The sequence below is a fragment of the Cydia fagiglandana genome, chromosome 19, assembly GCF_963556715.1.
Source record: "Cydia fagiglandana chromosome 19, ilCydFagi1.1, whole genome shotgun sequence".
Taxonomy (NCBI): domain Eukaryota; kingdom Metazoa; phylum Arthropoda; class Insecta; order Lepidoptera; family Tortricidae; genus Cydia; species Cydia fagiglandana.
This window is the reverse complement of record NC_085950.1, coordinates 15,630,769-15,696,040: the sequence shown is the minus strand read 5'-3', so window position 1 is coordinate 15,696,040 and position 65,272 is coordinate 15,630,769. Positions and strand designations below refer to the sequence as shown.

General features: G+C 36.2%; 1 protein-coding gene and 1 long non-coding RNA gene across 3 annotated transcripts; both read right to left on the bottom strand.

Annotated features, from left to right (window-relative positions):
• Window positions 1-23,425: 23,425 nt before the first annotated feature.
• Window positions 23,426-43,768, bottom strand: LOC134674085 (uncharacterized). Its single transcript, XR_010099559.1, has 2 exons — window positions 43,643-43,768; window positions 23,426-24,585 (listed from the first exon to the last, which is right to left on the bottom strand). It is a non-coding gene; the product is annotated as an uncharacterized LOC134674085 (long non-coding RNA).
• Window positions 43,769-55,854: 12,086 nt separating this feature from the next.
• Window positions 55,855-59,442, bottom strand: LOC134674094 (uncharacterized). 2 transcript variants are annotated; one of them, XM_063532148.1, is made up of 3 exons: window positions 59,063-59,442; window positions 57,867-58,884; window positions 55,855-56,061 (listed from the first exon to the last, which is right to left on the bottom strand). In XM_063532148.1, exons 1-2 carry the CDS (start codon window positions 59,196-59,198, stop codon window positions 57,875-57,877), a joined length of 1,146 nt encoding a protein of 381 aa, XP_063388218.1. In that variant the 5' UTR covers window positions 59,199-59,442; the 3' UTR covers window positions 55,855-56,061; window positions 57,867-57,874. The 2 variants fall into 2 exon arrangements, with proteins under 2 accessions (XP_063388218.1, XP_063388217.1); XM_063532147.1 differs by having other exon boundaries at window positions 55,855-58,884.
• Between the last annotated feature and the right edge of the window lie 5,830 nt (window positions 59,443-65,272).

Here is a 65,272-nt window from a genome sequence, read left to right as displayed (position 1 = left end):
CTGTGACAGCCGCCTCTTGCCATATATATTATCCTTGATACGGCACACAGCTAGCCCTAATCTAATATTAATAATATTGTGCATATCTTTAAGGGAACGTTATTAATAAATACATGAAGACTTTCTACTTTCATTTTATTGAAGGAAGACCTCGGCCTGCAGTCAGGGCTGTCTTTAATTTTGTAATAATAAACTTATTTAAGGTATATTTTTCTTTGTTATAGGTTTATACATAATATCTACTAAGTAAGGAGATCATTGGAGAACCAGCCTGTACAATGCAGCTTGCCAAGGCGTTTTGGTATGTACTTTTGGTAAGTATTGTTAGGCATAACTAGTTTTTCGTTTCGGAATCATTTAAAACCTAAAAAATCACATCCATGCCCCGGTTAGAATAAGAATATAAGAAGAATAAGAATAAGAAAGTTTTTATTTTCCACTGTGTAGGTATACATATAGATGATCTTTACAAATAAATGGTATCAACAGCTGCCCTTTGCGAACATACAATACAATTCTTAAAACTACTTACAAACTAAATTATTTACATTTTGTTGCCACATGCATCGTCAAAAAATTCTTTAAGATTGTAGTACACTTTCCCAATCAGCCATTTCTTTAATCTATACTTAAAAATATTACCTTGCAACATTTTTAATTCGTTCGGTAATTCATTAAATACACGTATTGCTGTTAAAAATGTGCTCTTGTAATACATTGTATTGTTAGCAATTGGACGCATTAAATTAAATTTATATTGAGTCCTTATATTCTCTCTTAACGAGTTTTTCTTGATAAAATAGTCGGGGTAATTTTGAACAAATAGACATAATTCCATGATATATATACCGGTAAGAGTGAGAAGACCCTTTTCTTTAAAAATACTTCGAAGCGAATGTTGGTAATGTAAGCGGTATATGGTGCGTATACATCTCTTCTGCAAAATAAAAGTAGACTGTATATCGACCGAGTTTCCCCAGTAAATGATACCATATGTTAATAATGGATACACATTCCCGAAATAGGCATTTCTAACTATGTTTTCTGAACATGTTGCGGATAATATTGACAAAGCGTAGCAGTTGCTGGAAATGCTACTGTTAATCTTTTTAATGTGAGCTTTCCAACTTAAATGGGTATCAATAGTCACTCCCAGAAAACTAATACTCTCTACTTCTTGTACCGACACTCCGGCTTCGCTTATGTTTAATGATATGGGAGTTGATTTATAGCTTCTAAACTGCATTAGCTTAGTTTTGTTAACATTGACACTAAGATTGATACTAGAGAGCCACTCTACAACTTTTTTTAGCGTAGAATTAATATTATGTTCAAGTAAAGGTATTTCTGACTTATCCCCTGAGAAAAGTATTGTGGCATCATCCGCAAACAATACACAGAGTTCATTTACAACTTTAGGAAGTTCGTTAACATATATTAAAAATAACAATGGGCCCAGTACGCTGCCCTGGGGAACTCCAATATGTACTGCCTCAAATTCAGATCTGTAATACTCCAAAGTTTTGTTTGATTTACAATATTTAACAATGACTGTCGCTTGTTCTCGATTGGACAAGTAATTCTCAAACAATTTAAGAGCTTGCCCTCTCACACCGATTGTCTCAAGCTGTTGCAATAGAATATGATGGACAACACAATCAAACGCCTTAGACATGTCAACAAATAAGGAAAAACAAGGTTTATTTTCGTTAACGATATCCCATATATTTTTAAACATTTTGAAAATAGCTAGTGTAGTTGACTTGCCTTTTTGGAATCCAAATTGATTGGGATTTAAAAGTTCATTTGACTGTAGAAAGTGTATTAATCTATTGTATATTGCCTTTTCGAATACCTTCGACAAGCTGGGAAGTAGGGCTATCGGTCTATAATTACTTATGTCTTCCCTGTCTCCTTTTTTATGTAAAGGCTTGATCAGTGCCTTTTGTAAATCTATAGGAAATTCACCAGTTTCAAGAGTTAAATTGATGATATACACAAGAGGATGAACAATATAAGTTATACATGCTTTGATAAGTTGTACTGGTATATCATCATGGCCTGAACTTTTTTTATTCTTTAATGATTTAACAATTTTAATAATTTCGTGATCGTCCACTGGAACTAAAAACATGCTTTTATAAAATTTGCTGGATATTGTCTTATAATTACTCCTACCAGTCGTATTACTAACAGCTTGATTTGTGAAAAAGTCGTTAAAGTACTTTGCCATATTTATAGGATCTGTGGTGGTATTGCCATTATAATTTATATTTTCAATGGTCGCTGGAATACTATTGGTCATTGTGGTTTGTTGTTTAATTATACCCCATAAAGCTTTTGTCTTATTAGTACTGTTAATGATATACCTGTCATTTGATATCAATTTTGAATTTCGTATTACCTTTTTCAATATGTTGCAGTAGGCTTTGTATTTTGAAAGACTAGATTTATGCTTACACTGTTTGTGGAGACTGGTCTGTTAAGCTAACACGAGCTATTATACTTAGTAACTTTTATTAATTAATTACAGTGAGACGCCTCATTCTGTTCTCGTATGTTTCTTTTCTTTTAATGAATGTATTAATTATACAGGATATTGACTCTTGGAGACCTTATACATCTCTAAGGATAACTTGATAAACTATATAATCTTATAGTTCTGACACCTAGAGACATTTACACCTCTAAATATTATAGATTTTTTTTGTGTGTTTTTTTATCTGTATTTTGTATGTAATTCGACATTAAGAGACCATATACATCTCTTAGTAATTGTAATACGTTAGATTGAATTGTTAGTTTTATTTTATAAAATTGTTGATGTTATTATTTTTGCTTTTATGTAAATTCAATGTTGACGTGTAAAAGTGCCCTTGTGGCCTATTTGCTGAATAAATGTTGATGTTTGATGTTTGATGTTGATGTACACCTTTGCAGTTCCAAGTACATTTTACGTTTAATCTGGCAAGCTTTTCTTATTCCTACTGTTTTCCAGTTGGGTCTCTTTTTGTAAGTGACCTTTACTTTTTCTACAGGAATGCAGAGGTTGTATATTAATTGAAAAGTCTCTATAAATGCCTTGTAAGCTGCGTCGGCATTTGAGTACTGATAAACTTCCGTGAAACTTATTTGGGACATGTACTTAAGGAAAATTTCTAAGTTACTGTCAATTTTTCTTAATTTAACATACCAGTACTTTTCATGGAAACTTAAACTAATGGGTACTTTTAAAATTTGTCCAGTGTGATCCGATATCCCTTGATCCATTACTTGAGATACATACTGGCGGTGATTAGTAAATATGTTGTCGATACATGTTTGGGTGGTTTCGGTTATTCTAGTAGGCTCGTGTATGGTAGGCATAAGATTAAAATTTGCTAACGTTGAAAGAAATGTCACAGATAAATTATCATCATTCATAAGATTAATATTAAAATCACCGGCAATAAATATTTTGCGTTTAATATTGCGGTATCGATATGTCAACTTACATAAAAGCAGGTCTAGCTTACTTATAAAAAGCTTATAATCGCTATCTGGAGTTCTGTAAATTACAATAACAACAAAATTCAAGTTAGGAATCAAAATACCACACGCTTCAAAGTGACATTCTATGGACATGTCGGAAATCCATTCGAGATTAGTGTAATTCAATGATTGTTTAACATATATAGCTACACCGCCTCTTATTTTTCTACTGCGACAAAAATAGGACCCCAATCTATAAGAATCAATCTGTAACAACATTGCCTCATTATTTTTTAAAAACGTCTCTGTAAAACAAAAAACGTCAATGCTAGTCGTCTCAGCTAACATTTCAATAAGACCTAGTTTAGACCTCAACCCTTGTACGTTTTGATGAAAAATATTACAGGTGTATTGTTTAGTTACGAAAACAAATACTAGATGGTGATGCATGTTCATTTTCTATGTCAGTTTCATGTGAAGTAGCGAAATCAAAGTTTACATCAGTTTGTGTTCCCACACAAATTGTGGTTCCCTTTTTAATCACTTTACCTTGGATTGCGTCAAAACCTGATGATACATGTATTGGTGCAGTAGCTGTATTAATATTTATCCAGGAGCATTCTCCAAGCAGCTGATCATTCTTAATCACACTATCAATGTGTTTAAATATCTCAATCATTCCCATGCTTGTAATTTTTCCCGAGAAGAAAGAAAACATGTTGAAAGATAGTCCTAGGTTAGTGTCTAGAAAATGAGCACAATTGTTTGCTTGAATAACTTCATTCAGAAGAGTATTAAATAGTTCAACTCGATAATTATATATGGGTGCGCCACAAACATATGTTGGCGTGCAGACTATTATATTAGTATGTGTTATTGTTTTCAATGTGTTTTTTATTTCTTGTACAAGAACTGTATGATCGTAGTCCCGATGAATTTCAAAGTCTTCTTCACCAATCATCAGAATACAGTAGTCGCGCAATGTATACTCTTGAATATTATTTGTTAAGTTGGATAAGAGCTGATGAATTCTACCGCCGTGATAGGAAACATGAAGGCAATCAGAAGTGTTGCTAAAAGTTTTTAACATAATATTCAGGATGTTTATATTCTTCCTGCTACTAATTGAGCTCACTACGCATATTTTGTTTCTTTTTGAACTGTTTGTTGGACTCACAGAGTTTTTATGTCGAATATCATTTTCCTCTTCTTCGCTCTCAGTTGTTTCGTTGTGATTTCTTATACGCTCTTCCGCGGAGATAGGTTGTTTATCAAAAGAGACTGGTGGTTCGTGTAATGGTGAACATACCGGTGATAGGATTTGAGGAGTATCGTCATCGCTGTCTATAACTTCAGTTCGTCTTTTTCTAAGGAGATCGTTTTTTAGGGAGGTCAGTTTTTTTAAAGTTCCCTTATCTGTTAGTAACATTTTGTACACATCCCTTTTCTTTTGCTGGTCTGGCTTAGTAATTACTGTAGAGGCGGTAGGTGGCACAGGTTGTTGAATCGCTGAACTTTTAATTTCGTTCTTTAATAACGAACATTCCGTTTCAAGAGCGATGATTTTCGATTTTAAACTATCTATTTCTAATTTAGTATTGTTTTGTGTCGTAGTAATATTTTTTATATCAAGATCAATTTCTGAACGGATGTTTGTAAGAGAGCTTTGAATTTCCTGCTGAATGAGGGTCCTAATTTCAGACTTCATCTGAGCGATGATTTCTGATATAATCAACTGTTTTTGTTGTTCTATTTTCTTGTCCAGAAGTTGGCTAATTTGGTCCAATGTTACGCTTTCGTTACGATTTGGCGATTTCTGCTTTCGTGAAAGAGAACAAGGCGGTGTTTTCATTACATTTGGGGAATATTTTGTATCGTCTATATTAATACTGTCCAGGGTCGATTCGTCACATGACATATTTGTAACATCTAAATGTTGGGCAACACTTCTATTGAAGCCCGCTGGCCTCACGGGTGTATCGTCATTGCGTTGTCGCCGTGTAATCAAGTCACAATTTGAGCAAACCCAATGCTGTTTTAGGATTGCTTGGTTTTCTCTATAATAGGCCGATGTCAAATTTAAACAACGGAAGTGATAAGTATTTGGGCAGCTCGTACAGTGAACAAGTTCCCCTCTATCGATCTTTAGACCGCATCCTTGGCAAATCATTTTTATGCCTTTAGTGTCTTCGAAAACAGATAAAAAAAATGCAGTAATGTACCTTAAAGTGGCAATGAAGATCGTCCAACAGCGAGCGTTGTCTGCGAGCCGCGTGACTCATGCGATGCGGGCGCGCTGCGAGTTGTCGTAGGTCAGTTATCCGACGGTTGATTTATAATTTTAAAAATTGATTTTGCTATATCTTCCAATCCATTTCGAGTTAGATGTAATAGAAACAAACGCCATTTTAAATGTCACTCTTTCAGCTACAAAATGATATATATCACTGTAGGGGCCACTCACATTTAGCAATTTTTTATGAATATAATGTCGAGAGAGAACTTTAACACTATTGTTCGCGCAGTAGCGACGGTGGAGACCTGAGCGACGGTGGTTATATGCATGTTACACGTAATTATTCCTCTTAGATACCTACGATTAATCTCGATGCGTCAGATGAAGTTCTGGGGAGACCTACTTATCATTCCCTCTGGCATTAGGGCTGTCTTAACAGAATATTAATTTGCACAGCTTAATACCCCAGGTATGCCGGTTAATAAGGAAACTTGCAAACGTGTTTAAGGCAATTTCAGCTGAGTTAGACAGTTGAAGTTTCGGGTATCGGAGCAGCGAGATTGTTTTGTTACAAGTTACACATTTTAAGTTAAACTTGCTGGTCCTTACTTTGTGTTGCAAATGCGAATTCAGGTGCGTCATGTGCTAAGTCTTTAAGTAAAGTTTACTAATCTAAAACCCATTTAAATAAGCCCGATAACTTTAAGCTAACTATGCACCGAGTTTAATGCTATAAAGTGTTAAATGAGAACAATAGCCTATTTAAAGACTCAAAAGGAATAAAGGATACCGTAAAACGGGGTGAAAATACATGATTTTCAACTTAAAGGACGATTTTCGCCAATAATCCAAATGATAAAAGTAAAAAATTTGATATAATTTTTTGAGTCTTGGTTAGTTCTTCAATTTTCCATTTGTGAAATAAACTTAAGCCTATCTATTTCAGAGAAAATCAAAGAAAACTACCTGTTTTCTCCATTTCCTTAAAACGGGGTCGATAGACACAAGAAAGGGGTGAATAGAAATATTAAGTTTTAGCTGTCATAGGCATCGAATTTGGTCATTATTATGTTGATACTCTATTGGCAAATGGTATATATATCTATTAAGCAGCTATTTGACACAAAATTATTTTTTCGTGTCTTTTAACCCCCAAGGCGTGTCTTTACACCCCTTTCTTGTATCTAATCACCCCCTATGGCGTAACTACTCACCCCCATGCGTGTCCATTGACCCCTTTATCACGTAAAATTGCTTGTTATTAGTTTTTTGCAAATAAAATGCTTCATTATAGAGAAAATTTGTAATTATTTATAATTTAGGTGCTACAGATACTATATTACCTGGATAGCTAACTTTTACTTAGTTAATGTCAAAATATTTACCGCTAGAACAAAATTCAGACAGGCTTCATTTCTTACCTCGGCGAGACCTTACTTTAGAGCCAAAAAAATCCATGTTTTAATAGGCAGTTTGATTATGTTCCTTTGGTATCAATGTAGACAATAAATAGTTTACTATATATGCATTCCAAATAATCTAATTTTAGAGATGTTCGTTTTTAAATATAACAACTTGAAAGAAAATGTTCAAAATTTCTCTATTCACCCTGCGATTTCTGTTGACCCCGTTTTACGGTATATAGCCGATACATCCTTTACTGCTGGGCGCAGGCCGCCTCTTATCCAGAAGAGGGATTAGGCCACGCTGTCGCAAAAGCGGGTTGGGATATTGTATGTTACGACTTAAGTATGAGGTACTAGCTGTTGCCCGCGACTTCGTCCGCGTGGAATCTTATCTTCAACATTTACATCTTTAGTAAGTACCTATAATTTTCATATCCAAGCAATGTTGAAATTAAGTACTTTTCTTTTTTAGCAAGTTGTATGAAATTTTAAGTCAAGTGGATTTTGATGTTGGTTGCTGAAATTACTTTTCTTGTATTCTCATAATAGGTACCTATGCCCCTATCAACAAAGATTCAAGTTCCGCACTCACAAAATATCTGATCTCCATACAAACTTTCAACCCCTTTCTCACCACCTTGGGGGATGATTTTCAAAAATGCTTGAAATAGGTTCATGTTTTTTAATTTAATACCTTATTTTTGCAAAAAGTTCAAGTTCCTAGCTTAAAATTAAATTTACACCCCAAGACGAACTTCCCCTTTTTAACCCCCTTAGGGGTTGAATTTCCAAAAACGTTGCAATCACTTTTTTTTGTAATCGGCTGTTATGTTTTTCTAAGAAGTTTCAAAGCATTTGTAATGGATTCAAACTTTGAACCCCATTTTAACCCTGTTAGGGGATGAATTTTACAAATCGCTGAAATCACTTTTATTGTCTTCTAATAATATACCCAAATACAAAGATTCAAATCCCGCGCTCGAAATAATGCATGATATCCATACAAACTTTCAACCCCGTTTTCACCACCATAGGGATGAATTTTCAAACGCTGAAATTAGTTTTCTTGTATTTTAATATCTGTGCCTCCAGTGTAAAAGGGTTAAACTCGAGTTTGTCCAAATTACAAATTTTGCCAGTACAAGGTTTATTACATGAAGCTACATCTTTTGTGCTGACACCCACGGCCCTACGACTTCTAATTGCTGAGATATCGATTGTGCAAAAGGGTTTAAGTTTGCCAAAAATCTTAACCATTATGTTCAAAACGATTTATTTTTATATAATCTCGTTTAAAAAATTGGTACTTAAGAATCGTGTTACGAACGATAGTTAAAGTAAAGTTTAATCTTAATGAATAAACTACATTTCAAGAAACATTCGGTGTAAAGAAATCAAAATTCACTTAGATCTATTTCAACTACCGAGTCTAGTTCGTGAATGACGGTAAAACTTAAGTTTTTTTATTATTCACAAACATTTTTTAAGACGTCATGATGTGTAAAGGGGTATAAATAATTTACTTTGACCGTTTTTCACCATCTAGTTTCGCTAAATTGAGTTAATGATTATGGTTAATGTTCACTTAGATTCCTTTCCATATAATTTTTTTTTGTTGGTCAATTTTGTGCAAAACGGTGGAAGTCAAATATCAAAAAGAAAGTCCTTTAGAAGAAAAGACATCTAAAAGGCTGATTATGAAATAATTGTGCAACAAAAACAAAAAATAAAAAAACAAAGATGGGGAAGTAAGACAAACAAGTACAACTGCCCTGTTGTCAGTACAACACTACTACAGTACAACAGTACAACATTACTCTGTTCAGTAACCATTCACAATTTCAACAGAGTAATTAAATATATTAAGTCACTCTTTAATTACATTAATATTATTCTCTTTGGTTTGTTTTTTGTACCATCAATCTAAAAAAAATGCAATATTTAGTTCCCAAAATGGTTTCTTTACACAACACAAAAGTTCAAAAAGATTTTAGCAACACTAGAGAAAGTGCAGTTTAACCTTTTCACACATTCATTATTTTTGTGAAAAGGGATATAAGTTGTTTTTGAAAGCCAATATTTCCGTTACTTTCACATAAGTCAGGTTAATTTAAATGACAAGTTATAATTCATGACTTAAACTATCTAAACTAAAAACAAAAACCTAATTTTTTTAGAAACAATGCAGAGAAAACACGGTTTGAAACGTTTTTCGTCCATACTGAAAAATTACATTTTTTGAGTTTAACCCTTTTACACTGGAGGCACAGATATAATACCTTTTTACAAAGTTTCAAGTTCCTAGCTCAAAAGAAAACTTTAATCCCATACAAACTTTCATCCCATTTTTAACACTCTTAGGGGATGAATTTTACAAAACGCTGAAATTACTTTTCCTGTCTTTTAATAATATCCCCAAATACAAAGATTCAAGTCCCGCAATAGAAAAAAATTTTCATATCCATACAAACTTTCAACCCCTTTTGCACCACCTTGGGGGATGAATTTTCTAAAACGCTGAAATCAGTTTTCTTGTATTTTAATAATATATCTTTTAACGAAGTTTCAAATTCCTAGCTCAAAAGAAAACTTTAACCCCATACAAACTTTCATCCCATTTTTAACCCTGTTAGGGGATGAATTTTACAAAACGCTAAAATTACTTTTCCTGACTTTTAATAATATCCCCAAATACAAAGATTCAAGTCCCGCAATAGAAAAAAATTTCATATCCATACAAACTTTCAACCCCTTTTGCACCAACTTGGGGGATGAATTTTCTAAAACGCTGAAATTAGTTTTCTTGTATTTGAATTTGATACTTTTTTACAAAGTTTCAAGTTCCTAGCTTAAAATAAAACTTTAACCCCATACAAACTTTCATCCCATTTTTAACCCTGTTAGGGGATGAATTTTACGAAATGCTGAAATTACTTTTCCTGTCTTTTAATAATATCCCCAAATACAAAGATTCAAGTCCCGCAATAGAAAAAAAATTTCATATCCATACAAACTTTCAACCCCTTTTGCACCACCTTGGGGGATGAATTTTCTAAAACGCTGAAATCAGTTTTCTTGTATTTTAATAATATATCTTTTAACGAAGTTTCAAATTCCTAGCTCAAAAAAAAACTTCAACCCCATACAAACTTTCATCCCATTTTTAACCCTGTTAGGGGATGAATTTTACAAACGCTGAAATTACTTTTCCTGTCTTTTAATAATATCCCCAAATACAAAGATTCAAGTCCCGCAATAGAAAAAAAAAATCATATCCATACAAACTTTCAACCCCTTTTGCACCACCTTGGGGGATGAATTTTCTAAAACGCTGAAATTAGTTTTCTTGTATTTGAATTTGATCCTTTTTTACAAAGTTTCAAGTTCCTAGCTTAAAATAAAATTTGCACCCGAAGACGAACTTTCATCCCCTTTTTAACCCCCTTAGGGGTTGAATTTCCAAAAACGTTGCAACCACTTTTTTTTGTAATGGGCTATTATGCCTTTCTAAAAGTTTCAAAGCATTTATCTATATATATAAATGCAAGTAATGGATTAAAATTTTCAACCCCTTTTTAACTCTGTTAGGGGATGAATTTTACAAAACCCTGAAATTACTTTTCTCATCTTCTAATAATATCCCTAAATACAAAGATTCAACTCAACCACTCGAAAATTTTTTTGATTTCCATACACACTTTCAACCCCTTTTTCACCACCTTAGGGGATGAATTTTCTAAAACGCTGAAATTAGTTTTCTTGTATTTTAATAATATATCTTTTTACGAAGTTTCAAATTCCTAGCTTAAAAGAAAACTTTAACCCCATACAAACTTTCATCCCCTTTTTAACCCCCTTAGGGGTTGAATTTCTCAAAATCGCTTCTTATCTCTTGTACACTTTATAAATGCAATCTGGTGTGCAAATTTCAACTTTCTGGATTTTGTAGTTTCGGCTCTGCGTTGATGAATCAGTCAGTCAGTCAGTCAGTCAGTCAGTCAGTCAGGACACTTGCATTTATATATATAGATAACCGAAATAAGCCATCAAGAGGCTTAATAATATATTAAGGCAGGGGTTAATAATATCTGGGAGACCGAGCTTTGCTCGGAAAACATAAAAACTAAAAATGCGAGTTTTCCCAGAGATAAGACTTAGTTAGATAAATTTTTCGTCCCTGAAAACTACCATATAGCAAATTTCGTCGAAATCGTTAGAGCAGTTTCCGAGATGCCAGAAATATATATCTATAAATAAATAAATAATATACGAGAGTTGCTCGCTTAAAGGTATAAGATACAAGTATAGGTCGTTTAAAGGTATAAGATATTACACAATATTGACCATTCTGTCATCAATAATAGTACATTACTACAGAGAGAACAGAGGCCGGGACGAAAGGGGTTGCCGGCCGAACACATATAGAACACGCGTAGTTATTTCTTTTTAAATTGTTATGGAGGCCAAGTTGAAAAAATTTCACTCTGTATTTCTGTTTTATTGGATTAATGGTGCGTTGTTGATTTTTTATAAGCTTTTATTTAGTTTCACCTGATCGTTGTCTGTCTGTCTGTCTGTCAGTCAGTCTGTGTGTAATCAAATCTTGCAAGTTAAATTTGAACCACTTCCCGGTTTCCGATTCAGCTGAAATTTTGCATGCATGTATAAATCGGATGACAATGCAATATTATGGTACCATCGACCTGATATGATGATGGAGACAGGGGGCCACCTCCTAGGAACTTTGTGATGAAACAACGCAACCTAATAGTATTGGGGGTTTTTAGAATTGTCTCGATGAGTATTAGTTGACTGTCGTAAGAAAAGTACAGTCAGCGATAAAAGCTTGTACCAAAAAAGATATTTTTACCAAAAACTTATTTACTTTAATATGAGTTTCGACAAAATAATGAAATTAATATTAATTGTAATCGTAGGAGTTGGAATTGGCAGAAGCAGAATTGATTTTAAATAACTTGCTGCCTCTGCCGCCAAGTCAAAGACGAAGTATGTTTATGGTTGCTTATGCTTATTTTATTATTTGAGAAACTAAGAAAAATGGCTTACAGTTTATTAGAAACAGTTTTGTGGCATATTTTAAAGAAATGAAAGTAACTATAAAATCACAATCGTATTTACTCCATGCATAAAGCAACGATGTATGTGAAACATGATATCAACATGAAATACTATGTAAACTTATGTGACGAAAACGACAATCAGACGGATACAAGGCGAAAAAATCAAAGATACATTAACATATACGGGTAGTAAAAATACGCGACTCGTGTAAAACGTACGCGTGATAAAGATATAGGTACGTGTTAGTTATACTTTTAATTTTTTCTATAAATAAAACTTGGGTTTCGTGGATTTATTATTTTATTTATTTCATTGCATGTTTGAAAAAAGCACTATACATACCTCGGCGGGAAATGGGGTTGCCCGCCTCATACCTATCCGTCTATATGTCTTCGGCCGGCAACCCCTTTCATCCCGGCCTCTGTAGTAATGTACTATTGAAAATTATCTAACTTGTAAGTCCGCTCAATGGCAACGAAACAAATAAGGTTTCGTATTAATAAAAAGAATGTACCCAACTTACAGAATCTCTCCATGTGATCTCGGAGTAATTAACAATGGAGCCGCCATTAACAGGCGTTCCCCTCTGTCGAAAATAGGCGGCCAATGGTCAACCACATGTCAACCATATGTATGGACTGACGTTTATCTGACATGACGTACCTATACATTTGATGTGCCCCTCCCCCGCAAAAAACGGCAGACTATTTTGTACCGAAAATTTTAGACATGGCGTCTCCATTGTTAATTACTCCGAGCATGTGATCGTCAAAGTTTTAAACTACGTTTAGGAGGTAAGGGGATAGTTAGCGAAGTTTAGATCGGGGCCGCGTGTGTTGTCACGACAGCTACAACGCCGTGTGCCTGCTACACTGCCACATCTCAAAAAACCGTTTTTTCGAGAAATCGCGTCTCAAAGTTTTGAGAGTATAGTTCAGGGTGTTTAATAGGATCTTACTCCTTTATTTTTAGGTCTATGAATTTAAAATTTAGCTTTTTTTACTCGGAATGATATAACCCTCCTTATGAACACGCCACTTTTTAAAAGAAATGTATATTTTTTAAGACACAAGGCCCGAAAGACAGGTATTTAGAGTTGTGGCCGTATTGCAGAAATGTTTTTTAAAGATTTTGAGATGCGGCCAAATTTAAACACAAAATTATTGGATAAAGGTTACCATGCAAATATAAATAAAAACACCAAAATAGTTAAAATCCCTTTATTTTTACCCGACTACGGCAACGCAAAAGGAGGGTTATGATTTTGACCGGTATGTATGTGGGTATGTATGTATGTATGTTCATTTGTTCCCTCATAACTTCTAAAGTACACATTATAATTTGACAAACGATATGTCATTCGAATTATCTTAATCGTCCGCTGGTTATAGGCTATATGAAGTCACAAAAAAATGAACAAGGCGTCCTCTAGAGGTCATAAAGTCACGAACGAAAAAAATAAAAATAAGTAATGATTACGTGATGTATATCATTTGAAAGAGCTCAGTTAGCACATTTCAAATATATAAATATTGTTAGCTTTTGCGACCGGCTTTGCTTGCATGCACCTGATGAAACATTAATTTATCGGGTAGGTAATTCGAACTACGAATCTACAAGCGCTCTGGATTCTATCCGCGTATTACCCGACTACGGCGATACAAGAAGGTATTTGCAAAATAAATTTGTTTGGCCGCTATAAACAGTGTTTTTTTTAATGACCTGCAATATTTTATAACGTGAATAGGTATAGAAGTCCAGATCAGCCAAAATGTATGAAACAGCCGTACAAGAGACGTAGGAAGCTCGCTGTACGCGTTCCAAAGCCGGGCGCCTTCGGCGCCCTCATACTAGAGGAGTCGGGCGTAGCCTGACGTACGTGGCGCGCTGCAAGCAGTCCAAAGCCAGGCGACTTCGACTTTCTCATACTAAAAGTGTCGACATACGTGACACGCTGGACGCTTACCAAATCCGGGCAAATGCATGAAACAGCCGTACAAAAGACGTACGGGCACGCTGTACGTGTTCCAAAGCCGGACGCCTTCGGCGCCCTCATACTTAACGCGTCGGGCGTAGCCCGTCGTCGTACGAGGCGCACTGTATGCGTTCAAAGCCGGGCGCCTTGGGCGCTCTTATACTAAAAGAGTCGGGCGTAGCCCGACGTACGAAGCTCGCTGTACGCGTTCCAAAGCCGGGCGCCTTGGGCGCTCTTATACTAAAAGAGTCGGGCGTAGCCCGACGTAGGAGGCGCACTGTACACGTTCCAAAGCTGGGCGCCGAAAGCGCCTCCATGCCAAAGGATAGCGCAGCCCGATATATGTGGCGCTCTGCGTGTATTTCTGTACTGGGGATGCCCTCGAAAAAGTAATATAAAGTGACTTCGAATAGTTAGTAACGAAGTCATGACCCCAAAATTAATTAAATAAAAAATAAGTTCAAAAACTAAAACCCGACCACTGCAAATCGCGCTCTAAAAGTATGAAACAAGATAGAATTCTTATCTGAAGTTATCAAACAGGAAATATTATAAATGTTATAATTTTTTTAATAAAAAAATACAACCTAATATGTATAATTTACTATATTATTTATATTTTTACAGAGATTCAGAGGATAGCTGTGGTTGTATGCCACTTTACCTTAAAGTGTATAATTGTGGCATACGACCATGCACGGCGTTCCTTTGAATATATCTCTGTAAATATATCAAAAATGCAATACATTTTATTACGTTGTATTTTTTTATTAAAAAAATTATAACATTTATAATATTTCCTGTTTGATAACTTCAGATAAGAATTCTATCTTGTTTCATACTTTTTAGAGCGCGATTTGCAGTAGTCGGGTTTTAGTTTTTGAACTTATATCAACTTTGATAGGAACAAGATCACTGTACTCGATAATAATAATATGTGTAACTCAGCTAATTATTATTTTCTAGGACGCAACTCAAAAGCTTCATTTAAAACGTGTGCTATATAGCCACAACTCAAAAGTGGCTGTATTGCAGGGAATTTTCTGACAATTTATGGTCAAATGCATAAGGCCACTTGTGAGAAAAAGGCTCTTAAAGACCTTTTTTGCTATGGCTCTCGAAATAAGGTCGTAAATTGAACAATTTTGAATACGAATCTGCAATAATCCAGAAAATCAAAAATTTTGAATTGTGGCCGTATAGCAGGCACACGGCGACAAGTTTTGCCCGCCTGTGGCTTACTAGGTTAAAAGTTACCATTTCGGTGGAGAAAGCATTGCTGCGTTGCATTGCAAGACACGAAATGCAGCAGAAACGGAAAATATTACTGTCATGTCTTTGAGATATTGTGTTACTGTTGTTTCCGAATAGCTGTCGCGATTGGGACGTCGAAATAATCCGTCACTTAATATTTTAGGGCACAGGTCACCAAATGGCGGGCCGTGGTCCGGATCCGGACCACCGACCTATATATTTTTTTTTACTAATTTAAAAAACTTAAGTAGAAACGGACCGCGATTGTCATATTATTTTTAAACCCGGACCTCTGAAGAAACTAATTGGTGACCCCTATTTTAGTTTTGGGGTTCTATAATGACATCGGCTGTTTCCCGCATCAGGCAGTACCTAACATTCAATACTTCTGCAATCGAAATGTTACCTTAACTCTAGATTAGTTTACGCAAAGCTTAAGAATTTACTCCAAAATGCACGTTTATCGAGCGCCTTCAGAAACTTAGGTTTAATCGATTCGTCAAAGTTTGACGGTCAAACTGACATACGAGTAGAACGATGACGGAATTATTTGGGGTTTTTTGAAGTGAAAACTTCTTTAGCGGCGCTGGGCACTTTTTGAGGTGGGAAAAAAATAATAAATTCGAGACAGCGTAACGCGATCACGTGACCGTAACGTTTAGATTCGTCAAAGTTTGACGGTCAAACTGACATACGAGTAGAACGATGACGGAATTATTTGGGGTTTTTTGAAGTGAAAACTTCTTTAGCGGCGCTGGGCACTTTTTGAGGTGGGAAAAAAATAATAAATTCGAGACAGCGTAACGCGATCACGTGACCGTAACGTTTAGATGGCCACTTATTTAGATGGCATTTAAATCAATAAAGAAAAACTCAATGACATTGAAATACGAGGTACGGGTTGAAATACGAGGATCTCACAGTTACATTCCAACTTTATATCACTCAAATATAATTCAATTTCAGTTCTGGTGAATAAAACTCAAAATATCATGACCAAATATATTTAGATGCGAGGTCTGCAAGGTAACTTTACAATTTCTATTTGAATTTTAAACAACGCTACAAATTTCAGCTCACTGGCCAGCAATTTGGGAACTAAAGTTTTTAAATAGAAAGGAGGATGGGTGAATTATACATGACATACATAGTGCTGCAGACATTTTGGACTAGTCATGGAGTTGTCACTTCTGTCGGCACTCCCGGAGTGCCACCCGTTGTTTTTTTGGTATAATCGTGTTAAAATCCGATTTTTTTTCAACAGTGTCTAATACACCACAACCTTGCTGGTAGTGATATTGTAATAAAATTGATGGTGGGTTCCTTCTACATCGAGTGGTTTTGTCAATCCAAGGTAAAATGTATTTCCCAAGGCTCCCAAAATTTATCCACACCTCCTGGGATGGAGCAAACTCGGATACGCATTAAGGACCAAAATAAATGAAGGTATTAAAAAGATTTCCGGCTTCCTGGAAATTAATTCCTTAACCGTTTGTGTCACAATTTTTTATTAATTATACAATTTTTTGTAATAAAAGCGTGCAGTAGTGTATGGATTATGATGACTAAAATAAGGGAAAACACTTTTTAGTCAAGTTTGAAGGGGATGTATGTAAATAGGTGGTTGGTATAGATGACCACTAGGACGAAAAAACGTCGTATGAACGCGTTGGTCATTACACACATCGGCTGTTTTATTGCGTGCTCGCTTAGAGCTTCAAAGGACCGTAGACCTGAGTATAATATGGATTATATATCAACTCGATACCTCCACGCATTCCCGAGATAAAGGGTTTGACAGACAGACGGACGGACACATCACAGTAAGAGTGACATTCCATTTCCAACTGCAGCTGCAATACTGTTCATTTTACTATGGAAACGCGTCGCTGTCATTGTCAATTTCCATAGAAAATGAACAGTATTGCAGCTACAGTTGGAATTGGAATGTCACTTTAAAAGTCTACAGCTGATGTCAGTCTAAAAATTGACAGAAATGTTTTGTACTGATACGAGTATAACCGCGTGCGTGATGTCGGCGATGAATTTAATATTTTATTTTCGGCTGACAAGCAATAGACATGAACTGCGGAAAATCGTATTTCCTCCATGGAATTACAATGTAGAGCAGGAATGCCACCCGCGCCTTTGAGGGGCGAATTCAGTCGATTCATGTTACTTATATATATTAATTTATAAAATAAGATCATGCTCGAAGGCCCTGAACTAAAATAATTTTTGTATTCACGTTGAGACAATTGGTCCAAAAATAGCTTAGGCGCACGTTTACTCAATAGCTATCTCTGTACTTGCTTGAAAAGTGCTATATTTACTACACTTCAACTTCCTTAACATCAAGAATACATTATTATGTGGGCGTTGGGACATTTAAGTAAGTACCTAAGCATAATATGACAACATCAATTTTATGTGACATAAGGAGGTCAAATTAGGCTAAAGTTTATTATATATGTATATACATATGATTTATGAGATCAGTGTATGATCTTGAGGAGTATCTCTCTCTGTTTTCCAAGTTATATATCCCAAATGGTGATGAACACGCGTATTTGGGAAACGAGATAATCACAAGATCTTGAAACGATATAGAGATCAACTAGATTTACATTAGATATCGACTAGATGTGACTTGGATATCTAAGTCATAACTTGTCGAAATCGTTCAAGAGGGCCTCCAGAATCGCGGAAACGTCAAATTTGACATATCTATCTTACAAATACCTTTAAATTATCCATATCGTAACTTGTTGAGGTCTAGTAGAGATAAAATACATTTTCAGAATCGAGCCGGAAGTCAGCTTTCCTTATCTTTCGTTTTCACCTCGCCCTATCCTCGACGTCATTTTCGGATATTTTGCACTCAATCATATCTTTTAGCACTACGTCCTTCAATCTTGTTTTCGGTTTACCCGGTTTGTGGTCCTGAGGAGTATACCGATTGTTATAACAGGTTATGAATACTTATCCAGATCAAATTAATAATCTTTCAGTGTCAAAACAACTTTTTGATCGAAGAATCCATTTCTATAACAATTCCAGATTAGATAGTATATACAGTGGTATTACTAAAATAAATTAATGACTAGCTTAAATCAAAAATAGACATTGTATTGTACCAAGGATGCTGGCAACATTTCCAGATGAAATTTATACATTTTATAAACTTGTCCTGTCATTACAATTAGAATACACCTCTTGTTCCTGTGAGGACTTCTGTACAGTCATAAAAATCTTTCAGCCATTATGTTGATCTAATTATCTGTTGTTAATGATTTGCATGACGCGATCTCTCAAATGAACGCTAATGTTTCGGCCCGCTTCGAACTTTAAGATACGTCAATTAATAGATCTATGGATGGAATGTGACGTTTCTTCAAACAAAAACATCACTTTTGACACTGACACATCTAATCCATATCGTTTTTAGATCTATTAATTGATGTATTATAAAGTTCGAATCGGGCTGTTAATATTTCGTGCATCCTTTCTTCCGTTTAATCATTAAAGGCAAAAAAAGCGACAGATGTTTCTTAAAAAATATTTTTCACCAGATTTTAAAAGCCCCTCCTTTTAAAGTCTGGTGAAAAATGTAACCCACATCACCCTCGTCATAAAAACGAATTGATTGACACCTCATTAATCAGAACTGGATTTAGGAGTTTTGATACTACGGTGCTACGAAACACGAGGCGCATTATTTTTCACCGATTTTGAAGCAGGAACATTATTTTACGGAAAAATCTCTAGTAGGGTTAGTAATCCATACCTGTAGCTGGTTATTGAAGCAATGAATATTGATTAGATACATTTTCACTCGAAGGTCCGGACCTTATTCAAAGTCTTCGATCAAAGTCCTTCCCAGTTTCAAAATCTGAGATGACGCCCAAAATTAAACTGAAACTATATTATCCCTAGCGTACTGATGCCCCTAAAAAGGCCGTTTATAGGACTGTCATTCCCAATTACTTACAGAAAACAGGTTCACGTAAACTCTGACATGGAGATTCGTATCACCCACGCGTATTCAGAGCTTCAGATATACCGGTTTTCCTTATGTTCAGTAGACGATGCTGTGTGTTTCGTCCGCGCCTCCGTTGGGCAGTTGTATGGTGTCGGGCGGGCGCGCAGCTTGTGCCCTTTGTGAACTACGGAAGGCGGGAAAAAGTTTAGTGAGCACATTGTGAATAATTTGATTAAATTGTTGTTATTGGAAAATTGGTAAGTGCTTAAATATTTATTTATGTCTAGATAGGATATATAAATAGAAGTTATTTGACGTAAACCGTAGAATTGAGAATTGAATAACTGATATTATATTGAATAAAATCTAAATGATATCAATTTCACAAATTTAAAATATTCAAAAATCTCTCGTAAAATTATAATAAAAAAAATATTCGATCGACCTAGCTCCATAAGTACTAATAAAATCTTGTACTGGACTAGGCGACTATAAAGGTACATACATATATAAATAAATACATATTTACATATATAAAATCCATAACTCAGGAGCAATTAACATGATGAACTCATAAATAAATGCTTTTACGTGGATTTGAACCCGGGACCTCCCGCTTTGTAGACCGGGCCGCTATCGACAAGGCATAAAACTGGAAGCCGTATAAACATTTACTTATTGTTATATATTATGAGTTGATATGTTCTTTACGGCCGGGAAAATGTCTTTGCAAAAATGACGAAAAATCGACGTCATAATTCAAATAAATAATTTCAACTAAAGCCATTTGCCTGTAAAATTTGAGATTCCAGTGTAAGGTTTCGCAGTTACCTACCCTCTATAAAGATTTTCAAATGTAGAGAGATCTTTTTTTCCTTTCAGAGCGATTATTTATGAAAATATCATAAAATGGTTTTTAAAGACCTACCGAGCGACTTACCCAAAGATACTATAGAGTTCAATAAAAAATCACCCCCACTTTACGTATATAAGAGATCTGATATTACTCGTAATGGTCCGCCATTTTATAATTTAGAGTGTTGGTACGTGTAGAGCCACTACTCAGAACAGTTATTATAGGTATAGCATTATAAGGCATTTTCCTTAAAATTAAGGAAATCATTAAATACCTAACGCTAGACGTGTCAAAAATAACTCAACTTAATATCACTTCAAAGCAGATATGAAAAGAAAACTCGGAGAATGAATTAGGGTCTCCATCCATTTTGAGGGCGGTTATAATAAGTACAAAGTATCAAAAGCGGCACCAGAAAGCTTGCAAACAGTTAAAGGGCATATTAAAGGCTTATGTAGCCGATTATCATCCTAATATATCTTATCTACTTGTAGGCTGAGTTAGGCGAGCCGAATACATTAGAGATTTAATTACAGTACATTGTGCAACAAAGGAAGCATGTGAGTTTTTGGTAACGAGGGAATTAGAGACCCGAGTTTGCTATATTTTAACCCTCGGAGTTACACACGATGTTTTCATCATAAATAAATAAAAATAAGAAATATTAGGGGACATCTTACACAGCCCCAACCTACCCCAAAGGCCCAAACTCCCTCAACGTAGCCCCAAATAAAGCAAAGCTTGTACTACTATGGGTGCTTGGCGACGATATACATAATTATATAGATAAATACATATTTAAATACATAGAAAACACCCAATACTAAAAACAAATATGTAAGTTAAGTAGCTTATGTCAATCATGCAATGAAAACGAATTGATTGGCACCCAATTCGTCAAAATTGTGTTCGTAGTTTCGACGCCACGACGGAACACACGAAATATAAATTTACATAATGTACATATACGTAGTTAGTTACGTACGTACCACTATAATCATAACAGTTACCATAGTTTAAATAAGTTTTTGGCAAAAAATTCATTTTTGATACAAGCTTTCATCGCTGACTGTACTTTTCTTATGAAAGACAACTATTACTCATCGAGACAATTCGAAAAACCCCTAACACAATTAGGTTGCGTTGTTTCATCACAGAGTTCCTATGGCCATCTCCTGTCTCCATCATCAGATCAGCTCGATGGTACCATAATATTGCATTGTCATCCGATTTATACATGCATGCAAAATTTCAGCTCAATCGGAAACCGGGAAGTAGATCAAATTTAACTTGCAAGATTTGATTACAGACAGACAGACAACGGTCAGGTGAAACTAAATAAAAGCTTGTAAAAGATAAGTTTGTGACGTGCGTAACGACAAAATGACTGAGCTGACTTAAAAAAACCGGGCAAGTGCGAGTCGGACTCGCGCACGAAGGGTTCCGTACCATAATGCAAAAAAAAAAACAAAAAAAAAAGCAAAATAAAAAACGGTCACCCATCCAAGTACTGACCCCTCCCGACGTTGCTTAACTTTGGTCAAAAATCACGTTTGTTGTATGGGAGCCCCATTTAAATCCTTATTTTATTCTGTTTTTAGTATTTGTTGTTATAGCGGCAACAGAAATACATCATCTGTGAAAATTTCAACTGTCTAGCTATCACGGTTCGTGAGATACAGCCTGGTGACAGACGGACGGACGGACGGACGGACGGACGGACGGACGGACGGACAGCGAAGTCTTAGTAATAGGGTCCCGTTTTACCCTTTGGGTACGGAACCCTAAAAAGGAGGAGTACATAGTGTTAGGGCTTCTTTTAGTCTGTGCCTAGATCGATTTCAAATAAAACTTATTCTTATCCAGTAAAAAAGTCCAAATTACCTAATTACAACTTATTTTAAAGGCAAAATGGAAAAAATTACCACTTCCGGCAAGACTCGAACTTGCGCCTCTTGGAACACCAAAAATACCACCACACCAGCTGGGAAAGGCTTACTTTGCACTTCAAAAACTGATAGCAAAGTTGCATTTTATTCACATGTGAGGCAAAGTAATCAGATGCAAATTTTGAGTTGTTTTCTTGTTTTCTGTAAGAATTTACTTTTAAATGATGATTTTGGATGATAAATATATAGTACTCGTAACATTTATTTGGATTTGATTTGGTTTGATTTTATTTGATATTTTACATTTAATATTTGCTTTGGGTTGGTGTAGTGAAAAATATTGTGTTTCACTCGGGGGCAAAATTTGTTTAACCCTCGTGCTTTGAAACCAATTTTGGAATCTTTCGCTTGTCGGGTATCAATATTAGCACGAGGGGTTAAACAACAACTTTGCTCCCTTGTAAAACAAATAATTGTTTTCTTTTCCAGCACTGTTATTTGTAGATTAAATTACTGCCAGTGAAATCGAAATCAACTTCTATGAAGTGCGGCGCGTTGTGCCCCGGTGGCGGCGCAGTGTTCTTAGGAATATTCATACGATATTATACAATCGTTGTTTTTTATTAATTCTGACTTCTTGGCAAATATCTATAAACAATTATTTACTTATTTTTATTTTCTGCTGTCTTAGAAATTAGTACATTGTGAAACATGGGGCGTAAGTTGAATATTGCAAACGAGAGTAAGTTAAATCGCGACGGCTTGCCGGAGCGATTTATAGACTTGAGTTTGCAATATTATTACGCCCCGAGTTACACACAATGTTTTTTATCACACTTGCGATACTAAAATTAAGTATAAATACAAAAGACTGTTAATTATGGCACTAAAAACTTCATAACTTACGGTACTGACATTACTCGACTTCACAAACGCATTTAACACTGTAGACTTTGATATATTGGTAGGGGTACTAATTAGTCTTAACATATCTCCTACTGCTATTAGGTGGTTTAGTAGTTACTTGGAAGGCCGTCGGCAACGGATTAAAATAGAGGACACTCGGTCACCGTGGTACAACACGCTGGCTGGCGTCCCGCAAGGTGGCGTGTTGTCTCCCCTTCTTTTCTCCATTTTTATTAATTCTATTTCTCGTGATCTCCTTTCCTCTTATCATTTGTATGCCGACGACCTACAAATTTATTCTCAGTGTCCGATTGCTAACTTACCTTCTCTGATTCAAACCACCAACTCTGATTTAGAACGCATTCTGCACTGGAGCTCCTCCTATGGAATTAGAGTTAATCCTGCGAAGACCCAAGTCATTATTATTGGTAGCCCTATGAATATAGCAAAGGTGAATTTTGTGAGTCTGCCTCCTATCTTATTCGATGGGGTCCAGATCCCGTACTCGTCCCAAGTTAAGAATCTGGGAGTGGTCATGGATCGTACTCTTTCTTGGGGTCCGCAGCTTAATGAAGTTAGTCGTAAGATCTTTGCTGCCGTAGGATCTCTTAGGCGTCTCCGCAATTTTTTACCACTTGCCACTAAAATTGCGCTGGCTCAATCTCTTCTTCTTCCTATTCTAGACTATGCCGACATCTCTTATCTCGATCTCACCGAAGAGCAATTAAACAAACTTGAACGACTTCAAAATGTGTGCATTCGTTTCATTTTTGGGCTACGGAAATTTGACCATGTCTCCAGCTTCCGGTCTCAGCTCAGGTGGTTACCGATTCGCTTCCGACGTAATGCTCATATCCTTTCTCTTCTCTACAGCATTTTATTTATTCCCAACACTCCTGGTTACCTTAAAAAGCGGTTTAGTTTTCTTTCGTCTGTTAGGTGTTCTCAAAATCTTCTTCTTGCTCCCCCTCGGTCATCTAGTAAGTTTTACATCAAATCGTTTACTTTCCAGTCTGTGCGGATGTGGAATGCTTTGCCCATTGACATAAGGCGTGCTCAATCCTTACCCATTTTTAAAAAACGTCTAAAAGAGCACTATTTATCTCTTTCTTAGTCTTGGTCATTTAATTCATATAAGTTAATTCCCCTTTATATTTTCGCTACCTGGTCGTTACTTCTCTCGCTTGAATGCTTAGCATTTATCTATGTAGTTTATGTAGTGTATTATTGGCAGTTAAATAATTTATGTAGTTTAAGTAGTGTATGTTTCATTGTTTTTAGTCTATAATTTAAAGTAAGCGTATCATATGGATATATAGGTACATATATTTTATTTTTCTGTTGTTGTTTTGCACTGCCCAATAGCTTACTTCTTGCCACTGTTTCGCTATCTGAAGGTTGTCTGGAAGAGATCGCTTTATAGCGATAAGTCCGCCTGTTGTTACCTACTCATTTAAGTCCTGTTTTTTTTTCTATTATGTACTTTTCTTTAGTAGTGCACAATAAAGAATTTTATTATTATTTGTATCTCTTTTAAAGTCACGGGTATATACATCCCGGTCATTTGATAGGCGTGCGTGGGGATACAGATCCAACACGTAGAGGCCCTTTGGAGAAGTTTGCTGTTATGTAATACACCTGCTAGAACCCATTCACGGGTACAAATAAATACCCGTCAATCGGTCCCAACAGGCGTAGGGGCTATTGTAAATATAGTGGAGAAAAGTGCTGGTTATGGTGATGAATGTTGGCTGGTCAAAAGATTGGGCTATTGCTGAGAGGTCCGGACACCTGCCATAACAATGTTAGTACACGTTATCGAGGCAGGTGGTGACTCGCCGCTTACTAGATGGGCCCCTGAAACTGCCGTCGTAAAGACGACCAGGGGCAACACCGGTGTGAGCGACTCAGGGGTGTCGAGAGGTGTGCGCCGCTTTCTACCCAGTGGCTGTTACCAGCCACTGTGCCAACTCGCGTCTTATGCATCTTTCACTTCCACCCCTGGAGCATATAGCTCTAACGACTCCTCTCTGGACGGCCAATGAAGGCAAGCCAGAGCTGAGAGTCCTGTGGGTCCCCTTGGGGTCCACTCCGACCGACGAAGACATGCCGGAGACGGGGACCCTGACCGACTCTCGGGAGCACTCGGGTCCGTGGGGTCGTTACTCCCCAACAGCTCGGCACAAGCTGCCCTGCGGGCTTATTATTATTATGTTCGTCCTTTACATAATCTCGGGACCATGGGGTCCCGGACATTTGGAAGGCGTGCGTGGAGCCAAAGCCAACACGCAGAGGCCCCTTGTAAAAAGACAATTTACTCTAAAAGGTGATGTGACACCACCCGACGATTATCCCTGTATGCACTATAGTAATGCACCCAAGGATAAGCCCCGGTTAGTGTAGGACTATTGCAATGATAAGAAACAAAAGAAACTGGGCTATTGTGTTGAGATGTTAGTGTACTGGTAACCGGTCTATGGAAATACTATGGCACCTGCCCCAATCTATGTTTAAAAACACGAAAAAATGGACAGGTGGTGACTCGCCAACTCACAATATGGGTCCCCGAAAACGGCCGCTCGCACAGAGCGACAAGGGGACAACATCACGTGAGCGGCTCAGGGCGTGGAGAGGTGTGCACCGCTTTCTACCCAGTGGCTGTAAGCAGCCACTGTGCCAACTCGCGTCTTAGGCATGTTTCACTTCCGCCCTGCGAGCATATAGCTCTGACACCCCACTCTAGACGGCCGGTTAAGGCAAGCCAGAGGTGAGAGTCCTGCGGCCCCTGCTCAGTGTTCACTCCAGCCGGCCAATTAAGGCAAGCCGGAGAGAGGGGCCTGACCGACTCTCGGGGGTATGGGACCCAAGGGACGTCACTTCCCATTATAACTCCCTAGGGAGATCGCTTTTTCTATAACTCCCGCTAAACCTGCGTGCAATTCCACATTTACTGAGCGAGTCCGATTGGCGGTGGGCGATTTCCGAATAGGTGATGTGAAAAAAAAAATGTGTGCAACGGTACATAATATTATAATTATGTATCTGTTGCACAAAGTACAGTCATCAGCAATAGTATCTTACACAACTAGGGCCGCAAAAATATATGACGCGCTCTTATTGCGCTCCAAATAAGAACGTGTCACATATTTTTGCGGCCCTAGTTGTGTAAGATACTATTGCTGATGACCGTACTATTGAATTTCCACAATTTATTTGTAATTACTTGCCTCCTCGTAAATTTATCCCTATTAGATTTATTTTTTTATTTATTGAACAATAAGCAAATTAATCTACGTTATTATAACAAGACCCATCGTGGGCAAAACCTTGAGGAGGTTTGTGTGTTTAAATAATGATGCTAATTTACCTACCATTCGAAATCCAAAATAAATAAACCATTGTATTATTATAATGGTTTGGTTAGGCGGCGCATTCCACTGAAAAGATCTTTAGCCCCGATCCAAAATTTAAGCAGAGAATGGCCTCCGTATTGTTAGACTTAATAGGATACTTATTTTGCGATGATAAACGTAGGAATGAGGTTATTTGTCAAGTCTGTGAGCTGACGGGTAAAAAGTACAGCTGCCGTCATTCGATATAATTTTGTTGAGAGGAGCGTTAAGTCAGTATAATGGATAGAACGTGAACTGACGCCGAAAAACGGGATTAATATCGCCAACAGCTCATCACGTTTAAATAGGTCGGCATCGTGCCTAAACCACAGTGAATATTGTTCGGGCATCTTTTTACAAATCGACAATTATAAATACATTAGATAGGGCGTCTCTTACAAAGTTAATTATTTTTTTAAATCATAATAGTTAAGTACCTACTTATATATGAACAAGTTGAGAGTAAAATCCTGTCGTGCCAATGATTGATTTACTTAAACCATGGATTTTCCCTCCAAACAAACCGGCCAAAAGCGAGTACAAGCGAGCACAGCTCGAGGATTCTTTAAGGGAATAAGTTTGCCATTAGTTTTTATTTTTAATGTGCAATTCTCGTAAATTAAAAAAATCAACGGGTTGCACTCCGGGAGTGCCGACAGAAGTGAAACCTCAATGACTAGTCCAAAATGTCTGCAGCACTATGTATAATTGACCCGTCCTCCTTTCTATTGAAAAACTTTAGTTCCAAAATTGCTGGCCAGTGAGCTTAAATTTGTAGCGTTAATTGTTTACAATTCGAATAGAAATTGTAAAGTTACCTTGCAGCCCTCGCATCTAAATATATTTGGTCATGATATTTTGAGTTTTATTCACCAGTACTAGAGTTCACTTTTATTAGCGATTTCATCAAGATGTAGCTTTATTAAATTATATTTGAGTGATATAAAGTTAGAATGTAACTGTGAGATCCTCGTATTTCAGGCCGTACACGATTAGAACATTGAGCTTTAGTGCTTAATATAAAAGTCCAGTTTTAAATAATTGACCTGATTATGATACCTACGTTATGACTAAAGTTCTTTGGTGAATAACATTGTCCGTGACACATGACGTCAGCGTTACGTTACGCGTTACGCTGAATCGAGTTTATAATTTTTTCCCCACCTCAAAAAGTGCTCAGCGCTGCTAAAGAAGTTTTCACTTCAACAAACCCTTTAGGCCTAAACTGGGAAAGGCAAAAAATGCGAGTCCAATTCGTACTCTGAATTGAATTTTCTCAAAACTGTTTTAGCCGAAATAGAAAATAAGATACACCATGAGAAGATTTCAATTATCTGTGTATCCAGACGACGAATAGCGTTGCGATTGTTACCTTTCAGGAATGAAACGTTTATTTTCATTGCTGACTCTACTTTACGTCCGCAAATGAAGTAAAATCGCGGACAAATATAAAGTTGGACAAATATAATATGGAAAGCATCGCTATTTAGTGCATTATTTATCTACATAACCTTTGCCTAGTCTAGCCTTTACATAGTCCATGCATAAGTACCTATACATATATATAATGCATAACATACCGTCTTCCTTCCGTACCGTGTAAATATCACAAATTGGCAGCATTCTTGCAATAACCCTATTTCCCTTGGCATGTCCGATTAACATTCCGCAAAAAATCACTAAACACAAGGAATTTCCCAATTTGGAGGCCTGTCAGCCACAAATTCCAACAGGCGTCTGATACAAATAAATAACCGAAAAGAAAACAGAATCTCAGTAATTAACTAAGCGGCATGCCTAATAGTTCCTGAACTCTCTGTACGTGAATTTTCTTCCCTACGGTGTATCCCTATAATTGGCGGTCAAACACCTTTTAGTTACTTTCCGGTATGTTGCCCGGGCCCTGAAACTAACGATGAGGATACAAAACGTACGCCACACCAAACCTAGCCACGTGCATAACTGCTTACACACCTACGTACAAACGAAAACCGATCAAGAGTTAGAACGAGAAGAGTTACTAATTGCGAATGTTTCGCATGTTCCTTAAGAGTCACACGACCCGCCGCCGCTTTAAATTTGATGTCAGGCTTTCATTTTAAAACAATATTTTGAAATAATATAAAATTTTACATGAACATTTATGTAACATGCTAAAAATTGTTATAAGTATCTACAAAGAAAATAAAATTTATAATAGTCATTTATACTCTAGTTTTAGGGTTCAGCAGTCAACTAGGAACCCTTATAGTTTCGCCATGTCGATCAGTCCGTCCGTCCGAGGTTTTGCTCCGTGATCGTTAGTGCAAGAAAGCTGCAATTTGTGATGGATTAATAAATCATGCATGGTGACAGGACGGTTAAATAAAAAGTATAAAACATTTTTTAGGGTACCTCCCATAATTATAAAAAAAAAAATACTCTATGTACCAGATAGGTAAGTGTTCATACTAAGGTTCATGTAATTTAAGAGTTTCGTTTTAAGATGAAGATAACTTCATGGGGATAACTTATTCGTGGTGGATTTAGCATTTTTAGAGAGTACCTAGGTACATGCAGATATATGTAAGGTAGGTATACAAGTTATTAGTCGACGGGTATCCTTTTAATATTCGCTTCAGTACAATAACGGGCCACACCCCGTGTGGTTAACTTCCGTTGGCTGCTTCAATTCGCCTTATTGCTTTGATGTTAGAGATCGTGTAATTAGCAACAGTGTCGATTAGCACAAGGATCTACTGCGCTGGCCATTCAGCGACGGAAATACGAGAAAACAAATACTGGCACCAAATTTAGGAGGATTATGGCGGGATCAATTACACTTGATTTATGGGATATGACGCAGTTTCGGGTATAAATCGTAGGCAATTTGCCTGAGGCCGTAGTAACATATTATCAGGCGTCAAACGTTACAAACTAACAACTAGCATAGCCAGTGGCAGTGAAACATGACTCACATTCAAATAACTTTATTTTGGATGAAATATGGTACAAAAGATGACAACAACTACTTTAAATATTCTATGCAGAAATTTTAATATCATACCATACTTATGTATGGCACCTTAATAACAAATCAGCCCAATTGTTAAAAATAGCAACGAAAAATTGTCAAAAATTGTAAATTTCCATGAATATAATATATTCTCGGTATTTTTTCTGCACGTTTATTGCCAAACATTAGTTTTGATCGAGACAAGCAGTGACGTAAATGATTCGGTTAAATTGTGTTCTAATGTATGGGGAAGACAAACTAATTATAGCCAGCCTTTTATGAATGTAGTATGATACCTTAGGGTATGGTGCTTTACGCACACTAGCGTCCCTTCCCCTCCCCCTGATGCAACCCAAATGTTAAATGAAACAGTCGTCAATAGTTCCTAATATGAACGGGAACTTTCTAAGTTAAAACTTGCTGGACAATTTTGTCATGAATGTTCCCAGAAATTGCGGAAATTTGGAGAACGATCTACAACTTGTACAATGCTAGGCCGAAAAGTTGGAGACATATTATCTGATAATAGCTTTACGGCCACTTGCACTAATCCCGGGTTAGCCACTAACTACGAATTAAGCGTTAACACTGGCATAAATTGTGCTGGTAACTCCGGGTTTAACCGGGTAACCCCGAGTTATTGGCTAACTGTGGATGGCTCAAATGGCCCTGAATGACAATCTTGATGTTTTAAATATCCAGTAGGTAAGGTGAGAAGCGGTTACCCGACGATTGTACTATAGAACTATTTTAAGATCACCTCTGCCACACAGATCTACATAAATCACGGTACCTTTTACATGCAAATGGTTCAAGTAAGCAATAATGTTTGTTTTCACTCGCATTCCTCCGTTTTTAGGATTCAGTCTTACTAACAAAAGACCACAGCTTTAATAAATACTGTTGTGATTAAACTTTAATAAATACTGTGTAGTGTTGTGTCTTTGCCGATTAAGAAGGTTGGAATACTATGAATAACCCAGCCAAGATGACAATTGCTGGTAGAAAATGCCAATCGTATTATGCTGACCGCCATAAAATCTAAATAATTTATGGAGATAGTCACGTGACTTATCTTAACTTCAGTCATCCCGATATTTTTTTCTTTTTGTTTCAATTGTCATGTTGGTTATATTATAGATATCACTTTTTATGTTGATTATAAAATGAATACCGTTTAATTTGGCTGGCGTCCTTTATACTTTCTCACCCAGTAGTTCATTCCGTCAATTCTCATAAACCTTGGACCTCGTCCGGTGCTGCCCATACGTTTATTCAATGACACGGAAAAAGGCACTGTTCGCTCGGAATACGGTCCCTTACATTAAATTTGATTAAATTGCCGTTGTCTGCTTTAGACTCGTACCTAACTACCTATTCATCTCACTCACATATTATCTTAGTATCGGCCCTATTTACAGTTTGTCTTAGGTTTAACAGATATGTAATTCCAATATTTGACAGTCCGTCTGGCACCTGTATTGCTTGGACTTTAGATTACAGGTGATAATTAATATTAGGATAGAGTCGAGTACTGGGACATGTACCTACTTACATTATGCCTATGTATTTAGTGAAGGCGGTAGTGCCTAAAGGGTTATTTGCAATGTTTACCCATATCTCCGTTAACATTTTGCTTGGACGTCAGTCATTCGCAATCCGCGCAGCTGGTGCGCCCCTGCTGAAAAGTCGGATAAAGTACATTTTGTGATATGTATAATATCGCGTTAGATCCGTCTAAATCACAAATATGTGTACAAAATGTGATGTGAACTTAATGTTAAATAATGTCTATTAATCGCAATAACTACACGGCTTTGTACCAGAAAAAAGAAAATCGAAATTTCTTTATCTGTCATCTGCTCTATTACTCAAATATACGTAAGAGCGATAAAGGGGCAGATAAAGAAATTTCAATTCTCGTTGTTTTCTCGTCGTCGATTTCGATCGTTTTTTCGCGGTAGGGCCTCTGGCCTTCTCTCACAGGTCATGCTAGGTGTAATTTGGGACCATTTCACGTTTTTTATTCAATACAGAACCACATTCTGCGAAAAACGTTCGTACATGCCTAAGGTAAACGCAGCTATCAACGCCCCACCAAAAATCAGCAGGTATAGCCGACCTATTGAACTAATTAGATATGTTTTCGTTGCCTGAACTATTTCAGCGGTAGGTAGGTAAACTTCCAGAAACGTTTGTTCCTTGAGTATCGGGTAGTTTTACGTTAGCTTGAGTGGTAGTCCGAAAAAAAGATGAAATACGCCAATTAAGCCGCGGGAGGCGTGTACGCAAGTCTTGTCATACTGGCGCTAGTACCTTCAAGTAAGTACGTGACTTTTCTGTTTAAGACATTTATTTTAACAATTGACTCCTATACTTTACCATTATATTACTAAATGTGTTCTTTCTATTGTAAATTTTTGATTTTGTATAACAATTTATTAAAAAAAAGTCATTTACAACCATAAAACATGAAATTCTAATTGGACGGTAATAGCTTCATTACTTTTAGTTGTAGCAGCTATCAACGACCCGTAAGTCGGTAATGACCATAACATAAGGTTTAGTTTTTCTTCTTTTTATAATATTATATCATAACAAAACAATTATTTTAATGGACCCGTTTAAATCTCAATAATTATTCTTTTTAAAAATCTATTACCGACATACACGTTATTATTTAGTTTTCTTCTTTCAACGTTGTAAAATTACGCAAAGTTGTGATATTTTTGGAGGACCGATGTTAAGTAGTAACAAGATTCATTAATATGTAACTTTTTATTAGTTAAAACTGCGTGTACTAGCACTAGCTTATATTTTTTAAGTTACATAATCACAGGGTTTTGTAGTCACAAGGACAATTAATTTAAAAAAAAAATTAGCAGATAAGTGGTACTATTTTTATTTATTTTAAATAAAAAATAGAATAATATATAGAAGTAATTATTTACATTTTTATTTTGTTTCACCACACCCAGCCTATACCAGCAACCACGCATATGGTTATATGCGTCTCACTGCTGGGCACATACCTTCTCTTATACACGATCGGAATTAGCAGCTTTAGAATCGTTAATAACTTCACAGCCGTTTTTATGGGTCGGTAATAGTAACAATTGACTCAGTAACTTTATAAATTATTTTTTACATCTTAATCCTTTATTCTTATATAGGCAACTTAGTAATTACCTTTTACAAACATGATATTAGCATATAAAAATGGAAAAGTGAATTTGAGGGCAAGCTGTATACTTAAAAACTATGGTCGAATTTAAAACTGCCTTAAGGGGGGCGTTAATACCTTCATTTACCTTACTTTGTGAAATAAAGAGAGGTGACTCAGTCGACTAACATTTGGTAAGACTATTTTTTATAAACCCGCGTTGTTTCGTAACAGTTTAATATAAACATTTTCTACTTGACTACGTATTTAATGCTGTTTTAACAGCTTTAACGACTTTTTCGAGCGAAAGCAAATTGAATGCTTGTAATGTTCTGCATATGACCTATAGGCATATCTCTTTTTCTTTAGCTGTTACAGAATGATAGATACATTTGACGCACTTTCAGATCAGCTACATTTGATGCTGACTGTACAGTGGGCTTAGCCAAGGTGACAGTTGTTAAAGAAAATGCCAATCCAAACTTAAGTAATGTATGGAAATAGTCATCTGTCATCCCGATACGTCGTTTGTTTATCGTCGCTTTTCGTTTGTCGTCTGCCGATTTACATATGATTGGCATATTGGCTAGCCCAGGTATGTATTACAGATTATTCTAAGTAAATACTGTAGTAAATCTTTTTGCAAACACAAGGTCCACCGAGGGCCAGTTAAAAGAGTTGCTCTTAATACTTGTGTTCTTCGTAAAAAAATCCTATTTCTAGCTCGAGTAATCCGAGTTGGTAAAAAGTTAGTTACAATTGTTCGGTACGCCTCACATCTGTGGTTGAAGGTTGGAAAAATTATATTCGAATCCACAATATGTACGTAAGGCAACGATCACACGTATGATGCGCGGGATATGTGTTTCGAATACGGTTTTGTATGTGTAACGTCCAGGCTCCGTTGTGTACTGGGTGATTAAATGAAACAACTGTTATCACTCGTGCACTCCGCCAGCCACCCGCTCGCCATGACACTTCTCCACCGAGTGAAACTAGCGGGTAGTTGCGTCGTACTGTTTATTGTGTAATCGTCACATCTCTCCCTTTTTATAATGATTTATTTATTTTACTGTATATATTTATCATGCAACAGTAGTTCAGTTTATCTTATTATTTTATACTCGCTAGGTTAATTTATTTTTCCAATCTAGGTATACTACAACCGGTTCGGAAAGGTTAACCTCAGACCCGAGAAGAACCGGCGTAAGAAACTCGGCGAGGTGTGGATGTATTCATTTTACAACAGTTAAATAATAAATATTTTTCAACACTAGCAAGCCTTTAAATCTGTAAAACTATTATTTTACTTTTACAATTTCTTCTTAGGTGTCAGTCCCTCTCCTTCTCCTATTTGCAGTTTTGAGTTTTTTTTATTCAATTGCTTATAACTCAAAGATTTACTTTAAACGCCTTAATTACTGCATTTTCCTTTTGATGCTTACACATTTCCAGGTATTTCCATTAGCATACAATATAATATTTTACTAATTAATACCTATTTCATAATTTAGGTACAATAACATTGTAAACTTGCCAAGCGTTACATTAGTTACTTATTGGCAATAACTGATTGACTCAGTTTTACTTGTCTTGTATGATGTTAATATGTATAATGCAATTTAAAATACTTGTAGATAATCCAAGGTCAAATAAAGTAGGAATGCTACATTCGTTGTAGAGGTACCACGACAAGTATGATTAGTTTTACTTGTGAATAGGTTAAGCAAACAATAATCTATATAAATAGATTTATATATTATTAATTTGTTAGGTACCTACTAAGATTCACCTGCCTATTTGACCATTATTATTACTTATTGCATTGCATACCTACATATCTAACTATCGTTCTTTAACTATAATACTTGAATAATATAATCTTGACATCAATTAATCCAAATATTTATTTTATTCATTTTATTGCTCAAAAAGTAACACAGCAAATATAATATCGGATGTAATATTATTCTAGCAACTTACTTATGAGAAGAATCATGATTACAATTTATGTTATGAAAATAACGTAACACCTTACTAATTGAAAGCTGATTTTTCAATTGAATTGTGACCAGTAAGTATTGTATTATTATTTCCACAATAATTACTGTCAGACTGTCACATAAATATTATTATTTGTACTTATACACTTTTTCTTCGGTTTATTTCAACAACTTGCAACAAATTTTATAAACCTGAAACATAGGTATACACCTTGTATGTCTGCTTTCTATATCCTGCCATTGGTAAGTATGTCATTTAACTTTAATAAACATCTTCCAACGAACCAATGGAATTGCATTATTCTAACCATGATCCCATGAAATACTATGAGTACACCAGAGTATACTTCGAATGTTCAGGCCGCGTAGCCAAGATGCCAATCGCTCACGCTCCGTAGCGATCGAAACGCAACTGTCACTGTCGCACTAATTTGGAAGAGTGATAGAGAGACATAAAGCTTTTCGTTGTCGAAGCGATAGTGATTATTATAACCCTGGCTAGGCCGGCAGGTACTTTACCATTTTATCGTTACGGTTAACGTTTCTAAATGATAAGACCTAGGTTTTTTTTTTGTCTTTTGAGTCTTAGCGCTTAATTAGTACAATAAATGTGTACTCTTGGGTAGATTAATGAAGTGGTTCAAGCTACAACTTTAATCTACTAGTTTTACTTAATTAGTTAGCCTCAACAAATTAAACATCAATCAGGCAAACTGTCATTGAGAGCGACCAAAATCACGGTTAGTTCGAATACTTATTGTTTTTATTTTATAATGTGTAGGTTACACCTACACACAGTATTTACTTATTAGATTGTTTCTGCTTTGTTTTAATGTATCGGTTCTGAGACTATGTATGATTTCCATGTATGTATTGTCTCAACCGCATACCTAAGCGTTTTAGCATCCTTAGTTATTGTAAGTTTATGCATGTGACAGAAATAAGGAAATATAATATTTTCCGGTAAAGTGCCTTTTAAATTACACTTAATTATACCTATAATTAGTCATCACATCACACACATTACTCATCTTCATCTGAGTAGGTGTACCTACTACCTAGGTAGTTAAAAATTGACTTCGTCATCTATACTGTTCACCGACAAAAGTCGTATGTCTATTTACAAGACATTAGGTTAACCGCTGACCACTAGAGTTTTGCTGTTAGTACCTAAGTCATGGTTGCCTTGGGTAGCTATAGTTTCGTAGTTTAGTTAAGTAAGCAGTGCTTCCTCACCGTGTAAGGCTCCCCGCATCGCCACTTCGTTTTTACAGCATTGACTTTAGGTACTACATGACATGATGTATTATGACAGGTCCAGCGTCTATTTACGTACCTGTTGTACTTGGGTTTGTAATTGAGCTTTGTCCTGATTATTATTCTATAGAATCATGTATTCCGGGTCTAAAATAGATTGGGATTGGGGTTTATTATATGAAATCTGGGTCATATACGATTTTGAAGAATTGTATATCCTCATCTATTTATAGGTTTTATTTGGGCAGTTTAGGCATGCCTCTGTGTTCCACAATTTCCACGGCTACCTACGCATCATGCATTATTACTATTATCCTGGTCACCTGCTTGTTTCTCATAAACTATAATTTATTTTAACCTGTCTTCTAACTGTTCCAACAGGATTGCTACAAAAATCTTTTACCGGAATACCCTCTAAGTCGTCGTATAATATATTTTAATATATTATACGACTTTGTTGACTTTGTTCGTTTTTTATTTAAGCTGATACATCAAGTTCTTACCCATACGAACATCTGTAAAATGCAGTAAATTTATGATACGGGTATAAGTTAGAAGAAGGTTAAATTGTAATACTTTAGGTACCGAAAATATTTTCCAACTGGCGTAGTTATTATTATTATTTTTTTTTTTTAATTGAAAATTTACCCTGAATCTACATTAGTAGATCTGATATGCCTATTCCCGAGGCCATACATCTATACCTACGCCTTAAGTTAACTGGGACAGTAGGCAGAGGCACTAACTTTACTGCTTAGTATATAATTCCGAATTCAATGAATACATTACATAATAGGAGGTCACTCTATACTGACATAATGTCAGTTTATGACTATTTTGCCTCCCTATTAAGTTTTGGCGGCTAAAGAATCCGTCTAATCGACCTAACCCAGGATCCTGTCGTTAGTACCAACCAACACTATATCGCGTCAGTTTACTATTAAGTACTAATTTGGACGAACTATAACATAAGGTCCTATTGTTAGTACCAACCACCACTATCGCGTCTACTAGACTAGTTACTAGGTAGGTACATTTGACTCTTAGGTTTGTTAGTACCAGTTGAACATTCAACTTACTAATTATTCTCTGTTTGTATCGTAGATAAGTGTTATGATTTCGCTTATCATTTCTTTTGTTCTTCTAGTACTAGTTGAACATTCAACCTACTACTCTTTATTTTGCTAGTACCAGTTGAACATTTCAACCTACCAATGATTTGGTTTGCTAGTACCAGTTGAAAGTTCCAACCTACTAATTATTTTGGTTTGCTAGTACCAGTTGAAAGTTTCAACCTACTAATTATTTGTTTTGCTAGTACCAGTTGAAAGTTTCAACCTACTAATTATTTGTTTTGCTAGTACCAGTTGAAGATTTCAACCTACTAATTTTTGTTTTGCTAGTACCAGTTGAAAGTTTCAACCTACTAATTATTTGTTTTGCTAGTACCAGTTGAAGATTTCAACCTACTAATTTTTGTTTAGCTAGTACCAGTTGAAAGTTTCAACCTACTAATTATTTGTTGTGCTAGTACCGGTTGAACTTTCCAACCTACTAATTATTTGTTTTGCTAGTACCGGTTGAACGCTCCAACCTACTAATTATTTGTTTTGCTAGTACCGGCTGAACGTTTCAACCTACTAATTATTTGTTTTGCTAGTACCGGTTGATCGTTCCAACCTACTAATTATTTGTTTGCTAGTACCGGTTGAACGTTTCAACCTACTAATTGTTTGTTTTGCTAGTACCGGTTGAACGTTTCAACCTACTAATTATTACTTATACCAACTGCAGCATAGATGTAATGTACAGTTTACTTCTTGCAATTTATTTTCCTTGTTAGTCCGACTCCGACTTACTACTCAATTCATTTGATGCTGAGTTTACGTGTCTACTCCTACAGTAAAACAATGACAAAGCCCTCGGCATTCATCAGTCTAAGTACGCTATCTATAGTTCTTGACTTACTTGACATCGTAACGGTCCTTGAAAATTTAACTGGTCCGTTACCTGCTAGCATTGTTTATTATCATAATCAGCACATACCTATGTATATAAAAATACATGTTAAGTCGACACCAAGTTAACATCGATTCATACCCATATCGTGCTATAAATAGCATTTCAATTGATTATAACTGGTTATTTTAACCGAACACTATTTCTTTTAGGACATAAGGTCCATAAAAAGTATACAACTATACCGACTTAATATGCTGGTTTCTCTATACGTTCCCTCATGTAAAAATATCGTAGTACTTAATTACACGACTAAGTAGGTCGGTATATTTTAAGTATGAACGGTAAATACACAACTCATAATAATCGTGATTTCCGCGAATGTAGTTTGATTATTTACCCTTTATATCATATGAATTCTAATATACAATTTTGAGTCAGAAAATAAACAATGTACCATCTGTATTTGTAACACGCAAACTATCAGCATATTCGTATCTGTCATTTCATGGAAAAATTCATGGCTAATAAATACATCGGTGCCACATCATAGGAATAATGTAAAATGAGTACCTACATTATTTATTTTTTTAGTGACCCCAATTATTGATCTATCTTGCATTGATTACACTTTTGGATTTACATTTGGTAACCAGGCTCACGCACAGTACCCATTGTCAAAGAGTGTAATAAGCACGCGTATATTTCTTCTTTGCTTAGTAAACATTCCTCCCGAGCTACGTACCATCAAGTATTTACTCAATAATAGTTGTAAAGTTAACCACTGTTCTTATGTAAAACAGTTGACAAAATCAACTGTGCATATACATAATTGTTTTTATTAACATTGATTGTAAACAAAGCTATAAAATTAGGTATAGGTACTAGATCTACGTTTTTATAGTAATATTTAAATTCTGCATTAGTTCCTTTAATACTCCTCTTACGTGAGTTTGGAATTTCATAACCTACTTACGTAAGTACCGCCTAACAAAATCGTTGCAGTTTTAATATTTTCGTATTATGTACAACCGTACGTCACTCATTACACTGAATATCACCTCGCCCAAAATTTTGTATTACCTGAATACAATCGGCAGCTCGGGAGGAAATGGACAAATACGGTAGCTATTAGGTTTGGATTTCCATACCTTGGGTTTGTTTCTTCTTTTTTTTTTTCGCCACCGTTACCTTTCCTTTCCGTAATTTTTGTAATATCCCATCCTCGTCGCCATCTGTAACGTCCAGGCTCCGTTGTGTACTGGGTGATTAAATGAAACAACTGTTATCACTCGTGCACTCCGCCAGCCACCCGCTCGCCATGACACTTCTCCACCGAGTGAAACTAGCGGGTAGTTGCGTCGTACTGTTTATTGTGTAATCGTCACATCATGTGTCTATATTGGCATGTTTTACAGTCCAAACGGAGTCAACCTATTTTTTTTATTCAATGATTCAATAACTCTTATTAATTTAAGTTTAATAGCCACGTACCTAACTGTGTTCTAACTGTGAGTCTTTTATAAATAGCAAGATGAAACTATAGAATACTTATTTTATTTGCAACGTCCCTCGCGCGTTCGAAATTATGTATTATTTGAATGTAGGTAGGTGTTAATAAGCTAGGTTTTTTTTGGCGGTTCGCCATATATTTTTGAGATACCACCAACATAACTTACAAAACGTGGTGAAATCCGCCTATCAATCAGCCACGCAGACAATATGGCACCTCTAATTCGTATCTGAATTAGGTACTTCAATATAGCTCAGCCCATTACTGCCAGAAAATTGCGGTTTATTTGGCAATTTCCCAACATTTTCATTGAAACAATCGAAATTAAACGTAGTAAAAACGCCGATTTACACGACCATGCGGATAAAACTAGGTCTTCCGTCTGCACTTCTTCAATTGTTACAGAAACTATAATATGTTAAATATGAGATTCGACGGGGCCTCATACGATAGTACTTAGTATCCAAAATACTGTCTGCTCTCTGTCTGGCCTACAACTCAAAAGGTACCTTTTACTAATCACTTGTTTGCTACTACTTACGGCAATGCTGGTTGACTGCTGCCTTCGACAAAAACACGACTCCAGGGGTTACACATTCAATATCTAAAGAAATTGGGTACCGAGCCGCCGTCATCATTTCCCGCGAAAATGTGGGCGGCGCGGCAATATATTATCGTCAGATCAAGAAATAAACACTGCTTAGGTGAGGCACTCATTTACAAATGTCAATAACAAATCTGACCAATTTCAAATCTAGAATATATAAATTGGAAAATATAGGAACGCACTTCCTGGTAATGTTTTTTTTCCTTACTTGATCGAGTAAACGTAACCGAAATTTAAAATTAATAGAAATAATATATTATTATGATATATGTAATTCTGTATAGTGGTATCCTAATAACCTACGGTTTTTGGCACGGGTCGGCCTGTATGACTTGACATTATGCAAAAGGTAAAAATCAAATATGGAGCGGGTTCCGTCAAATTGTATGCCACTCCTCCGGATTTGCTGGAGCTGAAATTCTATTCAAGCAGAAGAGCTTTGGCTTTTACGTCTTCACAAGGTAATACATACATGTAAGTGCTTATACACAATTGAAACGATTTGTAAATTATTCGTAGCGAAACCATTTTACCTTTTACATAAATATATTCTCGGAACATTTTAACGATTGAGAGAAAAGTTTGAAAAAACGAAGTGCTTTTAAAGATTCCTGAAAACGAAATAGGTACCTAATAGGTAAATGGAACTCTGAAAATTCCTTTTGTAACGTCGTTCCTCTTTCTGTAGGAGGTTAAATGAATTAAATGTTTTTGTCATGATGAATGAAAAGCTAAATGTAGTTACACCATGAAATTCATTAAAGTCACTGATGGGTCTTAGCATGTACATATTGATAACTACTCGTAAAGTCGGCCAAGAGCATGTCGGGCCTGCTCAGAGATGGGTTCCGTAGTTACCATTCTGCCAGAATAGACTCAACTGGGGCTAAATATTATTAAGTATCATGTACATAATCCGCATACTATGTACTAACGTTCATGGAGCAAACGACAGACGAACATGGCGAAACTATAAGGGTTCTTAGTTGACTACGGAACCCTAAAAATAAAAATGTATTCGATGGGTTGTGACATTTTTGTATACGACCATATGGTGATAACATATTATTATTGAGTTCATGATGATCATCTAGTGAATACATGTTGAAGTGAATGTAATTTTCTCTGGGAAATAAATTAATAGGTATGTCGATATATTCTAGGAGCCCGGGCCACAGGTCTCCTACTTAGTTTGGGATCCACTTGTATTGATGGGATTTACTATTGTCATTTTTTTTATAAACTGTGCAAACGTAGCGTAGCGTCACCGTTGCAGCTTGGTAAAATTATGATTTTGTAACTATGTCCTGCTGTTCACCTGTACATAAATATTAAAAATAATATCTGCACTTAAAATTGATGTAAATGAATGAATTGATGATTTACATCATGGTGACAGCGGTGCCGTATTTTATTATATATTAAAGGCTGGTTTGAGTCACCAGTCTCTTCGGAGGCGTGGGTTCGTATCCCACCGCTGTCACCATGATGTAAATGAAACGCGTATTCGATAGCAACTGATTTTATTAATCTACCCGCTAGTACATATTTTTATGAATACCCACACAACAAAAATCATATATACCTCACTCACAATGTACGCTAATATATGTATAAGGGTCATAAATGCATATTGTAATAAGATAGGCAATGCAATAACCACCGGACTGATCGATCCGTCTTCAATTAATATGATAACAATGCATTTAACTCGGGCAAACATTATTCACCTGCCTACCTGCTTACATAAAGAAACCAATATTGAACGGGTTCTATAAGGATTCCAATCGATAACCAAACGCTTAAACCCATTTAATATCACGAATCAAGTATTCGAAAGTGGTTACAGCTAAACGTATTTAAATTGCCTTACCAATTTCATTAGACTAAATAGGAGCCCATTCTGATTTTAATCTCTTGTTCTGAAACTGTGAACAGTGACATTTCATAACCAGATCACACATTAATATCAGGATCTGGCTCAAGGTTTTCATCGATTATGAACACAATATAAGAATGTTGAATGTTTATTTCCTTACCTAATGGATTTCTATGTTTAACCTATAGGGCGATTAGTGACTCCCATGTTTTCTTCAATGAATGTCGGGTTGTTAACATTTTCAGAATTTTTTTCATGTTGTAGGTAGGTATGTATCATTTTCCTATGCAGTATAATTATAGGTGGGGGTTCGTATTTATAATCGACCACAAACATGAATAAACTTGCAAACAAATACAATATATAAATACTTGATATGTATGAACCAGTTATAACTCTTAATAGGACTTGATAGGTACGTCGGAGTTGTGCAACTACTCGACAAAGGGATTTATCAGAACAGGCTATCTAGTTATCAAACTACGAGTCCCTACTTGTTAGGGTCTTTAGTCACCTATTATAACTCACAAAGTATTTCACGATACACAAAAAAAACTTAAAAAATAAAACTGTAATAATGGTAATTTATGTGACTGGTACGCAGTGAACGCCGTTTAAATATTAGGTTTATAAAACGAGCTGAAAGCTTACATGAAAACATCACACGCGTGTTTAATGCCTAATTATGTACCTACAGCTTTGTCTACATACATATTATAAGCTCTGTATGTTATGTTTAGGAACCACAATATTACAACCGCCATTGCGGCATTTGATTAAATTGTTTGCAACTGACATTTCATTTCGAATAAAACGTAATCTCGATTGGAACTAGTAATGAGGTCAAATTATATTCCTTTACACTGGTTTAAACTTCCACGAATTCTACAAATTATTAAATTGTACAACGGGACTTAATCGCGTATTTAAGATTTAAGATAAAACTACAAATTATTACTACTCGTAAACTTATTCTTTTGTTTTTAGATATGTTCAAATCACGAATGTCATTATTAAATCGATATCGACTTTTTACGCAATATCAAAATTTACACAGAATAGTTTACAAATTGCGGTTTTTAAACGCGTCATAAAGGGTTTATGATATTACTATGTGTGTAGAACTGTAGATACAACAATAAGAAGTTTCACAAAGAATATCAGAAAGGAAATACATAAATTAATAACACACATATTAAATGACTATACCAGAGTTAGAGTTAAACCAAGAAAAGTCTACAACGATTTTGATAGCGTACGCAGTGCAAGTGTTATTTATACTTCATAATTTCAGATAAGTTAGACGTTTAAAATAACACTTGCAGTGCGTGTGCTATCAAAATAATTGCAGACTTTTCTTGGTCTGACTTTAGCAAGCTCTCGATAAGTGAAGAGTGATTCTGCCTCGTGGTCATTGAGGACCGATCTTCAATGGAGGACACTTCAGACTTGCCCGGCGCCTTGAGCTGAAACGTCCGTCTTCGGGTATTTATTTTAGTAAGCAGCTAGACACGCGGCAGCGAGTCAAGCCAAGTTGAAAAGAAGAAAACCGGTGACGCAATGGCCGTGTGTTATATTACACGAACCATTTGGAGCCACTTTTGAACGTTAAGTAACTCAAAATCTATTTATTACACATGAAATGTAATATATGAAGCATTTGTAATATTCTCCAAAAAAACAGTTTTGTAATATTCTCCAAAAAACAGCTCGGTCTCCCAGATATTTAAAAGTTATAGGCGCTTAGTGGATAAATAAAAAAAACGGGTTCCACTCCGGGAGTGCCGGCAGAAGTGAAAACTCAATGACATTGTAACAGTTTTTGGATCAGGTCACGTATCCGTCTTACGAATTTTCAATCTGTCGAATCTGTCGGTCACGTGACACCTGTCGCGAGTTTAACATTTTTTTCCCATCACAAAAAGTGCACAGAGCCGCTAAAGAAGTTTTCACTTCAAAAAAATCATAAACAGACGAAAGAGGTAAGTACCCTAAAAAAAAAACAACGGGTTGCACTCCTGGAGTGCCGACAGAAATGAAAACTCAATGACTAGTACAAAATGTCTGCAGCACTATGTATAATTGACTCATCCTCCTTTCTATTGAAAAACTTTAGTCCTGAAATTGCTGGTCAGTGAGCTTGTTTAAAATTCGAAATTCAAATTTGTAGCGTTAATTGTTTAAAATTCGAATAGAAATTGTAAAGTTACCTTGCAGGCCTCGCATCTAAATATATTTGGTCATGAATCATGATATTTTGAGTGAGTTATTCACCAGTACTAGAGTTCACTTTTACTAGCGATTGCATCAAGATGTAGCTTTATTGAATTACATTTGAGTGATATAAAGTTAGAATGTAACTGTGAGATCCTCGTATTTCAACCCGTACAAGATTAGAACCTTTTTAGGGTTCCGTACCCAAAGGGTAAAACGGGGCCCTATTACTAAGACTCTGCTGTCCGTCCGTCCGTCCGTCCGTCCGTCACCAGGCTGTATCTCACGAACCGTGATAGCTAGACAGTTGATATTTTCACAGATGATGTATTTCTGTTTTTCATGTAATGTCATTGAATTTTTCTTTATTGATTTAAATACCATCTAAATGAGTGGCCATCTCAACGTTACGGTCACGTGATCGGGTTACACTATCTCGAGTTTATCATTTTTTCCCCCCCTCCTAACCCCCCCTAAATGATTTTATGACTAAAAACTTTTTTTTCTTAGAGAATTACTTATTTGTCGCGATCCAAAGTGTTTACATATTATGTATTATGTAACTGAAGGACCCATTCTAAAATTCAGTTGACTTAGACCCTATTCAGCAAACGATTTCGAATAACCGCGAGTATTTTATTTGTATTTGACATAGGTTATCTAAGTGACTATCACAAAATACGCTTGCTATTTTTAACAAAAAAATAATTTACACGGAGCGCAATAAATGGAAAAAGATTTCACTTTTCCCAGAAATAGACCAGAAGAAAATCAATTCCACGTTATAATTCAATGCTGACAGAAGTACATAATATACGGATCTTTAGCATTCAATGATGAGCACGCGTACGTTTGCAGGAAAATAAATAGGAAATATTGATCAATAGAAACTTGCTTGTATTTACTGATAATAATTCCAACGTTTTGTATTTTTGCACCATTTATGAGTTTTTACTTGAATAGCAATTGCTGGCTTTGTAAAAAGATCAAAAGCCAGCAAATGAATAACCAGCGAACGCCGTGTTACATACTTAAGTTTATGCAATGTTATTATACTTATGATATCTTCAAGCTGATATAATGGAGTCCGAAAGTTATTCCTATGAACGTTGAACTTAAACAACACAATCTCATTGAGTTTGGCTCGTTAAAACTTCAACATTTATTCAGCAAATAGGCCGCAAGGGCACTTTTACACGTCAACATTGAATTTACATACAAGCAAACATAATAACAATCATCAACAATGTTATAAAATACAACTAACTGCAATTATATACCAATACAGATACAAAAACACAGAAAAAATCTATAATATTTAGAGGTGTAAATATCTCTAGGTGTTAGAACTATAAGATTATATAGTTTATCAAATTATCCTTAGAGATGTATAGGGTCTCCAAGAGTCAAAATCCTGTGGGTATAATAACACATCCATTAAGAGAAAAGAAACATACGAGAGCAGAATGAGGCGTCTCACTGTAATTAAACTCAAAAATAAAGTTACTAAGCTCGCTTTATAATAGTTCGTGTTAACTTAAACAGACCAGTCTCCACAAACAGCACCCGTTCACGAGTATGACGCGTATCTCAGCTATCGCCTCCCTCAACTTTCATTCGAGAAAGTGGTGACCTGATCAACGACGCCACCATAAGCAATAACTTTTAAGCGAGCATGACATGTTCAAACTACTGGCCTATATTAATATTAAAATAGTAATAACATGTAGCTGTAAGACACAGCTCGCAGCATTTTGTGCTCGTATATTACATAAAAGACAGTATAGCTTCACTTAATTACTATCCTAAATTGACTTAGAGATGTAAAGGTCTCTAAGTGTCACAAACATTAATAATAAAGGTATGAACAATAAAAATAAAATAAACAAATAAATACTTAGAGATGTATAAGGTCTCCAAGTGTCCAAAACTAAAATTAAATTAAACAATATAATCAAGCGTGAACATGATTGTCTCATGTGTCAATTCTACTGGACACTAGCATGTTTAATTCTCAATGTAAAAAAAAAAATATATAACTCTTAATATACTAATGAAATCAAGCCACCAGCTTAAAGTCATCTCTATCGTTTATAAAAAAAATTACAGTGTAGTAAGCCTTACTTAACAGGGAGCGCTTAATGTGTGAATTTAATTTGTGAAGGGGTAAATTGACTTCTCACTTAAAATCGCAGTCGTCTAAATCGTGGAAACTAAAGCCAGCGATAAAGATTTGGCAAAAATTATACCTAACTATGACAGCAACGTCCGCAGCCTAACATACAAAGTAACAGAACAAGAATACAAAAGAAACGCGATAATGACAAGCGACATAACTGAACAAATACGCCTAAGACAACAGCTAAAAAACAAAGAACATAAAACCAAGGAAGAAAAAAACAAACTCTCTATGCTCTATAGAAAAATAAACAAAAATATTAAGACAAACATAGAGAAGTTCCGTTTAACTACACTAAGTAACTATCTTCAAAAAACAGGTGGTGTCAACAAAGCATACAGGAAACTTAGCAATACAAAACAAATTATGACTCAATTAAACTCTAATTCAGGCTCTACTGTAACCAGCCGCAAAGAAATATTAGAAATAGCTACAAATTTTATTAACCACATCACTTCGGGAATCAGGGGTGCTCACCATCTGTATGCAGATGATTTGCAGTTGTACACACAAGCCGATGTTATCGATATTAACTCTGCCATAGCAGCCATCAATGATGACCTGAACTTCATAGCTGATTGGTCGAATCGCTTCGGCATATCTGTAAATCCATCTAAGTGTCAGGCCATCATTGTGGGAAGCCAGCGTCAACTTCTGAATTTGGACACCGCTTCTGTATCACCAATAATGTTTGATGGTTCGTCAATACCTTTCTCGAGCCGGGTTAAGGATCTCGGTATTATAATCGACAGGCATCTATCTTGGGACGGGCAACTTTCGGAGGTTAGTCGAAAGGTCACTGGTACTTTACGCTCTCTATATCCCTTAAAAAACTTTCTCCCAATATCCACCAAAAAATTACTTGTGCAGTCGCTAATACTTCCGCTCATTGATTATGCTGACGTGTGCACAACAAACATTTCACAGTGTTCACTTAACAGGCTCGATCGCTTGCTCAATAACGGCATTCGTTTTATTTTCGGTCTACGCAAGTACGACCACATATCTCATTACCGTCGCCAGCTTAACTGGCTCCCTATTCGGCAGCGTAGGACTCTCAGAATTCTTTGTTTGCTTTTTTCGATACTGTTCGAGTCATCTGCTCCCAGTTATCTAAAATGTAGATTCAGTTTTGTAACCCCTCGCCCGGGTTGTGAACTACGTTCCTCCCGCTCTCTTAAACTTTCGGTATTTCCTCACCATAGTGGTTTTCTCTCTTCTTCCTTCACCGTACAAGCAATCCGCCTCTGGAATTCGCTCCCTCTGACGATCAGACAGGCTCCAAGCAAGTTAACTTTCAAACGTTTGCTTTATAACCACCTGCTAAGGCAGGCACAGTAGGAATTAGTAGGTAGGTAACCCTTAACCCATGTGCAATTATATGTATTTGTATATATCCTTGTTTATATATATATATATATCTATCTATGTATTTAGTGTACTCTTAGTTATAAGGTATAACATAATTATATATATATATAGTAGGTATTTAGAATGTTGATATTTTACTTCGCTCAAAAGTTACGTTTTTTTTTCTGTTTATTTCTCACTGCACCCACATGGACGCTTTTCTGTTTCGCCCTATGGTTGACTGGTAGAGAATGCCTATACCGGCATTAAGTCCGCCTGTTGTACTTTTTTGTATGTGCAATAAAGTTTAAAAACAAACAAACAAACAAATTTCTATAAAAAATTATACCAAAAAGATAAACATGATGTTACTCTCCCTGTCCAGACCCAAACCCTAGTTCAACCCAGAAATACGGACAGCGTCCCACCCTTCACAGAGAACGAAATAGAGCACTCCATAAAGAAGCTGAAAACTGAAAAAAGCCCTGGACCCGATGGCATAAACAATGAAATGATAATCGCCGGAAAGGAAGCACTTGTAAAACCACTAACTAAAATATTTAGCAAAATATTAGAACAGAAGGAGCTACCTAAACAGTGGACAATGGCTGAAATATCACTAATATACAAAAAAGGCGATGCAAAAGAAATTGCAAATTATAGACCCATCAGTCTTATGTCTTCGCTCTACAAATTATTCTCCTCGTCTCTTCTACGCCGGATTACAAGAACGGTGGAAGAAAACCAACCCGTCGAGCAAGCTGGCTTCAGGCAGGGCTTCTCTACAGTGGACCATATCCACACCCTAAAGAACATAATAGAGAAATACAACGAGTACAGAAAAACGCTCTACATCGGGTTTGTAGACTATTCCAAGGCCTTTGATTCAATTTCACATAACACTATATGGAACGCACTAGCAGAGCAAGGCGTGAACACTACCTATATCGAGATTATTAAGGAGCTCTACAAATCAAGTACTGCTAGAGTTAAAATAGAAGTACCAGGACCACTCTTTCAGGTTGAAAGAGGGGTAAGGCAGGGAGACCCGCTATCTCCTAAGTTATTTATTGCGGTCTTAGAAAGCGTCTTCAGAAGATTACATTGGGATCAGGTTGGGCTGAGAATACACGGCACCTTCTTGTCCCACTTGAGGTTCGCAGATGATATAGTCCTGCTCTCTGAAAACCCTGAAGAATTACAATACATGTTCTATTCACTTAACATACAGAGCAAAGCCATTGGTTTGGAGATTAATCGAGACAAAACTAAAGTTATGACTAATAGAGAAAGAAAAGATATTTGGCTTGAATCAACGCTTTTAGAGTATGTTCACAGCTATATATACCTGGGTCACCAAATCTCGTTTACAGACACCACAGAAATAGAAATCGACCGAAGAATAGAAAATACCTGGAAAAAATACTGGAGTATGAAAGAAATATTTAAAAGCACAATTAAAACGAGTCTAAAAACGAAAGCTATGAATATTTGCTTATTACCTATAATGCATGTGTCTATCTAATTAAAAAAAATTTGACATAATAAACTAGAAATTGACATAGAGAATAATGTAATGTAAGGAATGAAATAAAGTTCTTTTTATTTTTATTTTTATTTTTTTATGACAGCAACGATGCAGCAGCAGCTATCATATGGTAGCATGGGTGGCTGAGTGGATATGACGTCCGACTTTCAGTATTTCAAATCCTGGCTTCAAAACCAATGAGTTTTTCGTAACTTATGTACCTACGAAATATCATTTGATATTTACCACTAGCTTTTCGGTAAAGGAAAACATCATGAGGAAACCTGCATACATCTGCGAAGACTTTCAAAGGTGTATGTGAAGTCCCCAATCCGCATTGGGCTAGCGTGGGGACTATAGCGCTTGAGAGGAGGCCTGTGCCCAGCAGTGGGACGTATATAAGCTAAATTATTATGTATGATTAACATTATGACAGCAACAAAACGACAATATTCATTTTGTATGTTTCTAAGTATAAACTCATGAAAACAAATGAACCAATAATCTAGGCAGATGAATTAATAGGTGTGAGAGCCCTTTGTTTAACATTAAGTAAGTCTTCAATGTAAAGGCTGAGCGTTTTGTATAAGTCACTCAAGTTAAGACGTTTATTGTTAAACTTAATTAAAGGTCTCAAAGTAAGCCTCAAACTAAGGTGTCGCCTCGTCTGATCAAGTTCTATATTGACTTACAACCCTTCAATTTGAATGCCAGCAGAGTTGACTGCGTTTTACACTCCTACTCCATAAAGTTGATTTGTCGAAAGTTAATAAACCTCTTAAGGCATTTTCCAGACTTTACGATGGGTGTAAAATTTTATTGACCGGGATGAAAAAACGCCATGAGCGAGATTAAATTTGTTTACTAACCTCTGTTGTATTTACTCTTGAGAAGTTGACTTGATGGGTTGTGCTCGAGTCGAATGAAGGTTGTTTTATATAACGAAATTTTATTTTGGTAATTTATTTTTATGCATGGATGACATATAAGAAGGCCGTGGACTGATTTATTTCTCTATCATGAAAACTTTATTACTTTAAAATAACTTTAGTTGTTGGAAATACTTGAATTTAGATTACTATAATAAAATTTTCTTTAACTAATTTGAAGTAATTCGTCACCGATCAGTTTAATTTTGAATTTGTCGCCAAATCAATATAAATGTTAAACATGAACGACCAATGTACATTAATGTAAAGTGGCAGTCAACCATCTTAGGCTAAAAGGTTCCCCGAGATAATTGAATCAAAACTTTCCCCTTTTGTGAGGGCTTTTGGCAACAAACTTTAATGTCGCTTTAATGTGGCAAGATAAGATCTTCCCACGCTACCATATGTGTATAGGTATGATTGTGCGAAACTAGCCTCAATCTTATCCATATAGTTTAAGTTATGTGCTTAATTAGTATTATCATGTTCTTTTTCATATTGATTCTATATCCGCTTGTCCGCGAAAATAGAGGAAAACATTTATGGAACGCATTGAATGAGTAATATATACCATTATTTTTTTGCACGTTTGTCAGGGTAACCGGCAGGATTTTAATTTTAACAAAGCAAATAGGCACATTATTAAAAAGAGGGATGTTATATGTTTGACGCCAATGTGTGTCCGTGGAATCGCATCTCTCAAATGAATGGACCGATTTCAATGCGTCATTTTTTACGTGAAAGCGAGTATCGTTGCAGTGGTTATTAAGCTTTGTTTGATAAAAATTTCATCTAGCAGTTTGAAAAGTATCAGTTTTTTTTCCAGCATGATGAAGGTATTTCTGATTTAAAATGGATTTTTTAGGCATAATGTGTAGGCGGTTTTTAATTTAATTTTAGTCATTTTCGGTTGAGAGTAGAAGTGACATAATGACAGTTGTAGATTTGTTTTAGTAACAGTTTAAAGCAGCGGTCGGCAAGCAGCGGCCCGCGTACCTCTCAATTTTGCCCCGCGAGCCTCCCTGGCTATTTTGTATGTAATATTGACAAATGTCAATGTCTGATAAAGTCATAAATATTAACAAAGTGCGGCCCGCGTCCACTTCGTTAACTGCTATGTGGCCCTTGGCTGCTAAAAGGTTGCCGACCGCTGGTTTAAAGCATAAAGTAATATAAGTAAAGAAAGAGTGGTAACTCCATACATCAGTTTTCTTGCCAAAACGCGCGTTATTTCGTAGTCGACATCTAGCGCCGTGTAGCGGAACTATCAGTACCCCTACTCGACACCAGATGTCACACGTGTAGCTACTGACGAAAAATGTACTGTTAAAACAATTTACAACTAATATTATAAGCAGAAAATAGACTGCCAGTTAATCCGGTTATAATATTAGCTGAAAATTATTGAGCATTAGAGTTTTCGCTCGCCGAGACATCTATTGTCAACTAGCGGTACTGATAAATTCCGCTACATAAGAAAACTGATCTATGGATTTACCACTCTTTCTTTACTTATATTACTCTATGGTTTAAAGTGAGGTAGGCGGAAGCCGATATAATATCATTTAATCATAGCAATGTCACTAGTTTAAGAGCCCTTATTCCTTAAAGCGTTCGCCGGTTTTGCGAAATAACACTCGATAGATGGCGCTGGCGCTTGATACGCGAGCGCCGGCAAAGCTATGCGCGTTTCAACGCAGACGAGAATAATATTGATACTTTTCAATTTAATTTGCAAGTAAATTTATTTTAACGTTATATTGGCACTCTTTTATAAGCATGATAGTAGTGAATAGAGTGTATGTGTTGAGAAAATATATAACCAACGACGAATAAATAATAATGATTGTTTACCTATGTCATGGAATTATTGCGACAAGTTCATCCATGAAGTCAAGGAACTATTCAAGTCAGTTCACCAAGGAAGTTGAATAATTAAATGTTTGAAAGATAAGATTATACTAAATTATAGTATATATACATACGGTGTTGCTTATTTCGTCGAAATTGAAATTTTCTATGTCTCACCCCCTTAAATTGTTCTCTTTCACTAAAAAACAAATGTGTATTTTTTTCAGAATTTTCAATTATGTTTTAGGGGTCGCTACCGAATTTTGAAAATTTGCACCCTCCATACAAGATTATTTTTTTGTCTTTTTTCTTGTTTTTTTTTATATGAATCAATGGGTCAGGATCAGGAAAATAATACCACTATTTTTTTAAAGCTTATTATGCGTGTTTTAGGCGTTCTAAATATTCATTCAGCAGTGCGCACTCCTAAAATAGGAATAAAAATTAAAATATATTGACTATACCTAGTATTGAATTACATGTAAATAGCTTTCATATACTTTGACTCACTGTCTCACTAATTAAACTCACAACTTGATCTTGATATCTGTATCATTTAAGCCACTAGGCCAAGTTTGGTATCGTTTTCGTATAAATCGGGGGTGCCGAATTCATTGTCATCATCATCATCATCATCATCAGGTGTCATCATAATGACACCATTCCGAAGTAAAAACACATAAAATATGAAGAAAAAAAATACTTTTTATAATTCCTCTTCACACTTAAACTGCTGAACCAATTTAGTTAAACCCACATTATAGACGGGTCTAACGCGGGTATGTGAGTTAATATGTGTTCAAAACGCGAAAGTTTAAAATATTCAATTTAGTTCATATTTGGTAGGTACAGAGATAGTTTGAGTCCCAGGGAATAACATAGCAAACTTTTAATCTCAAAAATTATCCCTTAAGGATGTGAAAAGGGAGGAAGCAAATGAAGCTTTATTTGTAAGTATATAAAATAAAATAATATTAATAATCTATCAACCGCATCTAGATCGATAGTGCTCGTCAAGGCAAATCTATTGAGCCCAAATACGATGGAGTTATGATGAGTAGATTCGGAGTTCTGGTGACCAACTCCTGTCTCCATCATGAGAACCTGGGCTTCATCTAGATCGATGGTGCTTGTCGGGGCAAATCTATTGATCCCAAACACGATGGAGTTATAATGAGTAGATTAGGACTTCTGGCGACCAACTCCTAACTCCATCTCATTAATGGAGTCAGGAGTTGGTCATATCATATCATATCATATCATGTCATTTATTCAGTAATGGTCATACATTGTCATTTATATATACAATTCACTTAATGAACTAAGGATAGTAGAATTAACTAAAAAATTTACATGTCAATTTGCATAATAAAAGATGGAATGTTCATATTTTTATATAAGTAAAAAATAAATGTCAGGTCACCAGAAGGGGCTCGTGACTCTGGACATCATCTAGATAGATGGTGCTCGTCAGGGCAAATCTAATGAGCCCAAACACCATGGAGTTATAATGAGTAGATGAGGATTTCTGGTGACCAACTCCTGACTCCATCATGAGAACCTGGACTTCATCTAGATCAATGGTGCTCGTCGGGGCAAATCTATTGAGCCCAAACACGATGGACTTATGATGAGTAGATTAGGACTTCTGGTGACCATCTCATCATGGAGTCAGGAGTTGGTCACCAGAAGGGTCTCATGACCCTGGACCTCATCTAGATAGATGATGCTCGTCCGGGCAAATCTAATGAACCCAAACACGATGGAGTGATAATAAGTAGATTAGGAGTTCTGGTGACCAACTCCTGAGTCCATCATGAGAACCTGGACCTCATCTAGATCCGTGGTGTTCGTCAAGGCAAATCCATGGAGCCCAAACACGATGGAGTTAAGATGAGTAGATTAGGAGTTCGGTGGCCAATTCCTGACTCCATCAAGAGAACCTGGACATCATCCAGGTCGTCCGGGTATAATTAAAATGCAAACCCTAACCAGAATTCAAGTAACACTGAAAATCTATCACATAAGCGAGAGTCGGTTGTTAAAATTTAATATGGTGTGAAAAATGTACTCTCCCTTGGATCAAGATTTTCTAATCATAGTATACAACAGTTCTCGGAACTCGCTCAATGTTTACGAAGCAATGAGCGCCTGACGATCGAGCGCAGGTCCGTTCCCTAAGCGCGCTCGGCGGAGAATGAGCGCGCGGCGTCGCTGCAGCGTGATTTATAGGTCTTTAAAAAATATATATATTTACGGCAAGGTAGGTCCTATAGTTATGATTTTTTTTTAATGAGTAAACATAAAGTTACAGTTTGTTAAAATATTTTTTTTGTGGCAAAATATAAGCCCAATTAGCGATAAAAAAATGTAATGTAACCCTGTTTTCACCAAAAAAATTAAGAAAACTCGGAAGGTGTTTTATCATGTTTTTTAAATGAAAGTTCGATTTTCAAGCATGTAAGCCCCTCGTACAACATATGATGAGTTGAATTGTAATCATTCATATACCAAATAATTCTTTTTTACTGCAAAATTGAGAGCCGAAACGACCCTTCTCACTGCAAATTTTGAAAAAGACTTCTAAGAAAACTTAAAAATCAAACGAACTTACCAAGTGAAGTTCGATGATAATTATGTGAACAGCTTCATTCGACGCGATTTATTAGTGTTTTACATATTGTAGTAGCATTACCAAGCACTAGCCTTGCACGGTTTGTTGAAAGTTTTTTTTTTTTTTTTTTAACCTGGCAACACTTGTTCTTCCCACCACCGATCCAACGTGGCGCTGGTGCAGTCCGCCATTCCTCATTTTGTTTATAGCAATTTGTTTCATATTTATAGGGTAGGGATTTTTTTTTTTTTGGGAGGGTATGCATAAATCGCGTCGAATGAAGCTGTTCACATAATTATCATCGAACTTCACTTGGTAAGTTCGTTTGATTTTTAATTATGTTTCACAGCTTCATTCTTTGCGATTTATTAGTGTTTTACATATTGTAGGATGTTCAGAGACAAATTAATAAATATGAAACAAACGGGTTAGAAAAAAAAAGTATAACAATCAGTAAGGTATGTATTTTTTATTCCATTTATTTAAACCATTAACTTCGTAAGAAGTACTTATGTTATTTTATAATCAATGACATTTATTCTTATTCTTAATTCTTATTACAGGGTATTCGACGACAGAACAGACATCGCAAATTGGTTGGGATCAACAATAATCTCTTTGTTGTAATATTTTGCGAATACCGAGGAGGAATCAGTCCAGCCTGCAGTTTTCCTAATTAAATCTAAGGAGACTCCACGTTTATTAGCCGAAGTAGTAGCAGCGTGCCTAGTGCTATGGGCACTAAATATAGAGGTGTCTATTCCAGAGAAGTTAAGAGTGTTTTTTATCCAGTGACTGAGTGTTTGTGGTGATAACTTATTATGTGGCTTTCTATGACTAATAAATAAATAATCGTGTTCTTTACGAAGTGTTGTTGTTTTATTGATATACGCTTCAAGACACCTTGCTGGACAAATCTCTGGACGTGTGTCAAAATACGGTAAACGTAAAATGGGCTGGTAGGAGTTTGGCTTTGTTGTTTTTATAGAATCTGGGATATGTATAGTTATATCGACAGGAGCGTTGACCTTGATATTACTTAGTTTTATCAAAGAGAGGGTTTGCACACGATGTGCTGTTACTAAGGCTAATAAAGTTAAAGACTTTTTACCTAGGATTTCTAAGCTCAGAGTTTCATTAGGCCATTTGTGTGACAAATAATTTAAGACAATATTAGGGTCCCATGTTACATTGTACCTGGGTTTTGAAGGTCTGAGCTTAAAAACACCCCTCATAAAACGTTTTATTATTTCATGATTAACAATTTCACCTAATATTAACGACAAAGCAGATTTGTAGCTGTTAATTGTACCATATTGTGCCCCGTTCTCAAACACATCTGTTAAGAAATCAACAATTTGAGGAACAGATGGATTTGTATAATCAACACTTATATTCTTACAATAGGATACCCACTTTTTAATACATCCGTCATATTGTTTATATGTAGAATCTGATAGGGAGGCTAACATTATTTCTATGCATCTAATTGATAGCGACTTTTTCAGTAATGCTTGCTTGAAAGCTTCGCGGCAACCAATTTGAGGGTCTTGTGTAGGTTGTGACTCGTCCTGAAAGGAGATATTAATAATTTAGCATTGGGTTCGAAAGTAATATATTCAGAAACAGTTAGTTTTTTAAATAACGGAAACCATGGTTGCATCGGCCAATATGGTACAACTACTATGCCCTCAGCTTTGTCAGTTATTATTTTTTGCATTGTTTTAGCAAGTAACGCGAATGGTGGAAACGCGTAAAAATATTTATCTTTCCAAGAGATCGTAAACGCATCTATAGCCCAGGCATCGGGATCATTTTTCCACGTTACATAAATAGGGCATTTTGCGTTGTGACGACTAGCGAACAAATCAATCTCCGGGTACCCGTAATTTGATGTTATTTCGTTAAATGCATAATCATTTAATTCCCATTCAATATCGTTAAATTTTTTACGTGACAGTGAATCTGCTTCATAATTCTCATTTGACTTAATGTAAGATGCAAAAATAAATATTTTACGACATTCGCACCATTCCCAAATTTCTCTGGCAATCTTATTTAAATGTCTAAACTGTATGCTGCCCATTCTATTAATGCAGGAAATTGCAGTAACGTTATCTATGCGTAAAAGAATTCTACAGTCATTTAGGTTCCTTGCGAAACTTTTGAGAGCAAAGAAAGCAGCCTTGATTTCTAGTTCGTTAATGTGTAAATTAATTTCATCGTCTTTCCAATGGCCATAGGTTTTATTATTATCACAATAGGCACCCCAGCCAGTCGTAGACGCATCTGAAAAAATTTCTAATTTATATTCTTCTACGCATAGACGAGTATAACCCTGATCTATGTTATTGAGCCACCAAAACATGTCATTTTTTAATGCTGTGGGTATTCGTACACTTTGCTCGTAACTAGGATTATTTAATAAACATGAATACTTGAAATGCTCAAATTCCTTGGTGTAAAGCCACGAATATTGAATTGCTGGACATGCCGACACTAAAAGACCTAGAAATCTTGCAAAGTCACGTAGTGTACATCTATGGATATTTAATAATGCCTGTAACTTTCCTTTAATTTTTATTCTTTTAGTGTCAGGAAGTTTCATAATCATGTTTTGGGAGTCAAAGACAAAACCCAGGAATTTGCATTCCATTCTTGGGACCAAACAACTTTTATCGAAGTTTAGTAAGAAACCAAGCCTTTCTAAAGTGTTTTTGGTTATGTTAACATTAGTTTTACATTCAGAGTATGAAGTGCCAATCAGGAAAATGTCATCCAGGTATATGACTGAAAGCAAACCTTGTGATCTTAAATATTCCATTACGGGTTTCATTAATTTAGTAAACACATACGGGCTGGAGCTTAAACCGAATGGTAAGGAATTAAATTCATATAAAATATTGTCATACACAAAACGCAAATACTTTCGATGAGATTCATGAACGGGTAGTAAAAAGTATGCATCCTTTAAATCTATACATGCCATGTAACAGTAATTGGTAATGAATTTAGAGGCGGTACGGTAATCCTCCATTTTAAAATGTTTAGTATCCACGAATTTATTTAAACATTTTAAATTTAATATGAACCGTTTGTCGCCATTCGGTTTAGGCACCAAGAAGACTGTTGATATAAATTCGTCATCAACGTGATCACACTTAGAAATCGCGTTGATGTCTAGTAATGATTTTATTGACTTTAGAAAATCCTGATGCTCTTGGTCAGTTTTAGGGTAGACACGGGGGGTATCGGGGCGACGAGGCGTGGAAGTAAAGGGTATTAAATAACCTTTAAGCCAAGATAAAATGACTGGATCATCAGTTATTTTAGTCCATTCATTATAATAACATCGAAGTCTACCAGCGTACCGTACCTCGTCGTCTATCTCCGATAGTGGGTGTTGCGTCTCGGCGGCGGCGAGCGGGCTCGACTCGGTGCCGGCGCCCGGCGATCTCGGTACGAGTAGCTGCTCGCGCTGGGCTGGTAGCGCTGAGGTGCGCGAGGTGCGCGAGCTGTGCGCGCCGTGCTGGCGCCTGGCTTGTGGTCCGTCCTGCGATACGGCTTGAAGTTTAAATGACCTTTGTTTGCAATAAAATTATTTTTGTTAAAAACAGACTTTTGTTGTTGTTTTAACGACTCCCCGGTCTTTTGGATGCTTTTGGCTACTTTTAATTTCTCGCTCACGTTTTCGCCAAACAAAAATTGATCTCTTTCTGTTTCAACCAACGTTTCTTTAAGAGCAGCATCTGTTGCGGTTAAGACGAAGTGGCGTCTCGTCGCTGTTTCACTGTGATGGCTATCGCACAGAATTCGACATGCGTCACTCAGGGGCTTAAGAAGTTTTTGCTTATTATTCTCTCCTGAAATTATTAATTCAGTAAGAGAGGCCAGGGCAGCAAGGGCCACGCCCACTTGATTTTGCTTTTGCATAATACAGAAGTCACGTTTTACAGAGCCGTCTGACAAAGCAGCCTTTGCTTCGGGATTTAGCTTGGGAGCTAAAAGCATGTCACAGTTTTTAGGGATCATATACTGTTTTAACAGTCTTTCTTTCGTTTCTTTGTCTAAACCCTTTAAAAGTATCTCTTGCCATCGATTGGCAATGTCCTTGTGCATAGGTGGCCCAAATTGATGGTCACTTTTTGGGGCGTCACCCAGTAATGACAAAATCTCGTCGTCGAGTTGTTGTTCTTCCGGATTAGGTACTTCGGTCTCCGTGTCAGTTTGAGCTGGCGTCGGCTGCTCCGGGGGCGACGGCATGTCTTGCGGCGAGCGCGGCGGCAGCGGCGAGACGGCACGTGGAGACGTGACACGAGGTGAGTTTTGCGAGGCCTCGCCGTGGACCATGGCCACTGTAGTTACATTGCGTACCTCAACTTGATTTGCGTCGTCTGGAATAATGAAAAGGTTTCAATTAGTGACAGTACCTGCCCTACTAGCAGTAACGTATCACATAAATTGTGACGAAGACAACCCGGTTTGGTTGCTCGCATCACTAATCCATTTTAATATGTAATGTGATGATATTTGCCATTTTAGCAATATGCATCCGCAGAAGTCATAGCTTACCGTCTGTTTCTGCAGAAGAATCGGATGATGAGTATATAATTCGACGCCTAGCAGGTTTTTTCGCCAATTTATTTTCCAATTTTTGTATTTTTCTTCGTATCTCGTCGTCTCGGAGCTCTTCTTTCCTCTTGCCCATGTTGGAAGATCTTTGTTGCGGCGGACTTGAGACACGTGCGAAGGCTTGAGCACGGAAATACAGAATGAGGAATGGCGGACTGCACCAGCGCCACGTTGGATCGGTGGTGGGAAGAACAAGTGTTGCCAGGTTAAAAAAAAAAAAAAAAAAAAACTTTCAACAAACCGTGCAAGGCTAGTGCTTGGTAATGCTACTACAATATGTAAAACACTAATAAATCGCAAAGAATGAAGCTGTGAAACATAATCATTTATTTTAGGTTCAAAAAGAGAAAATGAAAATTAGAACATTTGCAGCCCCTAGTTTAAGAAATGATTATTTAAGTACGTTATCAGTTTTTGAATAAATACTAATAGTTACGTCGTAATCTTGAATGAAAAAGGAAGCATTTTGCAAAATACGCTCGTCTGTAGGAGTAAGGACTCTTAATGTACTGAAGACTGGAGCCATGTGCCATTTAAGCAGCAAGGCGTGCTAGAGTACTCTTGATAAACATTAGCCAAAACGTTCTTAGCAGTCCCGTACAAATTAAAAATTAAACCTACCTTTCCTGAATTTCGAGGAAGGTAATAGTATTTTATGCAACCGTTGTTTAAGAGAGAAGAGAGATCAAAAAAGGCGAGTGGCGTGAGTAACAATTTGAGGCGAAGCCGAAAATAGTTAATGAAGACGCCACGAGTATTTTTTGACTCAGTTAAACAACGTTGCATACAATACTTTTTCTACGACAAGTCACTTACTGTGAAATAAAATTATAAATTTAACGAATATTTTTCATTCATTAAATAGCAAAAAATGAAGGGTACGGGCGTAAAAAACATGTCTATGGTTCACTCATCTGTCAAAGATGACAATTAAAGTTAGGTTGGCAATAATGTATTTCATAGAATATTTTTTAAGTGTTGATTACACGAAGTAAGAAGAAACCAAGCCCTTCAAACAAAAGCTTAGCTTAATGTTCCTCTTTAACTCTTTAGTGCGGTCCGTTCTCGAGTATGCCTCAGTAGCTTGGAATCCGTTTTACAAAACCTATTCAGATAAAATTGAGATGGTACAAAAAAAGTTCCTACGCTACTTAAACTACAAGATGAGGTCACCCCGTTGCTCTTACGATCAGCTTTTAAGCAGGTACAGCCAGCTGTCTTTGCAGGATAGACGCTCAATAACTGACGCCGTTATGCTTCGTGATATCTGTTCCAACCAAATCAACTGCCCACAACTATTAGCGAGTATACAGTTCCGTGCCCCCCGTAAACCAACCAGAAGCAAAAACCTTTTTGCTCTTCCCAAAATAAGGACCAATGCTGGAAAGCGAGCTCCGTTATTGTAGCGATGCTACATAATTTCCTATACCAAACATATACTTCCTCATACAACGTGACCTATACAACATTAGTGTCGCATTTTCGACAGAATAACATACACCAGAGTATGACACTTATGTAAAACTGTAATGTACCTTCTCAGCTGTAGGTTGATTAGCATATCCTGCCTCCTGGCTAACTGGTTTCGAAGAAACAAGTCTAAAGAGCATGCCACTTGAACGGAACTTGTCACCCAGATTGTGCAGAGGTTGTTGAACCAAACCTGGCTTCACGCATATCAGGGTGATCCTCGTGATCCACCCTAGCTGCTCAAGTGGGTCACATCCTAATTTAATTTGTATTTTAGAATCATTTATGAAATTATATAAAAACATAAAAAAGACTTTCGTTGGGTAGTCGTAAGTGTGACAGCCCGGTGACAGCTAAGAATATAGGCGTTTTGTTCAGGCATAAGCAAGGATATATTCCAAAGGAAACAAAGTAGAAACGTACGATAAAAATGTAATTATTAGTAATTATTATTAACCACTTAAAATATTACAAGTATTAATGAGCATTGATATTTTTCGAGAATCATTTGATTTAGAAAAGATTTAAGTTGGTTTGACGTTTAATGTGTTGATGTGAATCGAAACGCAACGTGACAGGTAGGAGAAGATTTCGAGCTGTCACTGACACTTGGAATGGGAATACGCTAGGATGCGGATGGTTTCTAATTAAAGATTAAGAGGAATTGCCTCGTCTCCTTCCGCCGCCTGGTCCGGCTGGTGGGAGACCGATTTGTAAAGTGCGTATATCGCTGTGCGTGAATTGTGCGCGTGATTTACTTAGTGCGTCCCGTGTCGCCGATGGACATGAGCACGGTTGGTGATCGTGTTCCCTGGCGCGCTGTTGCGCGTCCCCGATTTTGCTGAGCGTCATGCTAGCGCTGCCTCTACGCCGTAGGACGCGGCCTTGACTTGCAGGCCGTGTGTCGGATGGCTATGCTGCCGTCCGGCGACTCCAAGGTGTCTTCGTGCGGGTCCTTCCCGTAAAACTCCGATCGCCGCGGGTTGTTCTCGCCTAAGCTTGTCACAGCTGGGGCTCGATGAACGCCCGCCGCTGACCTACGTCGATCTGTCTGCTACGCTAAGTTCCAGGATGAAAGCTACACCCGGTATCCGTGAGTGCACTAGACTTTCGTTTTAGGTTTTGGCCAAAACTCCGCGTTTCGCCCGTCTCGCGATCGTAGGTTAAGAATTGCCATAGTGTCACCCCACAGCCGCCAACGGCTTATAGAAACAAATTGTATTTTGGGTAGCGCCCGCCCCGAAGCGGAGTGCCTTGTAATTATTTAGTGGGGTATATTAAATTGCATGTCAGATATTTGGTTTTATCTTTTCAACATCCTGCCAAGTTCCCGTTAACCAGGTTAGAATAACAAGAGGACCCTTGTACTCCAATAGTCCAATGTTTTACTGCGGATCTCATCCGAGGCATTTTTCCCATTAATTATTTAAAACATTTAAAACATCATTATTTTTTACTCACTACAATGTCTCCCTACTTTAAATTATTATTTTTTATACACGACATTATACAGACTATGTAGCCACCACAATACATTTCTAAATGAAATTGACATATTCTCGTACTCCCGCTCCCAGTTCTGCCGCCCTAAGCTAAAAGGCAGTTTTTCGACATTTTGCCAAAATGGACTTTTTGTGATATTCGTAATGTAGAGATCGAGACGCATCGACCACTTTGGCCCGTTTTCCGATAAGTGGCTTAGTTTTCGAGAAAAATATCGTAAAAAGACCGTATTTGCACTAATTTTCGTTCGTTCCTAGTCTAAAAAGCGACTATTTGACAAAGCCAGGCTAAAACAACGTATATGAAGCTATACGTTTTTTTACGCTCTGGTTTGCGTAAAATCTTATCCACCATATCTAGCCTAAAATAACGTATAAGCCTAAAACTAGGCTAAAAATACGTAAAAGCGCTATACGCACTTTAAGATTAGGATCTTTAGCAAAATTTTAGATCTGATACTAGTCTAAAAAATCGTATAATATTTTTTTTTTGTTTAAATGTCTCATACGCCATTTTAGCCTAGTATCACTTAACTTTTTTACGTCACCATGATAGTCTTTAGAAACGTATAACTATTATACGTTCTTCTTATTTTGTATGGACGTCGTATTAAACGCAAACACTTTTAAAATGGTTGAAAGTGCGTCTAACTAGTCTATAACGCAGTATATGCTCCAACCTTCGTCATGCTCCCCGCGCGCCGAAAGACACCTTTACGCTAAGTAAAAGCCGTCAGCCGCAAGCGCAGGCTTGTGGCTGCCGGAATGAGAGCGGAGGTGGCTTTTTACGCGCGAAATATTGACCGAACGCCAAGGTTAAAAAAATACTTTATTATTGCATTACCATCATATGTTATTAATAATATGTAGTGTTTACAATTAGTACCTTCGAGTAATATCATTTTTATCAAGGTATATACTTTAAAAATGCCTCGCAAATACTTCCGCTCGACAGCAAATACGTCTTTCTAGCGTAGTTTGTGATGGTAAAATTGTTCATACGTACTTTTCTACAGCAAACGTTGTTTAAGTTTTATTTATTCATTGGACGGTTTGGCTGCTTTTATTTAAATAAAATCAAATTGATATTACAGCTAATCGTATCGGGTTTAATTCCTTATAAGCCAAGTAGGTATTTGACATTATGAAGAGTTTAAATCTTATTGAAAAATGTTTTAAAGGGAAATTTAATGAGAATTCTTACGGGCAGTATAACATTTTCCGCCTAAGTATTTAGATAACCAGGACAAAGGACCATGGGCATCTTTGTATGGAACCTGGGTCCATCCGAAAACCAACTGAGAATTAAAGATAATATTATATACACACATATATATATATATATATATATATATATATATATATATATATAATATTTTACTTAAATGAAATACTTAAGTAGGTTTTATCTAGTTCATATCGCACCAATAGATTTCGATAAGAAATATCGTAAATTAATTACTGCAAATTATATTACGTTTTATTTATCATAGTATTTATATATTACAGTACTATCTATTACGTTTTAAAAAAAAACAATATGTATCTTAAAATAGGTTGGTATGTTTGTGTATTAGATAATAGTTGTATGTTAAAATAGTCAAAGCTATGAGTTTGTAATCTAATAGAAAAATTATTTTATTGTGAATCTAATTTTTAATTACAACCGCTAAAACGCGTTTTAGAATTAAATAAATGACAGAGTATGTGCAGGAATTAATACACTCGTATTAATTTTATTGCTAATGTAGACTACATAATTCGCTAACGTATTACCGTGCGATGAAATTCCATGCCTATTGATAACAAACTAAAATAAATATTAGAGATGCCACGAATTCGGTAAAACATTATGTATTTTTTGAGTTACGTGTATGCAAAAACTGGTCACCTACAAAGATAAATGCTTGCTAAGATTTAAGTCAGCAGCAAGCTGGGTTCTCCATACAACTGTAGTTACGCTCTCATTTTAAAACGATAAGCCAGATTGCTCTAAAACTTTGTACTCAGTAAAGGATAAGGTATATCTATGCCTGTAATTAATGTGTAGCTTAAGATACCATGGAAAAAAATACAGCGAAAATAAGTTTTTCATACAAAACTTATTTTTCCTCTATTTCATTAGTTTTGTTGGAATATAAACTAATTAAGTACTGGCATAGATATACCTCATATCATTGTATGTGCAATTTAGTACAATCCAATACGTTGTTTTAAAATGAGTACGAATCTCCGTTTTTATGGGAAGTAAAAATTCGGCTGAGCTTACTGCGGACTCTGTTAAGTTTCGTTGCTCATCCTCATTAGAAGTATATGTAATGTCATTAGTAGAGTCGAGTAAATCTAGTCTAATATACAAATAAAATCAGAAAGGCCGTACACTAAAATTTTTTTACATATTATGGGGCTATTCCCACTAGTTAGGTATCTACCGCCAAGTTGTTACCAGTGGTAACTACTGGGAATTTGTATCCCACTTTTCTTCCCAGTAGCTACCACCAACTCAGTTTTGTGGTAACTACTGGGAACTTCTTTTTCCAGTAGTTACCACTGGTAAAAGGTGGGATTTTTTCCTAGTAGTTACCACCAACATTTTTTTACAGTACAGTTTAAATGTTTGTTTATTATATGAACACAAAACACTATACTACCAGGCTATTATTAAAAAACAAGATCCAGCGATTACTTTTTGGATTATAATCTTAATTACCAATATTACCATACAAAATTAACACATAGATCGGGTTTTTCCCACTAATTACCATCAAGTTGTTACCAGTGGTAACTAATGAGATTTGTTTCCCAGTAGTTACCACTGGTAACAACTTGATCGTAACTAGTGGGAATAACCCAATTTATATGTTAATTTTGTATGGTAATTGAGATTATAATCCAAAAAGTAATTGCTGGATCTTGTTTTTTTAATAATAGCCTACTAGTATGGCGTTTTTTGTTCGTATATAAATAAAAATTTAAACTATGTGACTGTTTTTTATTCCCATTTCTTCCATAAATACTAATCTATAAAACCGTATATTCGGTGTTTTTGTTGGTATACGTTTTTTTACACTAGCACGCTAGTCGAAAATTTAGTCAAATTCATAATTTTTCCTAGTATACTAACCAAAAAGGCCGAATAGCTGCTATAGGGTCTTTTAACTTAGGATCTCAAGTGAGA

Bases quoted from the DNA above. Each gene is read 5' to 3' on its own strand.
- LOC134674094 (XM_063532147.1), bottom strand. From the start codon at position 59,198: ATGGGCAAGAGGAAAGAAGAGCTCCGAGACGACGAGATACGAAGAAAA. The intron at 58,885-59,062 runs GTAAGCTATGAC...TCATTATTCCAG, and splicing joins TTCTTCTGCAGAAACAGACG to ACGACGCAAATCAAGTTGAG.